The 72,089-nt window shown below is 37.2% G+C and overlaps 2 long non-coding RNA genes across 9 annotated transcripts; both read left to right on the top strand.

Moving 5' to 3' along the window:
• The first annotated feature begins 12,027 nt into the window (after window positions 1-12,027).
• LOC114286442 (uncharacterized) lies at window positions 12,028-65,644 on the top strand. 7 transcript variants are annotated; one of them, XR_014336017.1, is made up of 8 exons: window positions 12,028-13,421; window positions 13,502-13,554; window positions 13,841-13,978; window positions 14,519-14,656; window positions 15,043-15,102; window positions 15,282-15,328; window positions 65,144-65,394; window positions 65,505-65,644. It is a non-coding gene; the product is annotated as an uncharacterized LOC114286442 (long non-coding RNA). The 7 variants fall into 7 exon arrangements; XR_014336015.1 differs by lacking the exons at window positions 65,144-65,394; window positions 65,505-65,644 and adding an exon at window positions 15,496-15,896 and having other exon boundaries at window positions 12,057-12,350; window positions 13,077-13,421; window positions 13,858-13,978; XR_014336012.1 differs by lacking the exons at window positions 65,144-65,394; window positions 65,505-65,644 and adding an exon at window positions 15,496-15,896 and having other exon boundaries at window positions 12,057-12,350; window positions 13,077-13,421.
• Window positions 65,645-66,562: 918 nt separating this feature from the next.
• On the top strand, window positions 66,563-69,631 carry LOC114266995 (uncharacterized). Of its 2 annotated transcripts, none has more exons than XR_014334719.1 (2): window positions 66,563-66,858; window positions 69,242-69,631. It is a non-coding gene; the product is annotated as an uncharacterized LOC114266995 (long non-coding RNA). The 2 variants fall into 2 exon arrangements; XR_014334718.1 differs by lacking the exon at window positions 66,563-66,858 and adding an exon at window positions 66,974-67,001.
• The last annotated feature ends 2,458 nt before the right edge of the window (window positions 69,632-72,089 follow it).

Here is a 72,089-nt window from a genome sequence, read left to right as displayed (position 1 = left end):
GTTGAGCTTATCCGTAGGAGGCTTGTTACAGCCCAGAGTCGACAAAAGAGTTATGCCGACCGTAGGAGGAGGCCTTTGGCGTTTGAGGTAGGTGATCATGTTTTTTTGAAGATATCACCTAGACGAGGCCTGATGAGGTTTGGGAAGAGTGGGAAGTTATCCCCTCAGTTTATTGGTCCTTTTGAGATCCTTGAGAGGATAGGTGAGGTTGCTTAGCGGTTAGCCTTACCGCCGCAGTTGTCCGGAGTGCATGACGTGTTTCATGTGAGTATGCTTCGGAAGTATGAGCCAGATCCATCACATGTGCTGGATTGGACTGATTTAGAGGTAGATGAGGATGCCTCGTATGAGGAGAGACCGGTTCGGGTCTTGGATAGGCGGGATCAGGTCCTGCGTGGCAAGACCATTCCTTTGGTGAAAGTCTTGTGGAAACATCACGGAGTGGAGGAAGCCACTTGGGAACGTGAGTTGGGAGTCCGTGAGAAATATCCGGACTTGTTTGCTGATGTGTGATCTTGTATTTAAATTTTACATTTTGTTGAACTTAAGAGCTTTTATATATGTCTTAAGTTGTGAAACATTGAAAATGTTTTGATTATTGGAAGTATGTTTTAGAACTTGCCTCATATGGAAGTTGAATGTAACATTATATGTGTTAAGTATATTGTTGACATTGGGAAGTTAGTGCATAATGTTGGTGCATGTTAATAATACATATGTTGTTTACATATTGTGATATGTCTCTTGTTAAAGGGATGGGATGACCGGTAATGGGTCGAATTGTTGAATGTTCAAGTGTAACATTGTCTAAAATGGAGGAAAACCTGTTTTTGAAAACTTGTGCTTAATTTCGGGGGCGAAATTCTTTAAGGGGGGGAGGTTATAGCGATCCCGGGTTTACCCTTGTTGTACAGTGATCCGGACATGTGTCCGTGGATGTTGGTAGTTGGTTATTATCGTGTTTACATTCCTTTTTCTTCATATTTGAGTTATAGGATGTGTTAGGCAGGTTTGTTACAGGTTGGTTGTGTTCGGGAGCCTAGTGTTGCTGCCCAGATTTTTGGACCTTCGCTCGAGCGAGGAGTTGGTCGCTCGAGCGAGAGTGAGGTTCGTGTCTGGTGGGTCGAGCCAGGGTGGCTTCGCTCGAGCGAGTGTTGCGTCTGGTTCTGGACCTGAGAGTTGCCTTTCTTGGCTCGAGCGAGCTTCCTTCGCTCGAGCGGTCTGGGTTTTTCTTCGCTCGATCGAGAACTTCTTGGCTCGAGCGAGAGTTTTCTGTGTCTGGTCGCTCGAGCGACGAAGGCTTCGCTCGAGCGAGCGTGTTTTATATCAGCGGACAGCAGCGTCATAAACATCACTTTTTCACTTTCTTTTTGATCCAAAACCCTTAATCCGACACTCTCTCTCCCTAAACTTGCACTCTCTCTATGATTTGATCTCCCTAGGGTGTGAATCTAGCCTAGGGCCTTTGTTAAAAAGATAGAGGGTGTTGAGAGCTTCGATTTAATCTGAAAAAGTTTGGATTTGGAGCAAGTTGATCTTCGAGTCTTCATCTCCTTTGTGGCTTAAACTTCGAGGTAGGGATATCCTACTCCTCTCTATGGGTTTTGTCTTTAAATTTTGGTATTTTGAGATGTTGGGCTTGGTTTGGTAATTTTGTGAAAGTTTGGGGCTTTTGTGTAATTTTACAAAAGTTGGGGTTTTATTCATAATAAACCTAGATGCATATTTGGCATAGAAAAATGGAATGATTGTTGAATCATTGATGAAAATGGGACCTAAGGGTTGAAATGTTAATTATGGGAATTGACCTAATTACATTGTTTAATTAATTGGGATAATTAATTGAGAAGAATGAAGAAATAAAATGTTGATTGAATATCCATTGTGCATTTATTTTCTGTTTAGAAATAACTGCTTTGGGCTATCGGTGGAGGATAGTCGTGATTGTTGTAGACAATGCATGAAGATTAGGCAAACTGAAACTAATCAATGAAATGTGTCATGAAACTTGACGGTTGATAGAATACATTAATTGTATGTATTGGGTGATTGTATATAGAACCAATGTGTTTATATACGTTATGTGTAGAGGAGGAGATAGGGGATGTACTCCGCGGTTTAGGGGAAGATCGGGGATGTACCTCTAAACCGGTTAGTGTTGGGAGAAGATAGGGGATGAACTCCGTAGATACAGCTCATATGCTTGTCTAGAAGTAAAGATAGAGCTTATATGCTTATCTTTGTGATGTGTGGATATAGCTCATATGCTTATTTGTGGATATTGTGGTTATACATATCTGTTGTAGAATGTGGATATAGCTTATTTGCTTATCTGAGAATGTGGATATTGTTGTTATACATATCTGTTGAGAATGTGGTTAGTGCTTATATGCCTATCCGTTGAAAAAGGGAAAATGAAAGGAAACATGGACTCATAAGTCGTATGACATAAATATGTGATTTATGTGATTGTATCAGTGTTGGCCATCTATCAATTGCTAATATTTTAGTCATTGTTCATGGTTGGTTTAGTGTATTTCTACTAGGCTGTGGCTCACCCTATATGGGAATATCATTTTCAGGTGCAGGAAGCATGCCACCTCCAAGGACATAGCTGGGAGGCTAGAGGCGGGCATACTTTTGTTGCTTAACTTTTGATGTATTACATGTAACTTCAAGCCAAGGGCTTAATGTGTAAACGAGTTAGTACTCTTTTGTTGTAACCAAGTGTTAACTTGGAAAGCTGTAAGCCCGTAGGGCATTTTGCTATGATGTTAACATGTAATACTTATGTAATGGAACTCTAAGGAATAAAGGAATGTGGTTAGTTTATATGTCAATGCATGTCTTATTTGATGGGTTTAATGTTGTTTTTTTGAGGGCGTTACACAAATGCCCTACGGGCTTACAGCTTTCCAAGTTAACACTTGGTTACAAAAAGAAGAGTGCTAACTCAATACATATTAAGCCCTTGGCTTGAATTTACATGTAATACATCAAAAGAAAGCAAACAACAAAAGCAGTCTGTCTGCCTCTAGCCACCCAAGCTATGCCCTTGGAAGTGGCATGCTACCTGTACCTGAAAATGATGCCCCATAAAGGGTAAGCCAACGCCCAGTAGAGATATGCTAAACACAGTATGAGCAATAACTAAGACATTAGCAATTGATAAATGTTCAATTTCCATAAATCAATTCATAACCCATTTCCATTTCATGACCACTATGTTCATATTTCATTTCAGTTTCCATTTCTTAGCAATTTCACAATTTACGTCAACGGCTCAGAACCTGGCCAACCACTTATATGAGACAGTGACTCATATTAAACGTTTCCCATTTCACAATAGATAAACATACTAGTTGTATCAACATCTCAACAGATAAGCATACAAGCTGTATCCACATTTCAATAGATATGCATATTAGCTATATCAACACTTCCAAAGATAAGCATATGAGCTGTATCAACACTTCCATAGATAAGCATATAAGCTGTATCAACACGTTAACTGACAAGCATATGAGCTGTATCAGTGGAGTCCATCCCCTATCTCCTCCTAAACAACATCCGGTTTAGAGGTCCATCCCCTATCTTCCCCTAAACCGTGGAGTACATCCTCTATCTCCTCCCACACACACAACGTATATACACATAGGTCATGTACACAATCAATCAATACATAACGTTAATGTATTCTAACAACCATCATACTCCATGACATATCCAATTGATTAGTTTTAGTTTGCCTAATCATCATGCATTGTCTACAATAATCAAAACTACCCTCCACCGGTAGCCCAAGCAATTATTTCTAAACAGATAATAAAAGCTCCAACAAATAAAATATCAATGTTATCAAAAGTGAGCGATTAATAAATCCAACTCCACTATTCTACTATATAATGAGCCAATTTCATTATTCCCAGCTCAATTCCATATAATCACAATTTTCCCAAATTAATTATACCAATTAATTTATACAACCAATTAGGGTTTTCCACCCCATTTCCCAATATTGACCCAATGGTCTATATATCAACAACCAACAACAATTTCGTTATTTTGAAACCCAAGATTCACATTTTAGAATCAAAATAGCAAAACTCCTTTTTAACATTTTGAAACCCTAAGTCCTAAAATTTCCCAACTTCAACACTTTATCAAAACAACCAAAAATCTATGTTAACGACCATAAGAGTGAGTAGGAATCCCTACCTCAAATTCGAAGCCCAAGAGAAGAGGATGAAGAAAACCAAAATGCTCCAAACCACAAGTTTCTCGGATCAAAATGTAGCCCTCGACGATCAACACAACTTTTACAAAGGCCAAAGGGGAGGGGAACACTCTAACTAGATCAAACCCTAGAGAGAAGGGAGTTTCTAGAGAGAGAAACTCTCAAATGGCGTTTTGGAAAAGTAAGAGAGAGAGAGGAAGTGTAGAAAATGATTCAAAAATGCCCAACTACCCTCTGTTATACGACATTCCCGCTTGAGCGGAAAACACAACGCTCGAGCGTCAAGAACAAAAAACTAGGTATGCTCGAGCGCAAGAAGGCCCGCTCGAGCGCCAAGACACAAGAATAAAGTACATCCACTCGAGCGCGAAAACCAATCCGCTCGAGCGTAGATTTTCATCTCCCAGAACTTTCACCAACGAGGTACTACCCGCTCGAGCGCAAGAAACCCACTCGAGGGTAGAAAACACACCTGCAGAAGTTTTGCAGGGACTCGAAATGCTGGAAGGGTGTAAGCCCCACTCAAGCGTAAAATGACCCGCTCGAGCGGACCACTCAAAAAACTGGGCAACAGCAATGGGAGCCAAAGCTCTACCAACCTGTAATAACCAAGCCCAACACATCCTAAAACTCAAACAAATGGAATTAAAGGACGACAACAAGATAGACACAACTACCGGAATCGCTATAAAAAGCAAACCCACATGGGGTTGTTTCCCCACTTTTTCCATCCCATCATTTCCTTTCCTTTCGTTTTATTTCATTTCATTTCTTTGTTGGATTGAGTAGAGAGCTCCGCTCTCTTCGTCTCTCACCCAGCGTGTCTCTCTCTCCCCCCTCTCTCTCTCTCTCTCTCTCCCTCTCCCTCTTTCTTTATTTTCCATGGTTGCTCAAGCTTTGAGCTTAGAGTGGGAGTCTTTAGAGTGAGATTTTGCAAAAGTGTTGTAAATAAAAGTCGGAGAGCTCATCGTGATCTTCGCAATGGTAGTCTCAGATTTATGATCGGGCAAGATTTGCCTTCCAGATCTGCTCTTCTTTATTATTTGAGGTAGGGACTTTCTTCATATTTTTACATTGAAGCTATGTTAGGGTTATTTTGAGAAAATATATCATTATAAGTGGTATTGCATATAGATATATTTTCAGATTTTTGTTTGGTAATTTTTGGAAGAAAAATTATGTTGAAATGTTATGAATGTTGGTATTTTGAGATTAATTTTGGAAAAATCATTTTTTGTTGTTAATTTTGTAAAAGGAAATCCGAAAATAGAATTTAATAGTTGTATGGATTGTATCTATCTCATCTTATGATTAGATTATTTATTTTGAGAAATATAAAGTTGAATTTTTTTTTTATCTTTGATTTGGAACTTATTTTTGAGAAAAATAAATTAATGTTGAGGAATATGGAGTAAATGCTTAAGTAGGAATTATAGAGTTGTTTTGGGATTAAAAACTCTAAAAGTGTTATATTCATGATATTTTACAAAAGATGATATGTTGATGATTAAGTTGTGTTCATTTTTATGAAAATAAAAATGTGAAATGTGGATTTTCAAACTCAAAATCTTGAAAATGTTACTATTGGGCATATTTCATAATTTTTGATGTAAATATAATATTGGTTAAGTAGTTTTAGAAAAAGTTGTAAAATTGTTATTGGTAGAGAATTTGGTAAAAAAAATATTACTTTTTAAATAGCTTGGCATGAAAAATGGTTAAGTTGAAATATAGTTATGTTTGAGGGATGAGGCATGTGAAGTTAGGTTTGGTATTATTAATTTGAAAAATTTTGAATATATTAGTTTTGGTTAAAAGGTTATATCCATTATGGTTAAAAGTGTTTTATTAAGATTATACCATAACTTTTGGCATAGTAGGATGGTAATGGTAATATTTAATTTAGGGATTTTCTACACTTTAATATGGTTTTTAGCTTAGTTATTTGCTATTGTGTATAGATGATGAGATTTGGTTGTGGTTTGGACAAATCTAAGATTTGGGTGTTATATGGAAAATAGGGATTTTTGATGAGTATGAGGTAAATGAGCGTGAGACTTGAATATAGGATCATGTTGTACCAAAGTAGTTGTGTTTGGTATTTGGGTTAATATTTGGTAAAAGGGGCATTTTTTCCCTAATTTGATTAAATCATTATTTTGCATAAATAATCGGGATTAACATTGAAAACGTGAAATTGGAAGGTTGTGATTATAAATGGTATTGGATATGTATTATCTCACCTATGGAAGTTTTGAATAAACTATTTATTTTGATATTAAACATCTCTTTAGAAATAATTGCATTGGGCTATCGGTGGAGGATAGCTATGATTGTTGTAGAAATTACATGAGGATTAGGCGATTTAATGCTAATACATAGTTGGTGTCATTGAACATGACCATGCTATAAATACATTGTATATGTATGTTTATTGGGAGAAAAAAGGGGATGTATTCCATATGTGATTATGTTTATAAATACATTGCATATGTATATTTGTTTGGGAGGAGAAAGGGGATGGACTCCATTTAAAGCAAGTTGGCTGGAGTGTCCTGGGTGAAAGACCCGAAATTTTATATATAAATGGGTGCCGATTCCTTCAGACGAAATATCTGTAAAATGGCAGGTATGAAGTGTTCATGTGAGTTTTGCATAATTAGAAAATCATTGAGTTGTAGTCTCATTTTGGTTGTTGAAAGATAATGAATTTAACTCATGAATTGAGTAGCATATATGAACTGGAAATGAATTGGTAGTACTTGTATAGTCTACTTGCAGACATCAGCCTAGGGATTACCTGAGTCGTATTTACCATCTTGGAATTTTATTGAAATTATTGGATTAATGTGTTTTCAAATTGGCATTGTGCATAAGATTTCAAAAGATGAGAAAAATAGTTTGAGCATGACATGGCATATGCATTCATCTCATAAGACCATATAAAATGGATTTGATGAATTGTTTAATCATTTGATTCAATTGATAATGAGATAATTGAATGAATTAAAAAGGATGTCCTGTTGCTATTGAAACATGTTTATTTATTTAAGTTAACTTCTTGTTGTTAATTAAATAAATTGGATTTAAGAGATTATGTAATAAAATCATATGGTTTTGACATGATATGATTTCACGTATATGTAGGAGTATCGTTGTACCCGCATATCTTTTAATGTTTTAATATGAGATTGTTCGGTGAGCTTGCTCACCCCCTGCCTGTACATGTGTACAGGAAATGTTTTTCGGATTTGAAGATTAAACAATGGGTTTTACCATTTCATAAGTATAATGTAGTGATGGATTGAACTACTTTATTTGTCGTTTGGCTGAGTGCTATTTTTTTGTAAAGAGTAGTATCCCCTCTTTTATTGTAAGCTTTAGGGCATTTCTTTTATTTGTATGTAAATGTCATTGTTGTATAACGAGAGGGAATATGTATATTTAATTATTCATCATTTCATCCAAGGATGAAATGTTATTTGTAAATGGACTTAATTAATGAATATTGGTAATGTTATCCGAGTGATAAAATACGGGGCGTTACACAAATCATACCAGAGAGAGAAAGTCGACTGGGGATGAAATCAACACAATATCACCACCGTGATCGGTGACACTGGTAACAAACGACTTATAAAATCCAAAAGTCATAGTAAAACTTACTCAAAAAATGGCTTTAAGTGCTGTAGCGGCGGTGGAGGAAAGGATGACGGAGGTATTGTAGGGACAACGAGAGAAAGAGTCAGAGGACTGATCTGTGTATATGTGTGTATATATACATCCCTTTATATATATATATATGTGTGTGTGTGTGTGTGTGTGTGTGTGTGTGTGTGTGTGTGTGTGTGTGTGTGTGTGTGTATCGTCAATGATGGTAATGATCTGTTTAGAAACGAAAGATAAAAGTAAATTGGTGAAATTTGTGTGGTGGTGTTAGGGACTCAAAGGCTATTTCAAAGGACTCGAGTCTCTTATTTTCGTCTAATTTCAAGCAATCAAATGGAGAATTAACGATAAAGAGTAGAGATTTCATGAATTCAGATTTGTATCAACAACCTCAATAGCAAAATTAGAGCTCTGACTTAATGTGGTACCGCTTTGCGCTGAACTAGTTTTTTGCGTGCCTTGTGAATCCTCATCATCATAATAAATCATTATCATCAAGTCCCCATGAACACAAGGAATCTGTTCAAAAGGCTCAAATTTGTTCAATTTTTTGAACAAATAAGTTGAGATAGGTTTTAAAAAATTGAATAGTTAACAAATAATTTCAACAGATAGGAAAAATAGACTTGCGAATCCAACAGATGGATTATAAGCAGAACAGATAAGAAAAAATAAAGATAAAAATTTGAACAGATAAAATAAATGAACAAATAGGTTCATTATATAGGAAAAAATAATCTTGGTGAATAATTTTGACATATGGATTTTTTCAACAGATAGGTTAATAATTTTGACAGATAGGTTTAAAAAAACTAAACAAAAAAACAAATGATTTGAACAGATAGGTTAAAAAAAGGCAAAATTAGAAACAAAATGTCCTCCAAAATAATAAAATGTACTTTTCATCACAATATTTCACAAAGCATGTACTTCTGACCAACAAAATTTATCCATAGGACCTAACATCTCAAGCACTCTTCAGATTGGATTTATCACCAATTTTCTCTTAAATTATAAGGGTTATTACAACTTAGTGAAGTCAAAAAAAAATTACAAATTCATGAAAAAAAATTTATAAATTTAATTATTAATATTTATAAAATTTCTCATTAATTCGTAATTATTTTTTGCAACCTCTATTGATGTGATATTTCTCCTAAATTATATTGTAGTGACTTGGGCTTAGACAAGTTAGTTAAGATAAGAGATTAGTTTGGATCAAATTTAGACAAATCTTCATATGCTTTAGAATGAAATTGAACACCTAGACTTCAATCTGATCGAATTTATCCCAAGGTTCAACCTAAAAACTGTTTGTCCCATCATGAGATAAGTTGTTAGAGTAAGAGTAGCCAAAAAAGAAAGTACTTTATGAAATAGTTTGTCCCATCATGAGATAAGTCATAGTAGTAAGAGTGACCAAAAAAGAACAGTCTAAGCAATTAGATCAAGTTCAATTTAGACGACTAAAATCAACAAATCACTATTAAAACCAAGCTAAAAAAATAATTACAAAAATGTATTGCATGAATTTCAATTTCAGTGATTTACTGCTAGAAAAATGTAAATTTGAAGTAATATTACATACTTTATACAGTCCATGAATGGTAATGAATTACATATTGCACAATGTATAAAAAATTTTAAAATTGTCACATACTAATGAATGAAAGATGAAAATACTTGGATTTTTTTTTTTTTTAGGAAATAAAACTTGCAAAACTATGTTACACTCTTAAAAATGTATACTATATGTCCTTTCAAAGCTACACTACAATGATTGGTAACAAAATCACAATAGTTAATAACTTTTTTCACCATGACAGTACGTAAAGGAAATATCATTTCCCTCCCCCCAAACTATCACGCGTTTTTCACGTTGACCCCATACTTCAATTTATTTCAATTTAGTACCTGAACTTTCCACAAATTGATCAATTAGACCCATGCCGTCACCTTCTGTCCACAATTGGACAAAATGTGCTGATGTGGGGGGCAAATTGATTTTTAAAGTATAGTTTGGGAGGGAAATTGGTTTTTAATTTGGGGGGTAAATTGATTTTTAAGGTATAGTTTGGGGGGTAAAATGAAATTTTAAATGAACTTTGGTGCCACGTTAGCACATTCCGTCCAATTGTAGACGGAAGGTAACGAGAAGGGTCTAATTGATCAATTTGTAAAAAGTTCATGTACTAAATTGAAATAAATCGAAGTATAGGGGTCAACGTGAAAAACGCGTGATACTTTGAGGGGTAAAATGATATTTGTTCTAATTTTAAGTATTCATAACATAATCATAATCATTATATAACTTTAATAATTTGTAACTAAAACTTTTTTTTTGTGGTGCATCCATTCGTAACATAAGTATAATAATTTGTATTAACATTACAAAAACTCATAACTATTTTACAAAATATAGTATATAAGTAATAAAAAATAATTGAAAAAAAAAAAGTTGGGAGGGCCAAATGCAATTAAGCAACACATAACTCATATAAATCACACACATATCCTAACAATCCTAGCAAAGTAGCAGGGCCAAGACACCTCCTAACCCCCTCCTTCCCTCCGCCTCTAATAATGGGTGCATAATTAAGATAGCATAATGTATTTTTCTACTTCTTAGGCTAAGTTTGGGAAGTCCCAAATAAGTCAAAAAGTTAAAAAGTTACTCAAAAAGTTAAAAAGTTGACACTATTCACCAAAAGTCAACAATTACGGCTGCACAACTCCCAATTCAAATTTTCCTCTACAAACCAATTTTTACAATTTTTTATTACACATTTTTCCATAAAAAGTCAAAAAGTTAACCCAAACATCCATATTTTCAATCTCAATTTTTTAGTCCAAAAAGACAAAAAGTGCACTTATTTAGTCTTCCCAAACTTGGCCTTAATTAACATGTGGTAAAAGCAGTATTCTATAAGTCACTTTGTATTTGACCCAAGATGTTGAGTATTCAACCACATCAAATTTTGACCTTTTTTTTTAATCACATATTAATTAATAAGTAGATCCAAGAAGTGGCAATGTTGAATTTGTTTTACATCTAGCCTACCCAAAAACATAGGTCAACAATCCATATAAATTGGCCACCATCTTAGCCAAATAGTCGTTAAAAGATAAATTATCAATACATCATAATAGCTAGACTTAATATCCATTAAGACCTCGTTTGGGAACATTGCGTTTTAGTTTAAAAATTAAAAAATTATTTAAAAAAACCAACAAATTATACACACAAAAAAAAAGATTTTTTTTTCTCTTTACTTTTTGTACATCTTTTCGTAAAAAACTAAAAAGTTATCCCAAACATACAGGCCTTGTTAAGTTTGGTTTTGGGAGATAAATTTTCAAAAAAAAATTTGGGGAAAGATTTTAGATATTTTTTTGATTTGTTTGGTTGTATATTTTGGAAATAGTTTTGGAGTATTGGAGTTTGGGATGATTTGATATTTTGTTGTAGTTGAGTAGATGTGTATGAGAAAAAAGTGAATGAGAAGGAGAGATAAGAGAGAAAAAATAATTGATTGATGTGTATGAAATAGAAAGTGATTTTGGAAATTTTTTTCCAAAATTACTAAACCAAACAAAATTTTAAAAAAATTTCTCCAAAATTTGTTTCTCAAAACCAAACCAATTTTTTTTTTTTTTAACTCATATTTTAGCCAAAAAATAAAAAATTATTAAAATAGCATATTCCTAAATGAGACTTAAGTCCTATTGAAAGTTAACCCTACTAAAATCATCAAATAATTTTGTGACGATTCATGTGTATATCACTAAAAATTGACGATGAGTGATTTTTTTTGTCACAATTTTTATAAATTGTCACTAGAACTTATAATTAGGGACTTTTTATGATAAATTTTTTAAATTATAGCTAAAAATTAAAAATTAGTGACATTTTTGTGACAATTTTTTTTAAATTATCGCTAAAACTTATAAATTAGTAACGTTTTTAATGACAAATTTTTCACAAAATCATTGAAAATTAACAATTAATGACAATTTTTTTAATAATAATTAATAAACAAAATGCGTTAATTATCATAACACCAATTAGACAATCTCCACATTAAAACCTATAAATAAGTTCTTAAAAATATGTAAATAGTAAATTCTAAAAATAACCCCAGACACACCCACAAATATATGACAAAGAACCTAGCTTTCCATGGCCGCACTGCACCTGCTTGATTTGAGGCCATCCGGCACGACCCTTTTTTCACTGCTTAAAAAAAATAAATAAATAAAATGTTACGTATCACCGTCCGTCGACGAATCCCCTGCCGCGCCTCGAGCCTCCGGCGCAGCTTTCGCTCTCTCTGGCTTGAAAGCATATTGTCAATTCTGGAAGAAAAATAAAAATTTTGGCCCTAGTTTTGTATGAAATTGAATACAGTTGGAGTAATTGAATCTTCTTTGAATCTTTCTACTGGTATTTTTCTTTTCTTTATCTGCTTTGAATCTCTCTCGGCTACTATTAATTTCAGTATCTCTTGAGGAATCGAATTTGGTGCACGGATTCCTTTTACGCACTGTTTGGTTGCTTAGAAATTGCGGAAAACAAGAAAAGAAAAGGAAAATTTTGATATACTTGTGTGTTTTCGTTTTCCTTTGCCTCATTCTTAATTAGTGACCTTACTCTCTGGATGCAATCCATATAGAATGATAGCTTTTACTTTACCTTCATGCAATAGAGAATTTATTCCTACCTAGGTGTAATTAGATAAAAATAAAATATTAATATAAATATCACTGACAATAATAATAATAATAAAATTCTTCTTGCTTCCACAATAAATCTAGTTGCAGTGAGCACTTCAAATGAAACTACAAATCTCATAAAACTTAATATACCATTTTATAGATCATCGAAGTTTTAGATTGTGAATGGTCTTTGGCTGGTTCATACAAAACTTGTGAATAGACTATATGTATGTTGGCCATATATAATTTATTTGACATTGTATATTGTAATAAGCAGTAATAAAGCCAAGTTAGGACCTTGAAGGTTGTTTCAATTAAATGTAGAACATAATTTTTGGATTTATAAATAGGTCCTAAATTCACATTTTAGGTTGAAAGCATGACGAAAACTTTCCCTGATGTTCTGCAAAGATTTTTTACATATAGCTTGAATTTCTATTGATATTGCAACTAGGACGAGTGATGTAGAGAGAATGAAATGAAGCAATCCAAGTTCAAGAGGATTTGTGTCTTCTATGGGACTAGCCATGGCAAGAAGAGCAGCTACCAAGCAATCCACATTTGTGTCTGCTGAAGAAGATTTATTTTTAGTGGTTTCTCTCGTCTTAATAACTAAATTCAAATAATGGGGAAAATAAATGGTATATTGGCTTGAGGTGATGCTTATCAGTGTTGGCTTAAAATCTTTGTGAATCAAGAAACCCCTTTGTAGAATATGCAGTGCAATATGCTGTAGCTGCAGCCCTTGCGACATTGGAAAAGGATAAGAAGGATTTGTTACACAAACTACTTTTACAAGGTAATGTTTGATGCTTCATCTTTCTTATTAAAATTAAGTAATTGTAAATATCTAATGTCTCAACTGGATTATTCATGCAGGTCTTGACATTACAATCTTAGGTTGCAATGCCTTCTATTCATATTGGAATCAGGTATTGTACCTTTCCTATTGTACTTTTAAAATCTTTAACTTATTTGATCTTTGGTGGTGTTTATTTGCTCATATTTTTTGCCTATCATGTTCTTTCTCTTTTACTACAATTGAAACATCTACTATAATGATTATGCTTTCTGAGCTACTAGAATGAAAGTGATTTTTTGAATCATTTTATCTATATCATTAATGTATTGTTACAAATTTGCACGTTATTATACTTGAGATGTTTCCATATGGCAATGTTTAGAGCAAGCCAAAGTTTAACGGATTGAACTGTGTAGGTTTTCAATGCTTCTAGGTGGGGTTTATCATGTGAGATTGGAAAAGGGAAAGTTGGCAGTGGTTTTGATGTTAGTTCTGCAGTTTATGGTAGTCAACGATATGTTCACTTTTCACCAGAAGTGCTTTCTTCTGCTCAGGTTTCTCTTTCTCTCCCTCTCTCTTTCTCTCTCTATATATGCAATTATATTTTGTCCTCGTAAAGTATTATTGAATTCTTACCTTGCCCTTAAAGTTTATTTTTCCCAATTTGGTCTCTAAACTATATGATCATTCCCAATTTGGCTCAATTCCCAACTGCCGTCCAAATTATTGACATGAATTGGCACATGGCACTCTTTGGCCCCACATGGCATCTTAAATAACCATTCATTTTGGTACATGTATGATAGCATTAGTGTTACACTTTGGCATTACAATTCATCAATGATCATTGATCAAAACATATCACGAAAACATTCAACTTGTCAGATATCAAGGGCTCTGTGGCAGAGCTTATGATGGGAATGAGCTGAGAACATGAAAAACAAAAGAAGGTTAGGAAGTTATAGAAGATTGGTTTTGACAGTAGTGCCCTTTTGGGGGCAACATTGTAATGAGGGTACTTAATTAGTTGTATTTTCTACAAACTTTCACTAGAATTTGTCTTATTTATGGGTTTTCCTTATTTGGAATTGCAGGATGCTGTTTTTTTTGAATGAATAAAATTGCAGGATGTAGTTGAAGGAAAAGCGTTAGAGGAAGTCATCGGTCATGTGCTGAATGGAAAATGGGACCATGAGAGGACTACATATTGAATTTGAATCCCTTAGTAGTTGGTATTGTTTTTTCATTAAGAGCACTACTAAAACATTGACTTTTTTGCGTCTTTCTTTTTTTTTCATTTTTGCGACCGTCTGTTTGGCCGTGGCAAAAAATATATTTGCGACAGCATTATGAGATGCAAGTCAGGGGTGGTAAAAGGTCCAGTTTATGAGTGGGCTTTATATTTGCCCCCATTTATTTCTCCTATTTTCTTTTATTTACATTTGCCCTGGCCAAGCATGCTCAAACGCTCTTCAAGGTTCTGTTCTAATTGCTCACATTGCATATATATATATATATATACAGATATAGATATATAATCTAAAAACCAAGCATGCAAGAATCAACTGTTGTATAGAACATCTTGTTGAATCGATTCTAATAGGCCGATTTGCTATAGGATTTTTTGGCTCCAATGGAGCAGATTTTGGATAGATTGCAGGCATTTGGTGAATTTGAGGTATTGGATTGTTATTGAGAAGAATTTGTTATATTCACCATTGCAAATTGAATTGGAATGAAAACAAGTTAAAATAATAGAAAAATGCTCTATGGAGATCAATTTAGTAACAATGCATTTTAATGACAAGTTTGTTGCTCGCTCTGTTGTTTATGGTGATTTGTATAATATTGTTGCAGTTCAAACATTTTGGGGACAAGGTTATTGTTGAGGAACAAATAGAGAGGTACATTTTAATGTAGTTTGGTGAAACATATATGTGCAATTCTACTGTATAGTCTGTTTTTAGTGCTGTATAATGTTGCTTAGTTAGAGATATTGCTCTTTGATTGTTTTTGAATTGGCATTTTTCATTTTGTTTTTCTTGAGATTTTAGCTAATTTTTTTTTGTAGGGGATATGAATGAGATATTTCGTGGCAGTTCATTTCTTGAATTAAGAAGTGCATGATTTTATCCTCTGGAAAATAGCTCATTTGAGGTCTTTCTCGTTGGAAATAGAAATAACGCATTTTTTTTATTTTTAATGCATTTTAATTTTTGACATGTGTATGTATATTCTCTCTCTCTCTCTCTCTCTCTCTCTCTCTCTCTCTCTCTCTCTCTCACACACACACAAACACACCCCCACCCACCCACACACACACCCACCCACACACCCACACACACATTTTTGAAGTATTATGTTGATCAATAATACAATACTTGTTTCTTGAAACTAACATTTGATGGTTAAGCTTTCATTTGTAAATTTTTTTAGGATTGCATAAGTTAATGTTACATGCCTTAAATGCAAGCAACAAGTATAGTAGGACAAGATTATTTGTTGTTTATCTTTGACATTTTTTGTTGAACCGTGTGTGATGTTTATCAGTTTGGATTTTATTTTTTATTTTTTATTTTTTAAATTTAGATGACCAACTTGGTGGTCAAATGTGTAATATTTTGTGGAAATATAAGAGTAGTTGTAGAGAAATGTCCCTTTGCCACTTATTTGGTAGGAACCATTTCTGGGGATTTTTTCCCTTATGCACCCATTGCAACACTTCTTTTTTTTTTTTTCGTGAGACAAGTTTGCTAGCCGAGACTCCCTATGTACATGTATTATACTAATTATGGTCTTCTATTTAACTGTGGATACAAAAAGTTGTAGTAGTCTTAACTTGAAAAGGCTAATAGTTTAGTGTTTGCTTCATTTTACTACTTGGATGCTCTCTCTCTCTCTCTCTCTCTCCATACATGAGAATATAAAAATACCTGTATCTATCTATCTGTTTGTTTGTCTCATGAGCCTGTATTTGTTTATTTGTTTTGGATTCTGGTTGCAAGATGTGAGGATACATTCATTAATGATTTGAGGCACTGTTTTCTTGGTTTATAATTTCTTTTGCTCCTCAGTTTGAGGAGCAAGAGATATGGTTGTAAATGTGCTTCAAAATGTGTTCAATCTTGATTTTTTTTTTGGTTCGAGTGGATCACAATTGAACTTTAATCGAACCATAATGAGCTGAGCTCAAATAGTTTGGTGTTATTATTATTATTATTTTTATAATGCATATAATCTTATTGAGCCAAGTAGTATCTTGTTCAAGCTTGACTTGAAAAATTAACAAGCTAAACATGAGTTGAGCTCAAGTGGTTTAGTTTCTTTTATAATGAGAGAGAGAGAGAGAGAGAGAGAGAGAGAGGGTGGGTGGGAATTTGGTTGCTGGTGGCTGAACAGTGAAGATTAACTAAATCACCGATGTTTGACTGGATTGTACTAGTGAGATTGTTAAGGATGAGGCTGAGTTCTAACAAAGTAGTGCAGTTGTATATGCTAGGTATGCTTTCATTCAAGAAAGTATTCCCAAAGTCTATATACTGCAAATTCCTAAGGTTTCCTAGTTCCAGTGGAATTAGACTGGAAAGAAAATTATCACAAACGGTTGGCTCTAAAGGATTAAGATATGTTTGTTAATTGAATGATAGAATAGGTTCCCAAAACTTGAATTCTTTTATTTTGAAAGTAGTTCTAGAATTTGAATTGGTACATGGATGATTTATTCTTCTATTAGGAGCGAAACTCTTGCAGAGAATTTATATGCTAAGAATTTTCAGTAGAGACACTAATAATTGTTTCACTTGCAAGACAAATATGAATTAGTTCACAAAAAAAAAAATTTATAAGAAAAATGATATATTTTTAGCGCATATTCATTTTTGGACTTGTATGACAATTGGTTATATGAGTTATTTCAAGGACCATATTTATACAAATGGGTAATGGTCTTAATCTAGGCACTAGGAAACGAAGTTGGGGATGATGAAGGCTTTTCTAGAAGTGAATTTCAAAGCTATATCCTGCCATAGTTGGGCCCTTTTGGTGTTAAGCATTTTACGACTTGCAAGATTTCTGATATTTATGTTGATTTCTTCTCTGAAGTTACTGCATACTGATTTGTGATATTTATGTTGATTTCTTCTCTGAAGTTACTGCATACTGATTTGTGATATTATGTTGATTTCTTCCCTAAAGTTACTGCATATACTTTGTAATATTTATGTTGATTTCTTTTCTAAAGTTTCTACATATTGATTTGTGATATGTATGTTGATTACTTCTCTCAAGTTGCTGCATACCATATTTTGATCTTGCCATAGCACATTCTAGTAGTTCACTTTCTGTAATTTATTTACTTTTTTTGTTATTATATGTTTGAGTTTGAATTTGAATTTTATTTATTTATTTATTGGAAATTGAACTTTCATGCGCTTACATCTGTTTTCTTTTATTCCGAATTTGGTAGGGTGGTAAATACATAAATTTTTGTTATTTGGAATTATCTAAATAAATATATTTTTTGACTTTTTACAAAAAGTTGTGCAAAAAAGTATAAATGTGATGTGACCTAAATAAGTACACTTATCTAAATAAGTACATTTATATTCATCATGCAAAACAGGAGTTGAGATATGGATATATTGGGAGCTAAACTAAGATTGTTTTTTGATTTTATTTTATTTTTGATTATTATTATTTATTTATTTATTAGCATTTGAATTTGTTAGTACTTTGTATAAATACTTAGAGGATGGTTGATGGATATTTGTTTTGCATGTATGGAAGTTTATAGTATGCAAACGTTTTGTTTCCCGAAGAAAAAGAATTTTATTAAGGGAAGAGATGGAAAACAATGCATGAATGCTAAAATTTTTACAAACATCTCTTCACATTTATTGTATATTATGTATGAGAACATAGGTAGATAAAACATTGTGGGCATTTTTATTTATTTTTTATTTTTTATTTTTTTTTTGTGCGATGGTAACAAGATGGTTGCTAAAATATTGTGGGTTTTTTTTTTTTTTTTTTTGCGACGGCAAAACATTCATAAGTAGGTTAAGCTATCACAAATAATTTGTGACCACTACTTTAAGGTCGCATAAAGTATTTTCCACCTCACATTTGCATTCCCCATTTGTCGTCACATGATTGTTGTAAAAGATTTTTTGCAATTGCATTTTTGTTATTGCAACAGCCTATAACAGTTAAAAAAAATGATTTTTTTAGTAGAGTCTCCCTACATATTGAATTCATTAGTAGTTGTATTGTAGACTTCTAGTTTATGCATGATGATGAGTCCTTCAAAGTAAGAGCTTGTTGACGGGCCAAATTTGAGTCTTCAAGTTACTTTTTGCCACCAACAATCCTAAGTTAACAACCAATTAATTGAATATTTAAAAATTCAAACAAGTTTAATTTGGGTAAGTTTATGAAGGTACATTCTCGAACTATTTGTATCTGTACATGTCTCAACGCACAAAAACACTATCAGCTTCTGCAAATAATTTTAAAAATGACATAACTATACATGGTGGATAATGAAAAGATGTTTGAACATGGGCATAACTATACGCTACTCTATCGTCAATGCATAGGTGGCAATTTCAGATAGCCACATAGGCATTACTTCTTGCTTAAAGTGGGCATCTTACAGGGTCATGTTTGTTACTGCATCCTCAGTTCTCATGTTTTGGATGCCTAATAATCCAAAATCAGCTGCTGAATTTGGAACTAAAAATCCTGAAACTGTAAGACAATTTGAACATATTTCTCAATGAGTGTACAGTAATGCCTATTTACTTCATAATGAAACCCTCAGCAATTTTCGTGTACGCTAGAGAAAGACCGGCTTGCCTCGCAACTTGTGTTTTGGTAAGACTTCAAAAGGGGGGACCATTTCTTTGGTTAGTTCACAGCTTATGTAGAAAATCATAATCCCATTACTTGTCATGGGTTACTGTTTAGGCGTTTTCTTTTTAGTTAGAGATTTTGGTGAACATTGTGTGTTGATAAGGTTGTTAGGTCTCTCATCTCTAATTATTTATTTATTTATTTATTTTCAGATTTGTTTTAGTTGCAATATATAGATAAATTGTTGTAGTAAGAATTTTTTTATTTTTATGAGATGTATGGGTGTATATATATATATATATATATATGTTGATATTTTTTTTACATCTTTAAATTAATTTGTTAATTTTATGTTATTTTTCATCTAAAAAAAAATTTGTTAAGTTCTTGCAATTGATATTTTTGTTGTAACAAATGCATATATAATTTTCATAATAAATAATTTTTTGTAACAAATGTCATTGAAGACTATTTGTGACGGTATGTAGAAATCAAGGTGCGGGCATCTTGAGAAACATGATGAAATACGATTTTCAAAGAGTACAAGCTCCTTTAGTTGCGACATCAATGGCCTTACATAATTTCACAAGACGAAATAGTCTCATTGATGAAGTAACACAAAATATACAAAATGCTGAGAACTATGAAGCGCCGGACCTTCTTAACCACCCAACAATGACAAAGATTGGAGATATAATGTAATGCCCTCAAAATAAACCCATAATATATGTAACATTGACATGCATTAATAACAGAAAATCAACCATTATTCCATTCATCAGAGTATTCTTATTGAAAAGTATTACATGTAACATCGAAAGTAAATGCCCTACGGGCTTACATCTTTCCAAGCCAACGCTTGGACACAAAATATGAGTACTGACTCAACTACAAATTAAGCCCTTGGCTTGAGTGTTTACATGTAATACCAAATAAAAATAATTAACTAAAGATAGTCTTCAAAATCCAAAAGCCAAATCCTCCCAAACTAAGTCCTTGGAGGTAGCTTATCACCTGAACCTGAAAATGATGTTCCCATAAAGGGTGAGCCACAGCCCAGTAGAAAAATACTAAACCAAATATAAGCATTGAATAAAGCAATAGCATTCAATAGATGGTTAACCAAGATAATCAATTACATCAATATACAGTCTCATGACACTAATGTCTAAGACACGCTTTACTTTCCGACATTATCAATATGGCTCAGAACCTGGCCAAACTTACAACAGTGAACTATACATATATCATATTCACATTCTTCCAATGTCAACAAACAAATGAGACTCAGGCTCAAATCAAAACACTTCATACTTCCAGTTTGATACACATTTTAGTGTTGTATCAATAAAGGCACTTCAATATAATTAAGCACACATAAAAGTGATGCTAATGGAGTCCATCCCCTATCTCCTCCCAAACAAAATCCGGTTTAGAGGTCCATCCCCTATCTTCCCCTAAACCGTGGAGTACATCCCCTATCTCCTCCCACACAAAACAATGTATGTAAACACATAACATATACAACACACAATCAATACACATAATGTCTGTATTAATTCAACAGTCAAAATTGATGACTTAATCAATGATTAGTTTCAGTTATCCCTAATCCACATGCAGTGTCTACATCAATCGCGACTATCCTCCACCGATAGCCCAAAACAGTTATTTCTAGACTTGGAATTAAATATTTCAACAATTCAATAGGCGAGTGATTTAAATTATCCCACTACACCATTTAATCAATAAATTTCCCAATTTCATGAATTTAACCAAATTCCCCAATTCCCTTAAATTAATTATACAAATTAATTAATTAATACAACTAGGATTTTTCCCAAAATTATCAAAGTAACCCCAACATATCAATATACCAAAACTTAGAACAAAACTTATAAAATGGAGTAGGAAATCCCTACCTCGAAGAAAGTAACCCGAATGGAGAAGACGGAGATGAAGACCCAAATTCCAAAGTGCTCCAAACCACCAAACGTTCAGATTAAATGGAAGCCCTCGACTCACTCTATCTTTTTAACAAAGGACTTAGGGTAGAAATACACTCTAAGTAGATCAATCCTAAGAGAGAAAGTGAGTAGGGAGAGAGAGATGGCGGTTCTAGGGTTTTAGAATCAAGAGGAAGGTGAAAAATGATCCAGAAAGTCGGGTCTCGGATTTTTATACCAGTCGCCCCGCTCAAGCGTCCAACTCCCCGCTCGAGCGTCACTCACAGACTCCCGCTCGAGCGTCAGAAATCCCGCTCGAGCGTCGGATACACACTCCCAGAACTTTTACAGAACCAGATCTCCGCTTGAGCGTCAAACCTCCTGCTCGAGCGTCACACACAACAACCCGCTCGAGCGTCAAAACTCCCGCTCGAGCGTACGACTCTGCACAAGAAATACTGGATGGGTGAAATTCCCGCTCGAGCGGACAGGCCAAAATCTGGGCAACTAGTTTTGGTTTCTAAACTCAACCGACCTGTAACAAACCCGCTAACTCAAAATACCAAGAGATTAAAGGACAACAACAACCAATATATAATGACAGGATCCACGGAACCTAAATCCGGACACAATAATCTAAAGGGAAAGGACCGGGGTCGCTATAACCTCCCCTCCTTAAAAGAATTTCGTCCCCGAAATTAAGCATAAGGTTTCGAAAACAAGTTTTTCTCAAATTCCAACAATATGATAACTAAAAAAAATAAACACTTGACCTAACACCAGCCATTTCATCTCTTATCAAGAGGCATTTCTCAATACGTAAAATAACATATATGTCCACCTGTATTAACACCATGCAATTTTCTTTCAATTTCAACAATTTTCAATATATTCAACATATGAAATGTTCCATTAAACTTCCATTTCGAGGCAAGTTCCAAAATATTTGCATTAACCAAAACATTCTCAATGTTTTACAACTTAAGACATATACAAAGCTCTAAAGTTCGACAATATTACAAAATCGAAATACAAGATTACAAATCGCTAAACATGTCCGGATATTTCTCGCGGACTTCCAACTCACGTTCCCAAGTGGCTTCCTCCACACCGTGATGTTTCCACAAAACTTTTACCAAAGGAATGGTCTTGGCTCGCAAGACTTGATCCCGCCTATCCAAGACCCTAACCGGTCTCTCCTCATACGAGACATCCTCGTCAACTACTAAATCGGTCCAATCCAACACATGTGATGGATCCGGCTCATACTTCTGAAGCATACTCACATGAAACACGTCATGTACTCCGGACAACTGAGGTGGTAAAGCTAAACGATAAGCAGCCTCGCCAATCCTCTCAAGGATCTCAAAAGGACCAATGAACCGAGGGGATAACTTCCCGCTCTTCCCAAACCTCAACAATCCCCGCCTTGGTGATATCTTCAGAAAGACATGATCACCCACCTCAAACACCAAAGGTCTCCTCCTACGGTCGGCATAAGATTTCTAACGACTCTGGGCTGTAACAAGCCTCTTACGGATAAGCTCAACTTTCTCCGTCGTTTCCCTCACTAACTCTGGACCCAACAAAGGTGCATCACCCACCTCGGCCTAACAAACTGGAGACCTACACGGTCGGCCGTATAAGGCCTCAAATGGTGCCATACCGATACTAGACTGGAAACTATTGTTGTAGGCAAACTCCACTAATGGCAAGTGCCTCTCCCACGTCCCACTAAAGTCAAGAACACAACCCCGAAGCATATCCTCAAGGATCTGAATAGTACGCTCGGACTGCCCATCAGTCTGAGGATGATAAGCTGTGCTAAAAGTCAACTTAGTGCCTAAGGCACTCTGCAAACTCTGCCACAATCTGGCCGTAAAACGAGGATCTCTATCTGAGACGATCGTCACTGGGACTCCGTGCAACCTCACTATGTCCCGAATATACAAGTCGGCAAGATGATCTACTGAATCCCTCACGCGCATAGGAATGAAGTGCGCCGACTTAGTCAACCGGTCTACAACCACCCAAATAGCATCACTACCCCGCTGAGTCCTCGGAAGACCTACGACGAAGTCCATAGTGACATGCTCCCACTTCCACTCGGCAATAGGCAAGGGTTGTAACAAACCCGCTGGCCTCTGATGCTCGGCCTTCACTTGCTGACAAGTAAGGCACTTAGACACGAAAGCTGCCACATCTCTCTTCATACCCCGCCACCAAAACTGGCGACCCAAATCCCGATACATCTTAGTGCCTCCCGGATGCACCGCAAGGCGTGAATGATGAAACTCCCGGAGTACCTCCTCTCGACAAGACTCCGGCACAAACAGACGGTCTCGGTATCTCACACTCAGGTCGGGATACACCGTCAAACCCTTCTCAACCTTCCCATTGGAGATCTTCTCTCGGAGGGATTCTACCTCAAGGTCACCCCTCTGAGCCTCTAACACTCGAGTCACAAGTGTAGGCTGCGCAACAACAGAAAACAAGGCCGCAGCCTCAACGGATTCGCCTAGAAGCAAATCAAACTCCCCAAGTGCACCCAACATCTTCCACTCCCGAATGGCTATACTAGCTATGTCACCAACAGGTTTCCTGCTAAGGGCGTCGGCCACCACATTGGCCTTTCCTGGATGATAATGCAACTCGAAGTCATAGTCCTCAATAAACTCCATCCACCTTCTCTGCCTCAGGTTCAAGTCTTTTTGTGTAAACAGATATTTCAAACTCTTATGATCCGAGAATACCTCGAACCTCTCACCATAAAGATAATGCCTCCAAATCTTCAAGGCAAACATCACAGCTGCTAACTCTAAATCATGGGTAGGGTAATTCTTCTCGTGAACTTTCAACTGACGTGAGCCATAGGCAACCACTTTCCCCTCTTGCATCAACACACAACCCAGACCCTCTCGTGAGGCGTCGCAATAGACTGCATAACCCAACCCTCTCTCTGGAATAATCAAGACTGGAGCGGTTGTCAATCTAACTTTCAGCTCTTGGAACGACTTTTCACAAGTCTCACTCCACACAAACTTGACTCCTTTCCGAGTCAGCCTAGTCAACGGTGACGCTAACCTGGAGAAATCTTTCACAAACCGGCGGTAATACCCAGCTAATCCCAGAAAACTGCGGATCTCAAATACACTCTTAGACTGTGCCCAATCTTGCACTGCCTCAATCTTGGATGTATCTACAGACACCCCTTCCCCGGAAACCACATGGCCTAAGAACTTCACCTCTTCTAGCCAGAACTCACACTTCCCAAACTTAGCATAAAGCTTATGGGCTCTAAGTAACTCAAGCACCACTCTCAAGTGTTCCTTGTGCTCCTCCTCCGAAGGTGAATAGATCAGAATGTCGTCCACGAAGACGACTACAAAACGATCTAGAAATTCCCGGAATATCCGGTTCATCAAATCCATAAACACTGCCGGTGCATTGGTGAGCCCAAATGCCATCACCAGAAATTCATAGTGGCCATACCGCGTACGGAATGCCGTCTTCGGAATATCCTCCTCCCTGACTCTCAACTGATGATACCCCGATCTCAAGTCTATCTTCGAGAAACAACGGGAACCCTTCAACTGATCGAACAGATCATCTATACAAGGCATAGGGTACTTATTCTTAACCGTAGCCCGATTCAATTTCCGGTAATCTATACAGAGTCTCAAAGCACCACCTTTCTTTTTAACAAAAAGGGCTGGTGCTCCCCATGGCGAAACACTAGGACGTATATAGCCCTTATCTAGCAACTCCTGGAGTTGGATCTTCAACTCAACTAACTCAGCTGGGGCAAAACGATAAGGTGCCATAGAAATCGGCGCCGTGCCGGGCACTAAGTCAATAGAGAACTCAATCTCTCTGTGAGGTGGCAAACCAACAAGGTCCTCGGGAAAGACGTCCGCGTACTCACAAACCACCCGTGGCAACACAATCTGGGTCTCATCACCCTCACTACTCAAAAAGCTAGCATGTAGACCACTAAGCTCACTTCGCCCTCGCGAATCATACCCCGGTGGCAAAACACTACCAACCCAGTCCCCCAGAAAATGAAAACACTCCCCGCTCACGGTACAACAAGTGACCCTCTGGCGATAGCAATCAATAACTGCCCGGTATGACGATAACCAGTCCATACCCAAAATAACATCAAAGCCCTTCATGGGCATAACTACAAAAGGAAACGGAAGTCTATGATCGGCGACCTCTATATCACAACCCCTGACACCTTGTTTCAAGATCAATTCACCCCCAAGAGGTGACACTACACAAATAGGAGATGCTAATTGTGCTAACTCCAACTCCAAAATAGATGCAAATGCAGCAGACACAAAGGAATGAGATGCACCCGTATCAATCAAAACACTAGCAACCGAGTTGCAAAACAAGAAGGTACCTCTCACAACTGATGGTGCCGGCACAAGATCTTGCGCGGTAACAGCATACACACGCCCAGACGACCTCTGATCAACCTGCTCACCCTTAGGAGCATAAGATTGCTGCACCGACTGGGACGATGAAGCCCCCTGATTGGCCCTCGAGGCCTGACCCGACTGAGCTGGCTGCTGACCCTGAATCTGCCTCAAACCAGATGCACCAAGTGTGCCACCCAACTGCGGGCAATACCTCTTCATATGCCCTGGCTGACCACACTGATAACACGAGAGTGGCTGGCCTCTACCCTGACTCTGGCTCTGGGATCGAGCCGAAGAAGATGCTGCTCTCTGTACTCCTCCCCGCTGAGGACAAACTGGAGACTTGTGGCCTAGCTGGCCACACTTGAAACAGGTAATGTCTCCCTGGCTGCCTTTCCCCGAACTAGCACTCGGCACAGGAAAATTCGATCTAGAAAAGCTACTCTGAGACTGCTGGGGATTAAAACCCTTCTGTCTCCTACCATCACTCTGGCCATCCTGACCCCTCTTGGAGCCTTTCTGCCCTTCCTCCTCCTCCTGCATCATGATTTCCATGTGGGCTGCAGCATCAACCATACGCCCATAATCCCGAATCATAGTTCCCCCAACTCGCAGCTTGAGGCCACGCCTCAACTTCTTCTCAAACTCGATACAACGGCGTTCCTCAGACGCCACCAACTCAGGTGCAAACCTGGACAAGCTAGTAAATGCAGCCTCAAACTCGGCCACTGAAGAACTCGACTGCTTAAGCTGGCAGAACTGGTCTCTCAGCCTCTCTCTAACTGTTGGAGATAAGAACCTCTCCTGGAAAGCATTTACAAAAGCCTCCCACGTACCTCCTATACGACCCTTAGTGAACTTCCACCACTGACCCGCATCCCCCTTCAACTGGAACGATGCCAAGGTCTCTTTCAACCCCTCGTCTTCGATGCCAAGCATCTCAAACGTCTTCGTTGTCTGTTCGAGCCATTCATCTGCCTTAAGCGGCTCTTTAGGATCACCCACAAATTCATCCAGGTTAGACCGGAAGAACTCCCTCTTCAGAAAGGCGGGTCCAGCATCCGCAACGACTACCTGAGCTTGATTCTCAGCTCTGAGAATGCCTACTGACTCCCTAAATGCCCCTGCTATCTCTCGGGCTAGAGCGTCCATAGCCTGCTGGCCTACTGGCTCGGCCACATTGGCCTAACCAATTCCCTCCTGAACTGCCGGAATCTCCTCTGGCACAGGCACCTCCTGCCTACCCGGCCTACCACGCCTACCGCGTCCTCGTCCTCGTCCTCGTCCTGACATCCTAATAGAGGAAAACAAAGACGTTAGCACATTAATAAATGTGCCAAAACTAAACACTCGCGTCCTAATGCATTGGACAACAATAATTCATTCCACGTAAGCACATAATCACATAAGCACCTACGAATTTCATTCCCCGAATGATAATAGTCCCGAAGCGTTACTATAGTTCCGGTTGGAAGCAGCATTGATCAAGTGCCTTTCCAACAAGACTACTAGAAACTCAAGGGTCCAATTAACATTCTAGAAACTACGTTCCATACCCACATAATCACATAAACATGTTATCATATAAGCATATAACATTTCACTAAGTCTCTATCAAACGAGACGAACCCATTGTGATATTAATCACTTCCCACGTACCCAAAGTATTCAAACCCGGTACGCTCTGATACCAAGTTGTAACGCCCTCAAAATAAACCCATAATATATGTAACATTGACATGCATTAATAACAGAAAATCAACCATTATTCCATTCATCAGAGTATTCTTATTGAAAAGTATTACATGTAACATCGAAAGTAAATGCCCTACGGGCTTACATCTTTCCAAGCCAACGCTTGGACACAAAATATGAGTACTGACTCAACTACAAATTAAGCCCTTGGCTTGAGTGTTTATATGTAATACCAAATAAAAACAATTAACTAAAGATAGTCTTCAAAATCCAAAAGCCAAATCCTCCCAAACTAAGTCCTTGGAGGTAGCTTATCACCTGAACCTGAAAATGATGTTCCCATAAAGGGTGAGCCACAGCCCAGTAGAAAAATACTAAACCAAATATAAGCATTGAATAAAGCAATAGCATTCAATAGATGGTTAACCAAGATAATCAATTACATCAATATACAGTCTCATGACACTAATGTCTAAGACACGTTTTACTTTCCGACATTATCAATATGGCTCAGAACCTGGCCAAACTTACAACAGTGAACTATACATATATCATATTCACATTCTTCCAATGTCAACAAACAAATGAGACTCAGGCTCAAATCAAAACACTTCATACTTCCAGTTTGATACACATTTTAGTGCTGTATCAATAAAGACACTTCAATATAATTAAGCACACATAAAAGTGATGCTAATGGAGTCCATCCCCTATCTCCTCCCAAACAAAATCCGGTTTAGAGGTCCATCCCCTATCTTCCCCTAAACCGTGGAGTACATCCCCTATCTCCTCCCACACAAAACAATGTATGTAAACACATAACATATACAACACACAATCAATACACATAATGTCTGTATTAATTCAACAGTCAAAATTGATGACTTAATTAATGATTAGTTTCAGTTATCCCTAATCCACATGCAGTGTCTACATCAATCGCGACTATCCTCCACCGATAGCCCAAAACAGTTATTTCTAGACTTGGAAATAAATATTTCAACAATTCAATAGGCGAGTGATTTAAATTATCCCACTACACCATTTAATCAATAAATTTCCCAATTTCATGAATTTAACCAAATTCCCCAATTCCCTTAAATTAATTATACAAATTAATTAATTAATACAACTAGGATTTTTCCCAAAATTATCAAAGTAACCCCAACATATCAATATACCAAAACTTAGAACAAAACTTATAAAATGGAGTAGGAAATCCCTACCTCGAAGAAAATAACCCGAATGGAGAAGACGGAGATGAAGACCCAAATTCCAAAGTGCTCCAAACCACCAAACGTTCAGATTAAATGGAAGCCCTCGACTCACTCTATCTTTTTAACAAAGGACTTAGGGTAGAAATACACTCTAAGTAGATCAATCCTATAGCGATCCCGGGTTTACCCTTGTTGTACAGTGATCCGGACATGTGTCCGTGGATGTTGGTAGTTGGTTATTATCGTGTTTACATTCCTTTTTCTTCATATTTGAGTTATAGGATGTGTTAGGCAGGTTTGTTACAGGTTGGTTATGTTCGGGAGCCTAGTGTTGCTGCCCAGAATTTTGGACCTTCGCTCGAGCGAGGAGTTGGTCGCTCGAGCGAGAGTGGGGTTCGTGTCTGGTGGGTCGAGCCAGAGTGGCTCGCTCGAGCGAGCGGTTGCACCTGGTTCTGGACCTGAGAGCTGTCTTTCTTGGCTCGAGCGATCTTCCTTCGCTCGAGCGGTCTGGGTTTTTCTTCGCTCGATCGAGAACTTCTTGGCTCGAGCGAGAGTTTTCTGTGTCTGGTCGCTCGAGCGACGAAGGCTTCACTCGAGCGAGAGTGTTTTATATCAGCGCACAGCAGCGTCTAAAACATCACTTTTTCACTTCTTTTCTTTGATCTAACCCTTGATCCGAGCCTCTCTCTCCCTAAACTTACATTCTCTCTAAGATTTGATCTCCCTAGGGTGTGAATCTAGCCTAGGGCCTTTGTTAAAAAGATAGAGGGTGTTGAGAGCTTCGATTTAATTTGAAAAAGTTTGGATTTGGAGCACGTTGATCTTCGAGTCTTCATCTCCTTTTTGGCTAAAACTTCAAGGTAGGGATATCCTACTCCTCTCTATGGGTTTTGTCTTTAAATTTTGGTATTTTGAGATGTTGGGCTTGGTTTGGTAATTTTGTGAAAGTTTGGGGCTTTTGTGTAATTTTACAAAAGTTGGGGTTTTATTCATAATAAACCTAGATGCATGTTTGGCATAGAAAAATGGAATGATTGTTGAATCATTGATGAAAATGGGACCTAAGGGTTGAAATGTTAATTATGGGAATTGACCTAATTACATTGTTTAATTAATTGGGATAATTAATTGAGAAGAATGAAGAAATGAAATGTTGATTGAATATCCATTGTGCATTTATTTTCTGTTTAGAAATAACTGCTTTGGGCTATCGGTGGAGGATAGTCGTGATTGTTGTAGACAATGCATGATGATTAGGCAAACTGAAACTAATCAATGAAATGTGTCATGGAACTTGACGGTTGATAGAATACAGTAACTGTATGTATTGGGTGATTGTATATAGAACCAATGTGTTTATATACGTTATGTGTAGAGGAGGAGATAGGGGATGTACTCCGCGGTTTAGGGGAAGATAGGGGATGTACCTCTAAACCGGTTAGTGTTGGGAGAAGAAAGGGGATGAACTCCGTAGATACAGCTAATATGCTTGTCTAGAAGTGAAGATAGAGCTTATATGCTTATCTTTGTGATGTGTGGATATAGCTCATATGCTTATCTGTGGATATTGTGGTTATACATATCTGTTGTAGAATGTGGATATAGCTTATTTGCTTATCTGAGAATGTGGATATTGTTGTTATACATATCTGTTGAGAATGTGGTTAGTGCTTATATGCCTATCCGTTGAAAAAGGGAAAATGAAAGAAAACTTGGACTCATAAGTCGTATGACATAAATATGTGATTTATGTGATTGTATCAGTGTTGGCCATCTATCAATTGCTAATATTTTAGTCATTGTTCATGGTTGGTTTAGTGTATTTCTACTGGGCTGTGGCTCACCCTATATGGGAATATCATTTTCAGGTGCAAGTAGCATGCCACCTCCAAGGACATAGCTGGGAGGCTAGAGGCGGGCATACTTTTGTTGCTTAACTTTTGATGTATTACATGTAACTTCAAGCTAAGGGCTTAATGTGTAAACGAGTTAGTACTCTTTTGTTGTAACCAAGTGTTAACTTGGAAAGCTGTAAGCCCGTAGGGCATTTTGTTATGATGTTAACATGTAATACTTATGTAATGGAACTCTAAGGAATAAAGGAATGTGGTTAGTTTATATGTAAATGCATGCCTTATCTGATGGGTTTAATGTTGTTATTTTGAGGGCGTTATAACTTGGTATCAGAGCGTACCGGGTTCGAATACTTTGGGTACGTGGGAAGTGATTAGGATCACAATGGGTTTGTCTCGCTTGATAGAGACTTAAATGTAGTATCATATGCTATGTGCTTAATTGATAACATGCTTATGTGACTATGTGGGTATGGGATTTAATTTCTAGGATGTTGATTGGATCCTTGGGTTTCTGGGAGTCTTGTTGGAAAAGCACTTGATCAATGCTGTTTCTAACCGGAACTCTAGTAACGCCTCGGGACTATTATTATCCGGAAATGAAATTCGTATGTGCTTATGTGTTTATGTGCTTATGTGGAGTGAATTACAGTTGTCCATGCATTAGGATGTGAGTGTTTAGTTTCGGCACATTTATGAATGTGCTAATGTTCTGTGTTGCCTTACCGGGTGAGATTCTGGCAGTGCAGGAGGGAGTTGGGCAGGCCAATGTGGCCGAGCCAGTAGGTCAGCAGGCTATGGGTGCCTTGGCCAGAGAGATAGCCGGAGCTTTGGGTATTCTTAGAGCTGGGAATCAGGCAGCTGAGACAGGGCCTTCTTTCTTGAAGAGGGAGTTCTTCCGGTCTAATCCGGATGAGTTTATCGGGGATCCGAAGGAGCCACTGAAGGCTGATGAGTGGTTAGAACAGATGAGTAAGACGTTCGAGATGCTTGGCATTGAGGAGGAGCACGAGGCACACTTGAGAGTGGTGCTTGAGTTACTTAGAGCCCATAGGCTGTATGCCAAGTTTGGGAAGTGTGAGTTCTGGCTGAGGGAAGTCATATTCTTAGGCCACGTGGTATCCGGAGAAGGGGTGTCTGTTGATACATCCAAGGTTGAGGCAGTGCAAGATTGGGCACAGCCTAAGAGTGTGTTTGAGATCCATAGTTTTCTGGGATTAGCTGGGTATTACCGTCGGTTTGTGAAAGATTTCTCCAGGTTAGCGTCACCGTTGACTAGACTGACTCGGAAGGGAGTCAAGTTTGTGTGGAGTGAGACTTGTGAAAAGTCGTTCCAAGAGTTGAAAGTTAGATTGACCACCGCTCCGGTGTTGATTATTCCGGAGAGAGGGTTGGGTTATGCGGTTTATTGTGATGCCTCACGAGAGGGTTTGGGTTGTGTGTTGATGCAAGAGGGGAAAGTGGTAGCTTATGGTTCACGTCAGTTGAAAATACACGAGAAGAATTACCCCACACACGACCTAGAGTTAGCAGCTGTGATCTTTGCCTTGAAAATCTGGAGTCACTACCTTTATGGTGAGCGGTTCGAGGTATTCTCGGATCATAAGAGTTTGAAGTATCTGTTTACACAGAGAGACTTGAATTTGAGGCAGAGGAGGTGGATGGAGTTCATCGAGGATTATGATTTTGAGTTGCATTATCATCCGGGAAAGGCCAATGTTGTGGCCGATGCCCTTAGTAGGAAAACCATTAGTGATGTAGCGTGTATAGCCATCCGGGAATGGGAGATGTTGGGAGTACTTGGCGAGTTTGATTTGCTACTGGGCGATTCTGTAGAGGCTGCGGCCTTGTTTTCTGTTGTTGCGCAGCCTACACTTGTGATTAGAGTGTTAGAGGCACAGAGAGGTGACCTTGAGGTAGAATCCCTCCGTGGGATGATCTCCAGTGGGAAGGTTGAGAAGGGTTTGACGGTGTATCCCGACCTGAGTGTGAGATACCGAGACCGTTTGTTTGTACCGGAGGCTTGCCGTGAGGAAGTACTCCGAGAGTTTCATCATTCGCGCCTTGCGGTGCATCCGGGAGGTACTAAGATGTATCAGGATTTGGGTCGCCAATTTTGGTGGCGGGGTATGAAGAGAGATGTGGCTGTTTTCGTATCAAAGTGCCTTACTTGCCAGCAAGTGAAGGCCGAGCATCAGAGGCCAGCGGGTTTGTTGCAACCCTTGCCTATTGCCGAGTGGAAGTGGGAGCATGTCACTATGGACTTCGTTGTAGGTCTTCCGAGGACTCAGCGGGGTAGTGATGCTATTTGGGTGGTTGTAGACCGGTTGACTAAGTCGGCGCACTTTATTCCTATGCGCGTGAGAGATTCGGTAGATCATCTTGCCGACTTGTATATTCGGGATGTAGTGAGATTGCACGGGGTCCCAGTGACGATCGTCTCAGATAGAGATCCTCGTTTTACTGCTAGGTTGTGGCAGAGTTTGCAGAGTGCCTTGGGCACTAAGTTGACCTTTAGTACGGCTTATCATCCTCAGACTGACGGGCAGTCCGAGCGTACTATTCAGATCCTCGAGGATATGCTTCGGGGTTGTGTCCTGGACTTCAGTGGGACGTGGGAGAGGCACTTTTCATTGGTAGAGTTTGCCTACAACAACAGTTTTCAGTCTAGCATCGGTATGGCACCGTTTGAGGCCTTGTATGGCCGACCGTGTAGGTCTCCAGTGTGTTGGGCCGAGGTGGGTGATGCACCTTTGTTGGGTTCGGAGTTGGTTAGGGAGACGACAGAGAAAGTTGAGCTTATCCGTAGGAGGCTTGTTACAGCCCAGAGTCGACAAAAGAGTTATGCCGACCGTAGGAGGAGGCCTTTGGCGTTTGAGGTAGGTGATCATGTTTTTCTGAAGATATCACCTAGACGAGGCCTAATGAGGTTTGGGAAGAGTGGGAAGTTATCCCCTCGGTTTATTGGTCCTTTTGAGATCCTTGAGAGGATTGGTGAGGTTGCTTATCGGTTAGCCTTACCACCGCAGTTGTCCGGAGTGCATGACGTGTTTCATGTGAGTATGCTTCGGAAGTATGAGCCAGATCCTTCACATGTGCTGGATTGGACCGATTTAGAGGTAGATGAGGATGCCTCGTATGAGGAGAGACCGGTTCGGGTCTTGGATAGGCGGGATCAGGTCCTGCGTGGCAAGACCATTCCTTTGGTGAAAGTCTTGTGGAAACATCACGGAGTGGAGGAAGCCACTTGGGAACGTGAGTTGGGAGTCCGTGAGAAATATCCGGACTTGTTTGCTGATGTGTGATCTTGTATTTAAATTTTACATTTTGTTGAACTTAAGAGCTTTTATATATGTCTTAAGTTGTGAAACATTGAAAATGTTTTGATTATTGGAAGTATGTTTTAGAACTTGCCTCATATAGAAGTTGAATGTAACATTATATGTGTTAAGTATATTGTTGACATTGGAAAGTTAGTGCATAATGTTGATGCATGTTGAAAATACATATGTTGTTTACATATTGTGATATGTCTCTTGTTAAAGGGATGGGTTGACCGGTAATGGGTCGAATTGTTGAATGTTCAAGTGTAACATTGTTTAAAATGGAGGAAAACCTGTTTTTGAAAACTTGTGCTTAATTTCGGGGGCGAAATTCTTTAAGGGGGGGAGGTTATAGCGATCCCGGGTTTACCCTTGTTGTACAGTGATCCGGACATGTGTTCGTGGATGTTGGTAGTTGGTTATTATCGTGTTTACATTCCTTTTTCTTCATATTTGAGTTATAGGATGTGTTATGCAGGTTTGTTACAGGTTGGTTGTGTTCGGGAGCCTAGTGTTGCTGCCCAGAATTTTGGACCTTCGCTCGAGCGAGGAGTTGGTCGCTCGAGCGAGAGTGGGGTTCGTGTCTGGTGGGTCGAGCCAGAGTGGCTCGCTCGAGCAAGCGGTTGCACCTGGTTCTGGACCTGAGAGCTGTCTTTCTTGGCTCGAGCGAGCTTCCTTCGCTCGAACGGTCTGGGTTTTTCTTCGCTCGATCGAGAACTTCTTGGCTCGAGCGAGAGTTTTCTGTGTCTGGTCAGTCGAGCAACGAAGGCTTCGCTCGAGCGAGAGTGTTTTATATCAGCGCACAGCAGCGTCTAAAACATCACTTTTTCACTTCTTTTCTTTGATCTAACCCTTGATCCGAGCCTCTCTCTCCCAAAACTTACATTCTCTCTAAGATTTGATCTCCCTAGGGTGTGAATCTAGCCTAGGGCCTTTGTTAAAAAGATAGAGGGTGTTGAGAGCTTCGATTTAATCTGAAAAAGTTTGGATTTGGAGCACGTTGATCTTCGAGTCTTCATCTCCTTTTTGGCTAAAACTTCAAGGTAGGGATATCCTACTCCTCTCTATGGGTTTTGTCTTTAAATTTTGGTATTATAGCGATCCCGGGTTTACCCTTGTTGTACAGTGATCCGGACATGTGTCCGCGGATGCTAGTAGTTGATTATTATCTTGTTTACATCCTTTCTTGATTTGTATTTGAGTTCTGGGATGTGTTGGGCAGGTGTGTAGTAAGTTGGTTGAGTCTTGAAACCAAAACTAGTTGCCCAGATTTTGGCCTGTCCGCTCGAGCGGGGGTTTTGACGCTCGAGCGGGGAATACACCCGTCCAGTATTTCCTGTGCAGAGTTGGACGCTCGAGCGTGGGATTGGTCGCTCGAGCGGGAGTGTTGTGTGTGACGCTCGAGCGAGGAAGTTGGCGCTCGAGCGGATACCTGGTTCTGCAGAAGTTCTGGGAGTGAGTATCCGGCGCTCGAGCTGGAGTTTGGTCGCTCGAGCGGGAGTCTGTGAGTGACGCTCGAGCGGGGGTTTGGACGCTCGAGCGGGGCGACTTTTATATAAGTCCGAGATCCGACTTTTGGATCACTTTTTCACTTTCTCTTATCTCTCCTACTTTTCCAAAATCACCATTGTTGAGCCTCTCACTCTAGACTCTACCTTCTCTCTAGGTTTTGATCTAGTAGGAGTGATTAGTTCATCTTTGGCCTTTACAAAAAAGTTGTTGATCGTCGAGAGCTTCACTTTAATCTGAAAATCTCGGGTTTTGGAGCACGTTGGGTTTTGTCATCTTCTCCTTTGGGGCTCCGAATTTGAGGTAGGGATATCCTACTCCTCTCTATGGATTCTGTCTTTAAATTTTGGTATTTTGAGATGTTGGGGTTGGTTTGGTAATTTTGTGAAAGTTGGGGGCTTTTGTGTAATTTTACAAAAGTTGGGGTTTTATTCATAATAAACCTGTATGCACGTTTGGCATAGAGAATTGGATTAAATGTTAAATCATTGATGAAAATGGGACCTAAGGGTTGAAATGTTAATTATGGGAATTGACCTAATTACATTGTTTAATTAATTGAGATAATTAATGGTGAGAAATGAGGGAATGAAATGTTGATTGAATATCCATTGTGCATTTATTTTCTGTTTAGAAATAACTGCCTTGGGCTATCGGTGGAGGATAGTCGTGATTGTTGTAGACAATGCATGATGATTAGGCAAACTGAACTAATCAATGGAATGTGTCATGGAACTTGACGGTTGATAGAATACATTAATTATATGTATTGTGTGATTGTATATAGAACCAATGTGTTTGTATACGTTTTGTGTAGAGGAGGAGATGGGGGATGTACTCCGCGGTTTAGGGGAAGATAGGGGATGTACCTCTAAACCGGATAGTGTTGGGAGGAGATAGGGGATGAACTCCGTAGATAGAGCTCATATGCTTGTCTAGAAAAGTGAAGATAGAGCTTATATGCTTATCTTTGTGAAGTGTGGATATAGCTTGTATGCTTATCTGTGGATATTGTTGTTATACATATCTGTTGTAGAATGTGGATATAGCTTGTATGCTTATCTGTGGATATTGTTGTTATACATATCTGGTGAGAATGTGGGTAGTGCTTATATGCCTATCTGTTGAAAAAGGGAAAATGAAAGGTAACTTGGACTCATAAGTCGTATGGCATAAATATGTGATTTATGTGATTGTATCAGTGTTGACCATCTATCAATTGCTAATATTTTAGTCAATGTTCATGGTTGGTTTAGTATATTTCTACTGGGCTGTGGCTCACCCTATATGGGGATATTATTTTCAAGTACAGGAAGCATGCCACCTCCAAGGACATAGCTTGGGAGGCTAGAGGCGGACTACCTTTTTGGTGTACTACTTTGATGTATTACATGTAATTCAAGCCAAGGGCTTAATGTGTATGAGTTAGGACTCTTTTGTTGTAACCAAGTGTTAACTTGGAAAGCTGTAAGCCCGTAGGGCATTTGCTTTTGTTGTTAACATGTAATACTTATGTAATAGAATTCTGATGAAATGGAAGAATGTGGAACTTTTGAATCTCAATGCTTGTCTTATTTAATGGGTTTAATGCTATTAATTTGAGGGCGTTACAACTTGGTATCAGAGCTTACCGGGTTCGAATACTTTGGGTACGTGGGAAGTGATTAGGATCACAATGGGTTTGTCTCGCTTGATAGAGACTTTGATGTAGTATCACATGTAATGTGTTTAATTGATAACATGCTTATGTGTTTATCTGGGTATGGGATTTAATTTCTAGGATGTTGATTGGATCCTTGGATTTCTGTGAGTCTTGTTGGAAAAGCACTTGATCAATGCTGTTTCTAACTGGAACTCTAGTAATGCCTCGGGACTATCATTATCCGGAAATGAAATTCGTAAGTGCTTATGTGTTTATGTGCTTACGTGGAGTGAATTACAGTTGTCCATGCATTAGGACGTGAGTGTTTAGTTTTGGCACATTTTTGAATGTGCTAACGTTCTGTGTTACCTTTATTAGGATGTCAGGACGAGGAAGAGGAGCTAGGCGTGGTAGACCTGCGAGGCAGGAAGTACCGTTACCGGAGGAGGTTCCGGCTGTGCAGGAGGGAGTTGGTCAGGCCAATGTGGCCGAGCCAGTGGGTCAGCAGGCCATGGGTGCTTTGGCCAGAGAGATAGCAGGGGCTTTGGGTATTCTCAGAGCGGGGAATCAGGCAGCTGAGGCTGGGCCTTCTTTCTTGAAGAGGGAGTTCTTCCGGTCTAATCCGGATGAGTTTGTCGGGGATCCGAAGGAGCCACTGAAGGCTGATGAGTGGTTAGAGCAAATGAGTAAGACATTTGAGATGCTTGCCATCGAGGATGGAGCACTGAAGGTGACCTTGGCATCCTTCCAGCTGAAGGGAGATGCGGGTCAGTGGTGGAAATACGAGAAGACTCGTGTTGGTGGTACTTGGGAGGCATTTGTGAATGCTTTTCAGGAGAGGTTTTTGTCTGCTGCAGCTAGGGAGAAGCTGAGGGATCAGTTCAGCCGGCTTAATCAGCAGGGCTTGTCTGTGGCCGAGTTTGAGGCTACCTTTACCAGTTTGTCCAGGTTTGCACCGGAACTGGTGGCGTCTGAGGAACGCCGATGTTTTGAGTTTGAGCGGAAGTTGAGGCGGGGCCTCAAGTTGAGAATTGGTGGGTCTTACATCCGAGAGTATAGGCACCTGGTAGATGCAGCTGCTCATATGGAGATTATGATGCAGGAGGAGGATGAGGGGCAGAGAGGCTTCAAGAGGAGCCAAGATGGCCAGGCTGATGGCAGAAGGCAGAGGGGTTCTAACCCTCAGCTATCGCAGGGTGGTGTTGCTAGATCGACCTTCCCAGTGCCGAGTGCAGGCTCCGGGAGAGGTGGTCAGGGAGAGTTTACTTGTTACAAATGTGGCCAGCCGGGTCACAAGGTTTCAGTTTGCCCGTTGAAGGGTGGGGGTCAGAGAGCTGTTTCTTCTTCAGCCAGACCGCAGAGTCAGAGTTCGGGCAGGGGGCAGCCCTTGTCTTGTTATCAGTGTGGACAGCCTGGGCACCTGAAGAGGTTTTGCCCGCAGTTGAGTGCCACTTCAGGAGCGTCTGGTTCTAGGCAGACGCAGGGTTTTCAGCCAGCTCAGTCTGTGCAGGCCTCGAGGGCCAATCCGGGAGCTTCGTCATCCCAGTCTGTGCAGCAGTCTTTTGCTCCGAGAGGTGAGCAGGTAGACCAGGGGCCTACGGGGCGCGTGTATGCTGTTACCGCGCCGGATTTGGTACCGGCTCCATCAGTTGTGCGAGGTACTTTTCTGTTTTGCAACTCGGTTGCTAATGTGTTGATAGACACGGGGGCATCTCATTCTTTTGTATCTGCTGCATTTGCATCTGTTTTGGAATTGGAGTTAGCACTGTTGGCATCTCCTATTTGTGTGGTATCGCCTTTGGGTGGTGAGTTGATCCTGAAACAGGGTGTTAGAGGATGTGATATAGAAGTTGATGACTATAGAATTACTTTTCCGTTTGTTGTCATGCCCATGAAGGGTTTTGATGTTATTTTGGGTATGGACTGGTTATCGTCATACCGGGCTGTTATCGATTGCTACCGCCAGAGGGTTACGTTGTGTACCTTGAGCGGGGAGTGGTTCCATTTCTTGGGAGACCGGGTTGGTAGTGTTTTGCCACCGGGGTATGATTCGCGAAAGTATAGTGAGCTCAGTAGTCTACTTGCCAGCTTTGAGAGTGGTGAGAGTGGGGAGACCCAGCTTGAGTTGCCAAGGGTGGTTTGTGAGTATTCGGACGTCTTTCCCGAAGATCTTGTTAGTTTGCCACCTCATCGAGAGATAGAATTTTCTATTGATTTAGTGCCCGGCACAGCGCCGATTTCCATGGCACCTTACCGTTTTGCTCCAGCAGAGTTGGTTGAGTTGAAAGTTCAGCTCCAGGAATTGCTAGATAAGGACTTTGTTCGCCCTAGTGTTTCGCCGTGGGGAGCACCGGCCCTCTTTGTTAAAAAGAAAGATGGGGCCTTGAGGTTGTGTATCGACTACCGAAAGTTGAATCGGGCTACGGTTAAGAATAAGTATCCTATGCCCCGTATAGATGATTTGTTTGACCAGTTGAAGGGTTCCCGTTGTTTCTCTAAGATAGACTTGAGATCGGGTTACCACCAGTTGAGGGTCAGGGAAGAGGATATTCCGAAAACGGCATTCCGTACGCGGTATGGCCATTACGAGTTTCTGGTGATGCCATTTGGGCTTACCAATGCACCGGCAGTCTTTATGGACTTGATGAACCGGATTTTCCGGGAGTTCTTAGACCGATTTGTAGTCGTCTTTGTGGACGACATCCTTATCTATTCGCCTTCTGAGGAGGAGCACGAGGGACACTTGAGAGTGGTGCTTGAGTTGCTTAGAGCCCATAGGCTGTATGCTAAGTTTGGGAAGTGTGAGTTCTGGCTAAGGGAAGTCAAATTCTTAGGCCACGTGGTATCCGGGGAAGGGGTGTCTGTTGATACATCCAAGGTTGAGGCAGTGCAAGATTGGGCACAGCCTAAGAGTGTGTTTGAGATCCGCAGTTTTCTGGGATTGGCTGGGTATTACCGTCGGTTTGTGAAAGATTTCTCCAGGTTAGCGTCACCGTTGACTAGGCTGACTCGGAAGGGAGTCAAGTTTGTGTGGAGTGAGACTTGTGAAAAGTCGTTCCAAGAGCTGAAAGTTAGGTTGACCACCTCTCCGGTGTTGATTATTCCGGAGAGAGGGTTGGGTTACGCGGTTTACTGTGATGCCTCACGAGAGGGTTTGGGTTGTGTGTTGATGCAGGAGGGGAAAGTGGTAGCTTATGGTTCACGTCAGTTGAAAATACACGAGAAGAATTACCCCACACACGACCTAGAATTAGCAGCAGTGATCTTTGCCTTAAAAATCTGGAGGCACTATCTTTATTGTGAGAGGTTCGAGGTGTTCTCGGACCACAAGAGTTTGAAGTATCTGTTTACACAGAGAGACTTGAATCTGAGGCAGAGGAGGTGGATGGAGTTCATCGAGGATTATGATTTTGAGTTGCATTATCATCCGGGAAAGGCCAATGTTGTGGCCGATGCCCTTAGTAGGAAGACCATTAGTGATGTAGCTTGTATAGCCATCCGGGAATGGGAGATGTTGGGAGCACTTGGTGAGTTTGATTTGCTACTGGGCGAATCTGCTGAGGCTGCGGCCATGTTTTCTGTCATTGCGCAGCCTACACTTGTGACTAGAGTATTAGAGGCACAGAGAGGTGACCTTGAGGTAGAATCCCTCCGAGGGAAGATTTCCAGTGGGAAAGTTGAGAAGGGTTTGGCAGTATATCCCGACCTGAGTGTGAGATACCGAGACCGTGTGTTTGTACCGGAGTCTTGTCGAGAGGAGGTACTCCGAGAGTTTCATCATTCGCGCCTTGCGGTGCATCCGGGAGGTACTAAGATGTATCAGGATTTGGGTCGCCAGTTTTGGTGGCGAGGCATGAAGAGAGATGTGGCGGTTTTCGTGTCGAAGTGCCTTACTTGCCAGCAAGTGAAGGCCGAGCATCAGAGGCCAGCGGGTTTGTTGCAACCCTTGCCTATTGCCGAGTGGAAGTGGGAGCATGTCACTATGGACTTCGTTGTAGGTCTTCCGAGGACTCAGCGGGGTAGTGATGCTATTTGGGTGGTTGTAGACCGGTTGACTAAGTCGGCGCATTTTATTCCTATGCGCGTGAGAGATTCAGTGGATCATCTTGCTGACTTGTATGTTCGGGACGTAGTGAGATTGCACGGGGTCCCAGTGACGATCGTCTCAGATAGAGATCCTCGTTTTACTGCTAGGTTGTGGCAGAGTTTGCAGAGTGCCTTGGGCACTAAGTTGACCTTTAGTACGGCCTATCATCCTCAGACTGATGGGCAGTCCGAGCGTACTATCCAGATCCTCGAGGATATGCTTCGGGGTTGTGTCCTTGACTTCAGTGGGACGTGGGAGAGGCACTTACCATTGGTAGAGTTTGCCTACAACAACAGTTTTCAGTCTAGCATCGGTATGGCACCGTTTGAGGCCTTGTATGGCCGACCGTGTAGGTCTCCAGTTTGTTGGGCCGAGGTGGGTGATGCACCTTTGTTGGGTCCGGAGTTGGTTAGGGAGACGACGGAGAAAGTTGAGCTTATCCGTAGGAGGCTTGTTACAGCCCAGAGTCGGCAGAAATCTTATGCTGACCGTAGGAGGAGGCCTTTGGCGTTTGAGGTAGGTGATCATGTCTTTCTGAAGATATCACCTAGGCGAGGCCTGATGAGGTTTGGGAAGAGTGGGAAGTTGTCCCCTCGGTTTATTGGGCCTTTTGAGATCCTTGAGAGGATTGGTGAGGTTGCTTATCGGTTAGCCTTACCGCCGCAGTTGTCCGGAGTGCATGACGTATTTCATGTGAGTATGCTTCGGAAGTATGAGCCAGATCCATCACATGTGTTGGATTGGACTGATTTAGAGGTAGACGAGGATGCCTCGTATGAGGAGAGACCGGTTCGGGTCTTGGATAGGCGGGATCAGGTCCTGCGTGGCAAGACCATTCCTTTGGTGAAAGTTTTGTGGAAACATCACGGAGTGGAGGAGGCCACTTGGGAACGTGAGTTGGGAGTCCGCGAGAAATATCCGGACTTGTTTGTTGATTTGTAATCTTGTATTTACATTTTGAACTGTTGTTGAACTTAAGAGCTTTTATATATGTCTTAAGTTGTGAAACATTGAAAATGTTTTGGTTATTGGAAGTATGGTTTAGAACTTGCCTCATATGAAAGTTGAATGCGACACTATATCTGTTAAATATATTGTTGAAAATGGAAAGGAAATGCGTAATATTGATGCATGTTGAAAGTACATATGTTGTTTACATATTGTGAAATGCCTCTTGATAAGAGATGGGGTGACCGGAAATGGGTCGAACTGTTGAATGTTAAAATTGTAACATTGTTAAAAATGGAAGAAAATCTGTTTTTGAAAACTTGTGCTTAATTTCGGGGACGAAATTCTTTAAGGGGGGGAGGTTATAGCGATCCCGGGTTTACCCTTGTTGTACAGTGATCCGGACATGTGTCCGCGGATGCTAGTAGTTGATTATTATCTTGTTTACATCCTTTCTTGATTTGTATTTGAGTTATGGGATGTGTTGGGCAGGTGTGTAGTAAGTTGGTTGAGTCTTGAAACCAAAACTAGTTGCCCAGATTTTGGCCTGTCCGCTCGAGCGGGGGTTTTGACGCTCGAGCGGGGAATACACCCGTCCAGTATTTCCTGTGCAGAGTTGGACGCTCGAGCGTGGGATTGGTCGCTCGAGCGGGAGTGTTGTGTGTGACGCTCGAGCGAGGAAGTTGGCGCTCGAGCGGATACCTGGTTCTGCAGAAGTTCTGGGAGTGAGTATCCGGCGCTCGAGCTGGAGTTTGGTCGCTCGAGCGGGAGTCTGTGAGTGACGCTCGAGCGGGGGTTTGGACGCTCGAGCGGGGCGACTTTTATATAAGTCCGAGATCCGACTTTTGGATCACTTTTTCACTTTCTCTTATCTCTCCTACTTTTCCAAAATCACCATTGTTGAGCCTCTCACTCTAGACTCTACCTTCTCTCTAGGTTTTGATCTAGTAGGAGTGATTAGTTCATCTTTGGCCTTTACAAAAAAGTTGTTGATCGTCGAGAGCTTCACTTTAATCTGAAAATCTCGGGTTTTGGAGCACGTTGGGTTTTGTCATCTTCTCCTTTGGGGCTCCGAATTTGAGGTAGGGATATCCTACTCCTCTCTATGGATTCTGTCTTTAAATTTTGGTATTTTGAGATGTTGGGGTTGGTTTGGTAATTTTGTGAAAGTTGGGGGCTTTTGTGTAATTTTACAAAAGTTGGGGTTTTATTCATAATAAACCTGTATGCACGTTTGGCATAGAGAATTGGATTAAATGTTAAATCATTGATGAAAATGGGACCTAAGGGTTGAAATGTTAATTATGGGAATTGACCTAATTACATTGTTTAATTAATTGAGATAATTAATGGTGAGAAATGAGGGAATGAAATGTTGATTGAATATCCATTGTGCATTTATTTTCTGTTTAGAAATAACTGCCTTGGGCTATCGGTGGAGGATAGTCGTGATTGTTGTAGACAATGCATGATGATTAGGCAAACTGAACTAATCAATGGAATGTGTCATGGAACTTGACGGTTGATAGAATACATTAATTATATGTATTGTGTGATTGTATATAGAACCAATGTGTTTGTATACGTTTTGTGTAGAGGAGGAGATGGGGGATGTACTCCGCGGTTTAGGGGAAGATAGGGGATGTACCTCTAAACCGGATAGTGTTGGGAGGAGATAGGGGATGAACTCCGTAGATAGAGCTCATATGCTTGTCTAGAAAAGTGAAGATAGAGCTTATATGCTTATCTTTGTGAAGTGTGGATATAGCTTGTATGCTTATCTGTGGATATTGTTGTTATACATATCTGTTGTAGAATGTGGATATAGCTTGTATGCTTATCTGTGGATATTGTTGTTATACATATCTGGTGAGAATGTGGGTAGTGCTTATATGCCTATCTGTTGAAAAAGGGAAAATGAAAGGTAACTTGGACTCATAAGTCGTATGGCATAAATATGTGATTTATGTGATTGTATCTGTGTTGACCATCTATCAATTGCTAATATTTTAGTCAATGTTCATGGTTGGTTTAGTATATTTCTACTGGGCTGTGGCTCACCCTATATGGGGATATTATTTTCAGGTACAGGAAGCATGCCACCTCCAAGGACATAGCTTGGGAGGCTAGAGGCGGACTACCTTTTTGGTGTACTACTTTGATGTATTACATGTAATTCAAGCCAAGGGCTTAATGTGTATGAGTTAGGACTCTTTTGTTGTAACCAAGTGTTAACTTGGAAAGCTGTAAGCCCGTAGGGCATTTGCTTTTGTTGTTAACATGTAATACTTATGTAATAGAATTCTGATGAAATGGAAGAATGTGGAACTTTTGAATCTCAATGCTTGTCTTATTTAATGGGTTTAATGCTATTAATTTGAGGGCGTTACAGGTATTTTGAGATGTTGGGCTTGGTTTGGTAATTTTGTGAAAGTTTGGGGCTTTTGTGTAATTTTACAAAAGTTGGGGTTTTATTCATAATAAACCTAGATGCATGTTTGGCATAGAAAAATGGAATGATTGTTGAATCATTGATGAAAATGGGACCTAAGGGTTGAAATGTTAATTATGGGAATTGACCTAATTACATTGTTTAATTAATTGGGATAATTAATTGAGAAGAACGAAGAAATGAAATGTTGATTGAATATCCATTGTGCATTTATTTTCTGTTTAGAAATAACTGCTTTGGGCTATCGGTGGAGGATAGTCGTGATTGTTGTAGACAATGCATGATGATTAGGCAAACTGAAACTAATCAATGAAATGTGTCATGGAACTTGACGGTTGATAGAATACAGTAACTGTATGTATTGGGTGATTGTATATAGAACCAATGTGTTTATATACGTTATGTGTAGAGGAGGAGATAGGGGATGTACTCCGCGGTTTAGGGGAAGATAGGGGATGTACCTCTAAACCGGTTAGTGTTGGGAGAAGAAAGGGGATGAACTCCGTAGATACAGCTAATATGCTTGTCTAGAAGTGAAGATAGAGCTTATATGCTTATCTTTGTGATGTGTGGATATAGCTCATATGCTTATCTGTGGATATTGTGGTTATACATATCTGTTGTAGAATATGGATATAGCTTATTTGCTTATCTGAGAATGTGGATATTGTTGTTATACATATCTGTTGAGAATGTGGTTAGTGCTTATATGCCTATCCGTTGAAAAAGGGAAAATGAAAGAAAACTTGGACTCATAAGTCGTATGACATAAATATGTGATTTATGTGATTGTATCAGTGTTGGCCATCTATCAATTGCTAATATTTTAGTCATTGTTCATGGTTGGTTTAGTGTATTTCTACTGGGCTGTGGCTCACCCTATATGGGAATATCATTTTCAGGTGCAGGTAGCATGCCACCTCCAAGGACATAGCTGGGAGGCTAGTGGCGGGCATACTTTTGTTGCTTAACTTTTGATGTATTACATGTAACTTCAAGCCAAGGGCTTAATGTGTAAACGAGTTAGTACTCTTTGTTGTAACCAAGTGTTAACTTGGAAAGCTGTAAGCCCGTAGGGCATTTTGTTATGATGTTAACATGTAATACTTATGTAATGGAACTCTAAGGAATAAAGGAATGTGGTTAGTTTATATGTAAATGCATGCCTTATCTGATGGGTTTAATGTTGTTATTTTGAGGGCGTTACAAATCCTAAGAGAGAAAGTGAGTAGGGAGAGAGAGATGGCGGTTCTAGGGTTTTAGAATCAAGAGGAAGGTGAAAAATGATCCAGAAAGTCGGGTCTCGGATTTTTATACCAGTCGCCCCGCTCGAGCGTCCAACTCCCAGCTCGAGCGTCACTCACAGACTCCCGCTCGAGCGTCAGAAATCCCGCTCGAGCGTCGGATACACACTCCCAGAACTTTTACAGAACCAGATCTCCGCTCGAGCGTCAAACCTCCCGCTCGAGCGTCACACACAACAACCCGCTCGAGCGTCAAAACTCCCGCTCGAGCGTACGACTCTGCACAAGAAATACTGGATGGGTGAAATTCCCGCTCGAGCGCCAAAACCCCCGCTCGAGCGGACAGGCCAAAATCTGGGCAACTAGTTTTGGTTTCTAAACTCAACCGACCTGTACCAAACCCGCTAACTCAAAATACCAAGAGATTAAAGGACAACAACAACCAATATATAATGACAGGATCCACCGAACCTAAGTCCGGACACAATAATCTAAAGGGAAAGGACCGGGGTCGCTATATATAATGATGCTAGGAAATGAAAACATTAAAATGGCCAATGTTAGGGTGACTATTGCATGCACCTTAGCAATGTGAGAGCGAGTGCGAGCGCAGTAACTTTGTTTGTAGATTTGTTGATGGGGGCAATGGGAAGTAGATTACAAGATTGTTTCTGTGTATATAATAAATGTAAATTATGTTATTTTTGACATTCTGTTTTTGTTTGTTAAAGATAAAGATAAAAATAATAATAATAATAATAATTAATGTCATCAAATGTTGAGAGTAAAATATATATATATATATATATATATATTTAAAGATTTATTTATGTACGAATCAAAAAATAAAATCTTTTAGATCATCATGAAATCTTTGTGTATTGGCAACTGTGAATTTTTATTATGCAAAATCGTGATCTCAAGTGGAGATTGAAGGGGATAACCAGCTTGTTATTCACTTGTGTGTCTCTGAAAATGTTCTGCCTTGAGAGTGTGGTGCAATATTTACTGATATTAAGCAGATAGCAGCTCAAGGGAGCTTCTCTTTTAGTTGGAGGCCAAGAACCACCAAGAAGGTTGCTCATTGGGTGGCCCAAGCCTCTCTCCATGGCCGCCTTCCTCTTGATTGGGTCGCTAGCCCCCCAACAGAGCTTGCTGTACTTCTTAAATCCTCGTAGCTTAGGCTTTTCCTCTGTTTGCTGCTGTGAGCTTTCTTTTGGGATACGTTTGCCTTTGTTTTTGGGCTTCTCTGGTTTAAAGCTTCCTTTATTCAAAAAAAATATAAAAAATAAATCTATATAATAAGACAGAACGGTTTTTGAAAATATGTAAAATGTATCAGAGATACATTTTAATTTAAGGGCTCAGATCAATTGTAATACACATCAATGGTTGAGATTTTGCTTCAATTCCCACCCAAACACTCGATGCTCTGTCCCACCTACCCACGTCTCCTCCCCCATTCCATCTTTATCTCTTCTCTGTTGCATGTCTCCTCTCATTCCCTTCTTATCTCTATCTCCCTCTTTGTTCCTTTTCTGTATCTTTCTCCATCTCTCTCACTCGATCTCTGCCTTTCCCCCTCTCCCCCTACCTTCCCGCTCGCTGCCTCTCCCCCTCCACCCGATCTCTGTCTCTCGCTGCCTCTCTCTCTCTCCCCCCACCCTTTTGCTCTCACTGCCTCCCCCCCTCTCCCCCCACCCTTTCGCTCTCGCTGCCTTCCCCCCTCTCCCCCCACCCTTTCGCAACCCGGGTTTCCAATTAAGAACCGCGATACCTTTCTGAACCCCGATTGGAGCTCTCCGGTAGAGCTACTTCAGAGCTACACCAAACCTGAGTCTTCTATCTGTGCAAGGTTATATTTCTGTCTCTATTCCCCTCTTTCAATTGATCTACTGTTAATTTCTGAGTTCTGAGGTTATTTTAGGGTTCTGAACAGGTTATTCAAATGTTGGTTTCAGGTTATTCAAACAATCTGCTCTATTTTTATTTTGTCTCTATGGTTTAAAACTTCTTAGTTGAATGTTTATATAAAACTATTCCTTTAACATAAACATACCTTTCTGAAGCCTGATTGGAGCTCTCCAGTAGAGCTACTTCAGAGCTACACCAAAGTTGAGTCTTCTATCTGTGCAAGGTAATATTTCTATCTCTATTCCCCTCTTTCAATTGATCTACAGCTAATTTCTGAGTTATGAGTTTTGAGGTTATTTTAGGGTTCTAAACAAGTTATTCAAATGTTGGTTTCAGGTTATTAAAACAATCTGCTCTATTTTTATTTTGTCTCTATGGTTTAAAACTTCTTAGTTGAAGGAATAAACAGAGTGATACACAGAGTGATTAATCTTCAGAAACATAGTTATAAAATAATCTATATGATCTACTGTTTATATAAAACTATAAATAGGTTATGTTATGATCTACTGTTTATATAAAACTATTCCTTCAACTATATGATTAATCTATATGATCTACTGTTTATATAAAACTATTCCTTTAACATAAACAGAGTGATACACAGAGTGATTAATCTTCAGAATTATTTTGGGATTAATTTTCTGAATGTTTATATAAACAAACCACAAAGAAATAGGTTATGTTATGTTATGATAAACAGAGTGATAAACAGGATTAATCCTCAGAATTACGTAAACAAATTATGTTGTGTTAAAGGAATACTTCTTAGTTGAATGTTTTGGTGGTCATAGGTTATGTTAAATAGTTTTGGTGGATATAGCAACCATGGTTTAAAGGAATATTATGAAAATATTCAAAGTTTGATTTTTTTATTTTGTATTCAAACAATCTGTCTTATTTTTACAATCTGCTTTATTTTTTTATTCAAACAATCTGCTCTATTTTTATTTTGTATATGGAAAGTATTTTTTTCCAAACTTATAATATGTTAGGTTCTTATTTTGTATTCAAAATATGTTAGCCATCATTATATAAATACAATTAATTAATTAATACCACTAAGAAATTTAATTCACAACCTTAATACAGGCTATTGCAACCAACTCCAAGGTAAGGCTATTCATGCGCAATTGCATTAAGTTTGAATTGTGAAAATAAACGCCAATTGGTTATTAATGTATTATTTTTTTGTCTAATCTCTATTTAACTGGGTATAGTTTCCTTCTCTTCGGCTTCACTTCCATTTGTATCATATAAATTTTGTGTGTTTCAAATAAAGACACTTGCCAACATACAAATATTCATAAACTTAGTTTTCAATTTCTTTTCAGATTTTCCCTCTACTGCTCTCTAGCCCTGTTCTTCTTCTTCCATACCCTTGCTCCCGAAACTGTTGCTCTCCAGGTAAGATCACTCTTTTCCAGCGTATTTGTAGAATCTAACAACTTTCTCCTTGATAGCTTTACATACCACCAATCTGTTGCCTTGCTCATCAGAAATGTTGAGAATTTTGTTACTCATCATATGAGAAGCCACTTTCTTATGAAAAAACTTAGTAATACTGTCACCTAAAGCAAGCCGCTGCACTCTTGATCTCTGTTGTTTAAATTTTTCTTTAGCAGTAGGTAAATCAATGTAATTTGCCAAACCTTCTTTCTTAGCTAAATGCATCTCCTCATCGAGAGGATTGTTGTGACACCTTTGCTGCAACTTATGAGGAGTATCTTTTGCTTCCGGAACTTTGGCAGAGATACCACTATAGAATATCTGGTTCAATTATTTCAAAATGGGCTTCAATCTAAATTTGGAATTGGGAGTTTACAAGAGTTTGGTTTTTACATTGTCGGAACTACTCGCTCCCATTCTCGTTTTATCTCGAGTCGATCACTTCGCTCACTCTTCTCAAACTAAAGGTAAAGATCACTCTGTTTATTATGTTTGATTGCTATCACACGAACTCTTTACATTAAGGTAAAGACTCTTGGCTCCAAATTTCAGAATTTTATCTTTGTCAGTTTCCGCCATACCTCTCTCTTTTTTTTTTTTATTTGTGTTTGTGTTTGGCTGGACAAAAGAATAATTTCTCCTAGGTTTCCTTTTCATAAATTTAATTTTTTTTTCTTTCCTTTCCTTTCCAACAAAGCCCAAAGTAACTGATATGGGTTTGTAGAGTCGTTCCTTAAGTTGGTGAGATACATGGCCTGTGAAATTTTCACAGTGCCATATGAAGCCCAAAGTAACTGATATGGGTTTGTAGAGTCGTACCTTAAGTTGGTGAGATACATGACCTGTGAAATTTTGACAGTACCATATGAAATTGATGTCTATGGTGGTGACCATTGTTTTTAACTAGGGTTAGAGAAATAGATGTTTTTGTATCTGCTTAGTTTTAGTTAAATGTGAATTGGGATTTCTGAGATGAAAAGTAATTGTGGATTTGTTGAATAATGTAATATGGGTATTGAAATGATATATTTATTGTAAGATCTTTAGCTTATATGCATTCATCTTCGCCCTGCAGCCAAGTTTTTTTGCAGCTACAGGTTCAAACAGGGGCCTCCGATTCCTCTAGACAATCACAAATTTATTGTGTATGATCTTTCCATTTTACTTTTTGTTTGAACCCTTTACTAATTTTACCTAATTTATATATTTGCAATTTGTTTTTCAAGACTCAATCTTTTGTTTGTAAAGGTTTTATCTGATCGGAATTTGGATTTGAATTCATCTGCGATCTATGATTTTGTCAGTCAAAGTGGCGTTCTTGAATTTATACATTTGGAAATCTATATTGGGAAGATGATTTTGTCCTTTTTCATATTATTAGCCTGTAGTTTTTTATAAGAAAAATAACATTGATTTGAGTTCATTTTGCAAATCAATGTTATACTATAATTGCTAAGCAGAAGATGGAAAGCAATAAATAACATTGATTTGAGTTCATTTTGCAAAGCAATAAAAATAACATTGTTTGTCGTGGTTTCTACTGTAGAAACTGTGATTCATGTGTGTGCGCGCGCGCACGTTTGAGATGTTCCTATCTATTCAAACAATCTTTGTATGTTGGAATAAGGTTGCAGTTTTTATTATATTCCAGGTTATGTATTTCTTTTTACCTTTTCACATAGTGGTAATCATCTCTTTACTTATATGCTTTTATTTTTATTTTTCTTCTTCTTTTATTTCTATTTTTATTTTTTATTTTTTATATTAAAAAAAATGGGATTCATGCATTTTAATCTTAATATTATTTAAAGTTTGGTAGGCTTATATGCCACCAAACTGGGTTCCATTTTTTTTTAAAAAAAATTTGGTGGGTTTGAATCCGGATCAACATTCTTTATTTGTTTATAGATTTTTAAATTGAATGTCTAAATCTAGGGAATCACTATCCTCAATTGGGATAGTAATCTCATTAAATATGTTATCATACACTTGAGCCGCTCCAAATCACAGAAATATCCACGAATCCCATTTTGATTTATGGGTGGAAAATTGGTGGGTTTGGCGTTTTCCACCTATAAATCACAATATTGGCCCGAAATGGAGTACTTGGGTTATGTGTAGAATTGTGGATACTTTTCTCAAGGTTTCAAATATTTTTTCGAGTATCACTGTAATTTTCCCAACATGAGAGTTAGGCTACACTACACTACCCAGCAAAAAAAAAAAAAAAAAAAAAAAAAAATTTGAATAATTTGAGATGTTCTAATCTGTTCAAACACGTGTCTATTGTTGTGGAACTTTTTTCCAACATGTAACCTTCTAATGAAAACAATTTTGTTGAATGATAGAATTTATGTGTGCGTTATATTTTTTGTAATCAATTTCTTAGTCTCTACTATTTCTACATCCAAAAACTACTCTTTTTTTTTGTTTCTCTAAAAAATAAAAAATTAAATGATGAGCTTATTTGAGATTCTATTACTCTCTCTCTTATCCAATTCGAAAACCTCTCTGTATGGTATATTTCTATTTGGTATTTTTTCATTTTTTTTTCACCTATTAATTTGTTTTTGTCCTATTAAATAGTGTTGGGAATAAATTTAAATTTAAATAGTGTTGGGATTAAATTTAAATTTAAATAGTGTTGGGAATAAGTTTAAATAGTTTTGGGATTAAATTCAAATAGTGTCGAGATTAAAAAATAAATTTAAATAGTGTTGGGATTAAATTTAAATTTAAATAGTGTTGGGGTTAAATTTAAATTTAAATAGTGTTGGGATTAAATTTAAATAGTGTTGGGATTAAATTTAAATTTAAATAGTGTTGAGAATAAATTTAAATTTAATTCGTGTTGGGATTAAATTTATAATAAATTTAAATAGTATTGGGATTAAATAGTGTTGGGATTAAATTTAATTTTATCAAATTAAAAAATAAATTTAAATAGTGTTCGGATTAAATAGTGTTGGGATTAAAAAAATAAATTTAAATAGTGTTGGGATTAAATTTTATATTAAATTTGTAATTTTATTAAATTAAAAAATAAATTTAAATAGTGTTGGGATTACTTGAAGAACTGACCCGATCAGCAGAATACGATGGGGGCGGTTTCGACCACTTGGCTGGTTGAGATTGATGAATTTAATTCTTATTTCGGATAGATATTGAATTTAATATATAAAAAACCATATAATCGACCCAATCAACTTATTCATATGCGTACAACTTGAAACATGTGTGTTTATTTTCTTAATTAATAACTTGAATTCAGCTTTAAACAATTGTTGCTAAAGGACTCCAGAGAAGCACTTAGAACTTGTTTTTGAGGTTTGAGATCGTTGAGTTTCATTACTTTGGGTTCAAGGTCTGAAGGAATTTAATTGGGTGTATGAATATTATATAGATATGGTTTGCGTGAACTCCTCATTATGGTCTTGCTTTGTAAGTTATTCATGTATAGGTATGGTTTAGTTGATGGTTGTTCATTATATATATAAGTATGGTTTGTCTATGACATTTTTTTGCTTCTTTTCTTTTTTCTTTTTTTTCCATTACCAAGTGCCTTATTTGTCTAATAACAAATATCAAGTTTTTTTTTTTTTTTTTGGTCATAAAATTATGTTTAGACTTTCTAAATGATAATTATAATTTAATTTGAAAACTATAAAATTGAAGTTAGTTGGGGAAGAGAAGAGTTCAAATTTAGACAATTGTTGTGCTCCCATTTTAATACCCTTTATGTTGGTAGGGCTGATTTTAATTTTATCATTTTAATGTAATTGTTAAAATACATCATTCAACCGTCATAATTATATAACCAAATATTTTCAGGCTGAAGCACAATAGGTATGGACAATATCACTATTTTCGGTCAAGTTTTTTTCTTTTCTTTTCTCCCCTCCATATAAATTTAAATACCTCTCTTATAATGTAAGGTCTATTTATTTAAAATAAAGCCTATTTATTTATTTATTTTAAACTTATCATATCTAATTTTCTTCTAATAAATGCTTTAAACAACTACTTTATAGGTGGATGAAGACTTACACCGAATGGTAATATCAAGAAAGAAATGATTTTTTTTCTTATTTATCTGTATAAAGTTTTATTTATCACTCTAAAGTTTTTGTATATATAGATTCAATTTCTTCAACAAAGAAATGTTAATGTTGTTGTTCGCGATGAATGTGACCTTAATACTATTCGCATTCATGAGGTAAGCTTAAAAGTAACTAATATGCGAATGCATTTTCTTATCATTTTGTAAATTATTTATAAATAGATTCTACTTATTTTTTTATAAGCAAAGGCAAAGGAAAAACACAAAGCAACATCAATGGAGACAAAAAATGCTATCCCTTCTGGCAAAGGAAAGGAACATGCAAATCTCGTGGTATGATTTCTTAACATTTTTAAAAAGAGAGTTTTCCAAATATTTATTAAATAAAATTTCAATTTAATAATAAATGAAAATATGGATTTTTTTAGGATTGGATCGAAAAATTTATGGAGCTTAAAAGGAAAAATTCAACTAGCTTGTTTCGATGGGGATGTAATAAGGTAATTTCAATCTCAAAGTATTTTGATATGTATAATTCCAACAAATATACCAACTTATATCGATATTTTTTTTGTTTCCACAAATTACCAGATTGTTGTGCATGTTCCTCATTGGGGATGCATACAAATTGATACAAAAGACTTTTTCGAGAGTAATGAGGAGGAAGTTTGGGCAAATGCATGTTTGAAGACATGTTAATTGACACATCTTCTGTAAAGCATACAAATTTTGGAAAGCTTTAACCCACTTTTTTTAAATAAAGTTTTAATCCACTCTTTTGGTGTATGACAATATAATATTTATTTTTCTTATGTAGTTATAATTTGATTGGCAGCAGTAGTACTAACTGGTGTGCATTTTAATTTTAATTTCTTTTAAATTGCAGAGCATTAGCTGGTGTGCATTATTTGATATTTAATTTTTTTTATATTTGATTTGTTTGGAATTGTAAAGTATAGTCTGTTAAATATATCTTTATAACTGTATTTTAATCTTAATATTATTTACACCGTGCCTTTAGGTACAGGCATATGCTTGTAAATAAATAAAATGAAAGGAAACGGTACAAAATTAATTTGCCAATCAAAAAAATACATTTGTACAATTGTTAACAAATGTGATCGAATGGGTTGGAGTAATATAATCGTCATGCCCAACACACAAAAAAAAAACATTTTCAACATACAAAATTATGATGCAAATAAAATTATTACAATTTGTATAAATTATTTCACAAAAACATATTTTCAACATCTCTAATATTTTGTTTTTTACAAAAATAAAGCAGGTGTATTTTGTAAAAGCAAAAAAATTAACGTACTCTATTTTGGTAGAAATTTTCGAGTGCAAATGGATAAAAATGTAAAAAATGTTATTCTTTCCGTCTCAAAATATTAATCTCTTATTCTATTTTTTATTATTCCAAAAAATTAGTCCTATTTCAAAAATTGAAGACTAGAATATGAATTTCCTATTTTTTCTTTCTTTTCAATTTATTAACAACATAAAAGGTACAATAATTACAATTGATATTTCTAAAAAGATATACTATCAAAAAGTAATTTTTAAAGTGCAACAATTATACAATCAAAAAACGTTAAATTTTTCAAAAAAGACTATTATTTTGAGACGAAAGAAATATATATTTCAAATAATTTATCAAATCTCTTATATAGATATACAACCCACACAAATCCACGTATGTCTAAATTCCACACATATAAAAAGTTTAATAGATTAAGAGATTGTTTGGGGTGTTCTAAATAAGTGCACTTTTTGTCTTTTTGAACTAAAAAAATGAGGTTGAAAATATGGATGTTTGGGTTAACTTTTTGACTTTTTATGGAAAAATGTGTAATAAAAAATTGTAAAAATTGATTTGTAGGGAAAAATTCGAATTAGGAGTTGTGCAGCCGTAATTGTTAACTTTTGGTGAATAGTGTTAACTTTTTAACTTTTTGAGTAACTTTTTGACTTTTTTACAAGTTCCCAAACTTGGCCTAATTAAATTCATAACATAGCTCTAGAAATGTGGGTCATTTTACGCTTTCAAAAAGAACGCGTGTTCAGTTCAGCCATGTATGCAATAATACACTCCTGCATCGGGTGATGCTTCCGACCCCCAAGTGGGGGTGACCCCCAGTGACACTCCCAGTGACGTGTCAGCCTCTCATTGACTGAAAATAAAAAATAATAAAAAATAATAAAAAAAAACAATTTTTTTTGGGCCAATCACAACCGACCCCCAGCACCCCCACTGGGGGTCCGGAGCATTTTCCCTCCTGCATCACTGCCCGCTGCAGGGGGCAACAGGAGCAAGAACCAAAAGAGGAAGAAAAAAAATATGTCTCGTCAAGCTGCATTTGTTGCAAATTTTTGTCAAAAAGGAGGGGTGAAAATGGAAATTTACATTACCAGCCATTATTTATATTACACGTAAAAAATTTAAAAAAATTATTTTAAACATACATCATTTTCTTATTTACTCCCTCCGTAATAAAATAATAATTTTTTTTTTGTGGAAACTAATTTTTTTTAATAGTATAATTATTGCATTTTAAAAATATTAATTTTTTAAAATTATTCTTTGACATATTTTTTTAAAATATCAATTGTCATAATTTTACTTTTTGTATTGTTAATGAATTTAAAAAAGAATGACAAAATAAAAAATTCATATTATTTTAGTCCTTCATTTGTTAAAATAGACTAATATTTTCGGACAATGAAAAATGGAATAAGAGATTATATTTTGGAACAGATGGAGTACTTTTTTAACAAAAAAATCAAAAAATATACTTATTCAAAATATGTCAAACAACCCCTTAATTTAAAAACAATTTAGGCCTGGTTTGGGAAGTGAGTTGGTTTTTTAGCTATTCTACCTTGGACTAAAAAGTCTCATTTTGGATGAACTTTTTGACTTTTTTAATTTTAAAATAACTATGATTTAGATGTGACATTTTGTCTTATTAATTTTTTAACTTATTTTGTCTTTTATAGCTATTTTAGCCTTCTAGCCTCATTTATATTCAAAATTAGACACACATTAACAACATTATATCATAAAAATATTTTATTATATATAACTCACATTTATAAAACAAATTTAAATTACAAATCTAATGTGACATTTTTTATCTAATTGTTTTTAAAAAAAATAACTTTAGAAGTAAATAATAAAAAACACATGAAATATGAAAGGTCATATTGAAAAGAAAAAAAGAAAAAAAAAACTTTTAAAGGTCAAATAAGAAAATAAACAAATATAAAGGGGCAAAGTGTAATTTAACAAAGGGTGGCCCTCAAAGTGTTCACCACAATCCCCATAGGTCTTGTTTTGATAATCCAAATTAGTCAATATGTAAAACTCATCGAATATTTTATCTCTACAAAAAATCACACTCATTGGATATCGATAGTCTCTTGATTAGAATATATTTTTTTCAATGATAATATGATTTTAAAAATAAATTATTGATAAAATATGTTATAATTTACGAGTTATCGATATCCAATCAACATAATTTTTTATAAAAATAAAATAGTCAATTGGAATAATCGAAATAACACCTAGTCCAACCGCACCACTTTCTCTTTTAACAAAGTTCGGGGTTGTTGGGCATCCCCTATTAGTACACTTTTTTTATTTTTTATTTTTTTGGATTACATTACCTCTCTACTTTCTTACATATTTTTTTTTTAAAAATAAAAAAATATATACTTATTGAAATCATCTCAAATAACCCCTTAGTTTTAGCTGTCTTTTGATTCTATTCTTGTCAAATCAATTTTTTAGTTTTTGAAAGAAGTGGGTTAGCTTTTTGACTTTTTGACTTTTTTTGCTATTTTAGCATGGGCTAAAAAACTTGGTTTGGGAAGGGTTTTTTGGCTTTTTTGACTTTTTTTGTGAGAGAATAGTGCAATGATTATGGGTTGGATGTGATGTTTTGTTTGTTGTGGCTAAAATAACCTATTTTGTCTTTTGTGGCTAAAATAGCCAAAAAAGCCCACAAAACTACTTCCCAAACGGTGCTTAAATCAACCATTCAACTTTAAAATTAAAATAAGATAATATTAAGATACACTACAGGAAATATGGGGTTAGGTGGCGTTTTTTTAATGGCGTTTTTTAAAACGCCATTGTTTCTAATATTTAACGGTGTTTTATAAACGTCTTATTTTCCTGTAATTGAAACAGCGCCATTTCAAGAATCAAAGACGTTTTTTAAACGCCTTGGAATGGTTTTTGTTCAACGCCCTCCTTCTCTCCTGTTTCACCTTTATTTTGAATATGATAAGCAAGTATAAGCAAAAATCTCACTCTCTCTCTCTCTCTCTCTCGCCCTCTCTGCGCTGTCTAAGATCTTTCAAAATCGAAGTCAGAGCCATTTCGAAGTTCTCTCTCAAAATCGATTCAGATCGGTGATTCATCCGAGCCATTTCGAAGTTCTCTCTCAAAATCGATTCAGGTCGGTGAGCTACTCTCTCTCTCTCTCTCTCTCTCTCTGTGTGTGTGTGTGTTGTCTAAACCCTAGTTATCTCTGTCAGTTCAGCTCTGTGATTCAGAGATTCAGCTTTGTAATTTTACTCACAATTCACTTGAATTTGTTGTTGCTTTGATTTTACAAGCTGATTTGTTGTACATTTTGCATGTATAATTTAAATGTTAATGGTTTTGTACAGCCGATCTGGCCTTTTTATCAAATTAGATATGCTTGGTCTAATCAAGTATGTTTTCTACTTTGAAAAATTAGCAGATTGATAATTTAAATGTTAATGGTTTTGTTTATCATACATTCTCAAACGGTGGAGGTTGGCCATCACTTGCTTGTGCTTTGTGTTTTTAATTAGGATTAAGATGCTATTATGTTGGTTTGAGTTGCCTAGGGTTATAACTTATAAGAGCTTGACATTGATACATAGATGGTTATTTTAAAACATAAAAAATTATTTCTACCTTGTAGCAGAAAGTTCTTATGGGAAAGAATTTATTGTGGAGGACCTTGCTACTGCTTTTGTACAAAAAAAAATTGTTACAGTTTCATCATATGGTGGTAGTGATATGAAGCAATAGTCCCTCCAGAGAAAGATGTTAAAAGCTAGGGTGGGACTAATAGACTCCCTTCATAGAAAGCATGGAAATTGAGAAACTACCCCCAAAACAAATTCATATTGGTTTTTTGTACATCAACTGAATTAGAGGAGAAAATACATCAAATGGAGAAGGAAACCTTAATTTAGGGTTTCCTCACCAGAAGACTTAAATATGATCTTTTGTTTTAGATGGCTTCTCATTATGTTGTTAAATATGGTTGTTTCTTTTTCTAAGCTAAGGTGCTTGATACGTTTACTTTTGAAGCAACAAATTGGGTTGAAAGCAGTCAACTCTGTTTCTAGTCATTTTCATTCTGGAAGTGGTAAATAGACAACTCTTAGTAACTAACAAAAATGCTCTCTTTTTGTTGCAAACATTAATGCAACAGATCTTTGCACTTGCAAAAATGAGCAGTAGTATGAACTTGTCCTATTCCTCAACAGTTGAGGCCGAGTTAACAATGATTACTCCTCCAGTCTTTTGTTCTCTCTACTTGAATCATTGTCATGTTACTTTTCATTCCTCATTTAATTCTCTGCTTTTACTTTCAATTCCATGTTTCTCCTTGTTATTTTTTCTCCTGTTCCAAAGCTTTTTGAAAAATTATCCTACTGTGCATGCTGCAACTAATGTTTTTCATGAATGGCCTGTATTAGAGTACACTGATGTAAAAGAAACCGAAATGTGACAACACTGGCCCTTTTAAATGATATGGTTTTTGATGTTCTTTCCTAGGAGGGTAGGCCCAAATGAAATACCTTCAATAGTATGTCTACTTTAACCCTTTTAGATGTCTTTTCGTGATTGCCGAAGTTTTCTTTTCTTCTCTATTGTAAGACGAATTTGATAGGAGATTCTACTGGTTGGTATCTGGTTAGTAAGTACTGGAAGAAGGGTTGGTTGGTTGGTTAAAAAAGGGTTTTACCTTTATCTGTATGGATCAACCAACAAGTAAAAGAATTTATTATTTTATGATGAAATATGGATGATGGAAGTGAGTAGTACAAGGGCTAGAAGTTGTTCAGTTCTGTCTAATTAAATGGTGTAGCGGCAGCCAATCAATGATCTTTCATTTTAGTGAAACTGCACTCTCAAATCAAAACTCTTTTTACTGTTTCGTTGACTCTCTCTCTCTCTTTCATTCTCTGTCTCAACGTTTCATCAAAGCTGCATTTATACTCATAGCTTGCTTCTAAGTTCAGTGCACATTGGATACAACATTACTACATATTTATAATTATTTATTCAAAATTTATTTATAGTTAATAATAAATAATTTAAATTTGTTTCATTCTTGAACTTTACATTTCATCAATTTAATTAAAATGGACAAAATACCTCCTGTGATGTATTTATGTTTACTTCACTATTGCTAATGCCTTTTTCAATTTTGATACTTTTTCAAAACATATCCTTATCAGAAAAAATAAAAAAGAAAAATTAATCTTGGATAACACATGACCATATAAGAATAGACATTTTACTAATTAACCCTTTAATTAATTTCTAATTTTATAATGTCATGATAGATTAATTTGAGAGAGAGTGTAGGATACAATTAACTTCATTTGGAGGGTTATTTGACCCAAAATAAATAAATAAATAATCGTCTAGCTAGCATGTGAAAGAATTGTCTTGCATGTAACTTTGTCTTGATTTGTAGTATTATATGGTGAAGTTTGGTCTTCAATTCAAACAAGTTTTCTTCATAGTTATTAACGTGGATAACTATGATTGTGATTGTGATTGTGATTCCTCAACTAATATGATTGTGAATGTGATTCCTCATTTGGTGGTTGCTCTTTGGTGTTTTCTAAATCATCATCATCATCATCATTGGAAGTATTCGAGCTTTGGTACACTTATTGGTTTGGGTAGTGGGTTTGAACTTCCCACATCCATGAGTTCCTGCCAAAATTATTCCATTATTGATTGATTTGAGAGAGCAATGTATTTCTTGAATCTATCATAATCTATCAAGAGCATTGTAGAAACTTTTGGTTTCTTCATTAATATGCTTCATACTAGATATGCTTCTAGTATGCTTGATAGTACTAATTTAGATTGCAGCATCGGGATGCAATCATTAATGGTGCATGCATGCATAAATAGCCTTAGACCCATCCAAGAATCTTCATTAGAGATACCTAGTCATCTTTAATGAAGCTCTTCTTGGATTGTCCAGTTGGACAGTTCAGGAGCACAAGTCTGTATTGTAATTAGTAGTTCTACTGCTTATAGTCCATCTCGTAGAGATTTCATGTAGCAACTCCTTGTGTTCTCCGAGTGCATACTAGACAAGGTGTAATAGTACACCTAGTCTATGTCGTGTATTTGGAGAACCATGGGGAGATGCTGCCGAAATTTCATTAGAGATAAGCAGAGCGGTATGAGCTGCTTTTTACAATATAGACTGTGCATTCCTGAATAGGAAAGTAGGATGAACCAACATATTAGAGACCAGTTAGAGGTGAATGATGTCATATTGCATGCATTATAAGGTACTTAATTGAGGTTAAGATTAATTAAAACGGAACGGTAATTTTGAACTTTGTTGATTTGGCAGTGGCATTTGTAGTGTAAGAGAGAATCAGATGGATAAAAGTTGGATAAATCAACATAGGTTGCACCCGGAATACATACAAGGGGTTAAGGAATTTATTAAATTTGCATGCGAAAATAAGCCGTTGTTGAATGAAGACACGTGCCCATGTAAACGGTGTCATAATGTCAAATTGGTGGAGAAAGGCCTGCTCAGGGAACATTTAATGATCAACGGGTTTCTTCCAAGTTACACCAGTTGGATTTTTCATGGGGAGAATTTGTCATCGCCTGTGCCACACAATGTGAATGTCGAGCAAACTGATTCGAATGATGGTGATGAAACTTATGAAATGCTATACGAAGGATTTGGACTTCCTCCACCAAGCTTTATTCACGAGGCAACAAGTTCTGGTATTAAACAAGGTCCAGCTGAGAAAACCGAAAAATTCTTCAATTTACTGAAAGAGGCCGAAAGAGAGTTGTATCCTGAGTGTCAGAAGTTTTCAACGCTCTTATTTATTGTTCGGTTATTGCACATCAAGTGCCTTAGTGGTTGGAGTGACAAGTCTTTCACAATGTTGCTTGAGCTTTTGAAGGATTCGTTCCCAAAGGGTGAAACTTTGCCAAAGTCATTTTATGCAACTAGGAAACTTCTTAGCGACTTGGGCCTCGATTATCATAAGGTACATGCATGCCCAAGGGATTGTTCACTATATTGGAAGGAAACAGCTGGTATGGATGATTGCATAATGTGTCATATGCCTAGATACATGAGGGGGAGGAGAAAGATGTTAAGAAGAAGCAACAAAGAATTCCACATAAGATTGTTAGATACTTTCCATTGATTCCAAGGCTTCAAAGATTGTTTATGTCATCCAAAACATCTTCTTTAATGAGATGGCATGCAGAGGGCCGAATTGATGACGGCAAAATGAGACATCCCGCTGACTCTCCAGTTTGGAAAATTTTTAATAATTTGTATCCCAAGTTTGCGAGTGAGCCGTGCAATGTCAGACTGGGTTTAGCAGCGGATGGATTCAATCCATTCAAGGCAATGAATGTCTCTCATAGCAGTTGGCCAGTTATTATAATGCCATACAATTTGCCACCATGGTTGTGCATGAAGCAGCCTCATATGATGATGACATTGCTCATCGATGGTCCTTCTTCACCTGGAAATATTATTAACGTCTACTTACGCCTTGTAGTGGATGAATTGAAAGAACTGTGGGAAAACGGTGTTGACACATATGATGCGGAAACTAATCAGATGTTCCGAATGCATGCTGTGTTATTGTGGACTATAAATGATTTTCCTGCCTATGCAATTTTGTCTGGATGGAGCACGAAAGGCGCTTTAGCTTGTCCTTGTTGTAACACACATACTCGTTCTCGATATTTAAAGAACGGAAGGAAATTATGTTACATGGGGCATTGTTGCTGGTTAAATGGGGGTCACAAATTTCGGAAAGCTAGTGCGTCTTTTGATGGCACTCATGAATTCGAACCATGTCCAACTCGGTTATCAGGGGCTAATATGCTACCACAACTAGGCCCTAAGTTCAAATTGAATTCTAAGCATCAACAATCTAGCAAACAGAATAGAAAGGGGAAAGAAAAGGAGGAAAATGAGGACTCGGGTCATAATTGGAAGAAGAAGAGTATTTTCTTTGAGCTATCATATTGGGAGCATAATTTGATTCTCCACAATCTTGATGTGATGCACATTGAAAATAACGTGTGTGATAATGTATTGTGGACGATATTAAATGTTGATGGGAAAGGGAAGGACAATTTAAATACTCGTCGAGATTTGTAAGATATGGGAATTCGGAAGGCACTACATCCTCAGAAAAGGGTTGGGAACAAGTATTATTTGCCTCCTGCATGTTTTGCCATGAACAATAGAGAGAAAAGTCTATTCTACACACTTTTAAAGAATATCAAAGTTCCAGATGGTTACGCATCCAATATTTCTTGTCGGGTTAACCTCAAACAACGTAGCATATCTGGACTGAAAAGTCATGATAACCATATACTCATGCAACAAATACTTCCAATAGCAGTGAGAAATTTGTTACCGAAGAAAGTGGTTGAACCATTAATTGAGTTAAGCAATTTCTTCAGGCAGTTGTGTTTCAAAACCCTAGAGGTGGATGGTCTAAATTGTCTTCAGTCCCAAATCGCTCTTACACTTTGCCATCTTGAGAGAATTTTTCCTCCATCATTTTTTGATATAATGGAGCACTTACCCATTCACCTAGCAGAGGAAGCGAAGATTGCCGGTCCAGTGCAATGTCGATGGATGTACTCTACTCCAATGTCCATTTTGTATATATTTGATTGTTTATACTTGGAAGTTATGTATGCATCTTTTTGTTTATAGGTACCTTATGACGCTTAAATCATACATCCGTAATCGAAGTTATCCTGAAGGTTCAATTGCACAGAGATACTTGGTCGAAGAATGTATGACATTTTGCTCAAGGTACTTGCATGATGTTGAGTCGAAATTGCATCGACCGTTAAGGAATTGCGATGTTAGTGACAATCCTGAGATATTAATGGGGCGGGCTTTAGGAAAAGGAAAAGGGTTTGTTCTTGATAACACAACATGGATACAGGCTCATCGGTATATGTTATTTAACATTGCTGCGGTTGTCCCATATCAAGAGTAAGATAGATGCAACCTTTGTCTCATTGTGAATGTATTTATACCAACTATAATTATCGTGCATTTTACAAGTAGTTTAATTGTGTAGGGAACATCGTGAATTTATTAAGCGGTCATATCGTCGTCTCAGAGATTATGATGTGGATCGTCGTCACAATGATGAGTTTCCCAAATGGTTCAATTCTCATGTAAGTGCATGTTAAGCACAAGTCTTCTATATTTTTCCAATCCATGTGCTTCTATATTTTTGAAGTTGTTAATTGATGTTTAATATTGATAACTTTCTTTGAAAAACAGGTTGCTGAGCTATTAGCTACTGAAAATGTAGCATTGTCAGAAGAGATTAAAATTTTGGCTTTGGGACCCAGCCAAAAGGCCACCAGATTTAATGGGTATATAATTAATGGTACTAGGTACCATACTAAGAGTTGTGAGTTGAGAAGAAAAACACAGAATAGTGGGGTTATGGTGAAGGCAAAGACTTCTAGCTATGCAAGTGCGAAAGACATTAATCCAGTGGAAGGTGATGTAGCGTACTATGGATATGTGATAGATATTATTGAATTGTATTACTCACACGACCATAGATACATGTTATTCATGTGCAACTGGATTGATAACAATAAAGGACTCAAGCAGGATGATTTTGGTTTTACACTTCTTAATTTCAATCACTTGTTATATGCGAAGAAACAAGACAGTGATGAGCCATTCATCCTAGCATCTCAAGCACAACAAGTCTTTTATGTTAATGATTCTGTTGATGAAGATTGGAATGTTGTACTCAAGATGAAACCTAGAGACTTGTATGAGGTGTGTGGAGAACAACCAACTATTGATGAAGGACTACATCACAACGAAGTGGAAGGATTTGGTGATCAAGAGTTAGATGTAGCTTCCTTCACTTGTGAGGAGGATATGGATTGGGTTAGGCAAGGTATTGACGGAACAACTGTTGATGAAACTATTGGACCTCTTGAAGCATCGACAGAGGCACAATTTGAAGATGACGAAGAACTGATATGATATTGTAATTGGAAGCATATTCACTTTTACATTTGTGTTTTCTGTATGGATATTCATATTAATAAAATCTTTGCTTTTGTACCTTTGTACCTTTCTTTAAATGGCCATTTTTACCTTTCATGTACTCTTATTTTGTTTTGAATGCAGTAGATATTTATAGATTATCATGTCCTTACTCTTCTGTTTGTAGTTTTTTTTATAGATATTATCTATAAGTTCTAGCTTCGACCATTCTTCTAGTGAAAGTGAGCAATCAAGCTCTAGTAGTTCTAGTTCAGATGAGACTCAAACCACACTCAAGATGAAAGTCATACCTGATTCATCGGCATCATGGCATCTACCAGGCAGTCTTCCTACCACATCACGTAGCGGTAGTACATCACATGGCTCTGTTTCAGCCGGTATGTATCAACTTTGCTTGATATTTTCTTATGGTGTTTTTGAGTTAGATTTGTAGTCCTATCTATCATACATCATGCATGGTTATTTTAAAAAAAAATTGAGTTTGGATAATTAAAAGCATAATGTGTGGTATAGAAGCAAGGATAGCAGAATTTTAACACCCCATGGTATGATATGTTGAAATTTGTTGAAATTAAAAGCATAATTCAGATATTCAATTGAAATGCATATTATTTGATTTTCGTTTAGTATAAAAGGTATGCTATAGCTCAATGTTACACTTGATTGCATCTTCAGTGACCAATTGACTGCATCATAAAGAAACTAATATGAAGCTTACTACTATTGTTTTGTAGGTCCTAGCTCAAGTCAAGCCACACAAAAGCAGACAAGGGGTCCCACATATGTGCATGGTCAATGGGGTACTAGTGAAGATGGCATTTTAAAAGTTGTTCCAAATGAGTTGAATCAAGTAGTTGAAGGACACACATCCCTTGCTTCACATTTGGGCGTTTTGGCACGAGATGGGAGTCCTGCACCACTCACTTTTACGACTTGGCATTATGTTCCAAAACAAAACAAAGATAACATATGGAGGGAGATAAAGGTATATATGGATATTTAATATGAAATAAGTTACAATTGTATTCCATATGAAATGCATATTACAAGTGTAGTTGACATTGCATATTACAAGTGTCTATAATTGTAATGCAGGCTCATACGGATGCAGATGAATCCATGAAGAGAACAATAATGGCTTCATTTGGAAAGAAATGGAGAGATTGGAAAAGTCGAGTGAAAACAATGGGATACAAACCTTTCAAGAATGATGCAGAAAGGTTGGCTCATCGACCAGATAGAGTACATGAGGATCAGTGGCGGGCTTTGGTCTACTATTGGGGCACTCAGAGTGCATCGGTAAAATTTTATTTATGTGAAAAAATGTTTATATATGATAATTTTTTATAACATCTTAAATAAATTTCATATTGGACAGAAATCAAGCAAGAAGAATAGAAAAATCCAAAAGAAGAAGACATTACATCATAGAACAGGCCGAAAGCCTTTCTCAGTGGTTCGACTGGAGGTATAATTATTCTCTCCATTCATCCTTTTCATTCTTTGTCAACTATATCTGTCTATATGTGCTAAAAAGGTGTCAACAATTTGCACCATAATGAATTTATACCAGTTCTACAAAAACAGATGTTATTTGCTTAGTTGTTTATTTTATTTACTTAACTTGTTCACATATTTAATTGCTTAATTATTTAATTTTCTTATTTATCTTAAGATTTTGTTTGTCTTTCATTTATAGGAGACAAAAAAGAACAATGGGGTTCCTGCTAGTCGGTCACAGGTGTGGATGGCCGCATACATGAAAGATGGGACGTCAAATAGTGATTCAGTTAATGAGGTTATGGTATGTGATACTACTTTATCTTTGGACTTTTAATATGATTTATATTTATATTGGAGGCTGATTATTGAATTCAAACTTGCAGACTCAAATGAATGAGTTAGCAGAGCACATGGAGGGATCTTCTACTAACCCTGCAGCATTACAGGAGCGAATCTTCACACAAGTTATGGGCCCAGAGGGACCTGGCCATGTTCGGACGTTTGGATTGGGACCGTCACCCACTGATGGTTTTGGCGGTGGATATAGGCGGTCACAAGAGCAGAATCGTCTCTTCCAAACTCAAGTTCAGGAACAAGTTCAAGAGCAACTTTAACGGTATCAAATGCAGTTTACGTCGAAGATGAATGAAGTAATGGAGAAACAAACTCAGGCTATACGCACAGATTTTCAGTCACGAATTCAGTTTTTGGAATCTCAATTGCAAGTTGCAGGCGTGCCCGCTGATCCAGTTGTTGCGCCATCAAACCCATTACATAGGCAGCATGTATTTTAATTATTTTTACTAGTTATTACTTTAAATTGCCTAGAGCTAATATACAACTTAAGTCTCTAATTGAATGATAGGTTGTGGATTCACTTAGTAGTCATCCCACTGTTCGGTCAATGTCACATCAACAACAATCTCATGCATTTTCATCCCAAGAGGTGAGCAATCATTTAATCAAAGATTTTTTGACAAATAACATATCTTATTAATTACAATACTTGCCCTTATTAAATATAGGTTCACCTTTCAAAAAAAGAGAAGAAGAAGAAGAAGAAGAAGAAGAAGAAGAAGAACTAACAAGGTAAAAGTACTAATATCACTAGTTCGTGGTTTATGTTCATTTGATTTGTAAGGCATTGTTGGTTCTGAAATTAGGGTTTTGGTTGTTACTGTTGTGAGTAGTGACTAAATTTGGGTATTTTTGGAGATGGAAAATTGACAATCTTTGTTAATGTATTCACTGTTTGATTTCCAAGCAACATTAAGAAGAAATACAAGAACTTGGAAGCTCACAAGAAGTTTGGGTTAGAATGGTAGTTGTGATGTGAGGCTATTAATCTTTCTTTCATTTTCCATGTGTATATCGATATCTAACTGGTGTGTTAGTGTAATTTTTGCTTGAGAAGCTCCAGACATGCGAACTCTTTTTTGGTCAGTGTCTGAGTCCTGTTCTATATTTATCAAAAGACCTCGTTTTCATTTTCTACGTTCATCTGAGTTTCTGGTTGCTAATGATTCTTCCAACTTTCCAAAACAATCTGAGATAAGCTTTTCCCCGAACCATTGACCCTTGTTCGGCAGGGAAAAGTTGATTCATTCAAGGGAGCTTTATAAGTAACCCTGAGGCTGGTATGAGATCTGTTAACAACTTTGTCAAGCCAACACTACTTCTTACTGATTTATATGATGTCTTGAACACTTCAGTTGCATACACAAACTGATATTTTCTACTGTCCAAGTGCGAGCTTTGGAGAAATTTAGTTGTCATCCATGGTTTATGGTGGACCTTCTATGTACTTATGGTGGCTTATGCATAATCATGTGATTGTCAAATGTTGACTTAGCTGTTGGCTAATCATGAGAGCTTAATCAGAGTAGTGAATGTTTGTCGTCCCAACACCAATTAAGTGTTGGAAGCCTACAACTTTTACATTAAAGGGGTGACCATTTATGAAGTCATCTTTGCATTTGAAGCTTTGAATTTGGGCTCAGGGCTTTGTTTTCATTGTTGTACTTGAAATCTCTCTTGCTATGTAATGGCTGCCAAAATGTGCACTCAGCAACATGTGCACTCTTAGAGAGTCTTCATAACTACAAATAAATGTCATAATCATTTTAAGAAGTTGTTTGTCTTGGATTAGGTTTGAGCAGTACTATGTTTTTTCCTTCAGTCTACAAATATTTGTCAAACCAACTCTGAATAAAGCATTAGCTTCTGATTTGAGTGCGGGAAGAATGATTTTGACTTGTGCTTTTGCTGCAGACCCAGATGATCCACTGAAGACTACTGATCAAACCAGGCGTCTTGGCTTAATCGTATGTTCTCTGTAGTCATTAAAATTTGAACATAAAATTTGCAATGGAGTTCTTATCTTTAATGTACTGCAAAAATTTTTAATTTTTGTGGAAAATCCTCTTTATGGGATTTTTAAAAAAAAATCTGAATTGGAAAATTCTTGCATTTTTGTTTTGATTAAGTTTTAATTGGGGTAAAGAACTGGAGTATTTGGACTAACTGAAACCATGAAATACCTTAGCCGGGACATAGATAACAAGTTTTATATGTAGTAGGCTCCTTTTATAAAAGTTCAGTAGCTTGGTATGTTCAACAAGAAATTTGGTTTCATAAATGTAGCTTTGCATTGTTTCTTTTTGTTTTTTTGTTTTTTAAATTTTTTTTTATTAAGTAGGCAACAAGTTTTGCTACATCTTTCGGAGAGCATCAAATTATGCACGAGTCTTTAGGTTTTGATACTGCAAATTCTCTTTTCTCAACACTTAAATGGGAAACAAGGGTTATTATGGGCTTTGTATTTGTTGGAGTTTTTGAAAATAGTTTTCTGTTCTAGGAGTCACGTAAAACAGAAAATAGAATTGAAAATTTGTTAAGTTCATTGTTCTCAGGAACTATTTTCAGGAAAAAAAAAGGAGTTAAAAAAGAACCAGTTTTCAGAGAAACACCAGAATTATGTTCTGTTTTTTTTTTTTTAACCAGAAATACTAAAGAATAAAAATACCGTCCCATAATTTTCAATTTTCAGAAAAATGAAAATTATATTAGTGAAGTTTTGGCTGTTATATAATTTTTCCGATGTTTTGATTCAAAAGGTTTGATGGAAATTGGTGGTGCATCATGTGAGGTGGATTTTATTTAAGGGGTACCGCTTCTTTTATATAAAATTGGATAAAATATCTTGGGAAGTATGCTTAGAAGTGCCATCCAAAAGTTGTATATACTTTTCCTATCCCAAAAGATGAGAAGAAAAGTTGCAATACTTTGAAGAATTCTTGGTTAAATATTTGTTGTTGGTTCTATTGCAGGTGTGTAGGGGAACTGTCGTGATGCTTGTATCACCTACTGATGGAACTGATGAGATTGCGAATCCTTTCATCCAGCCAGATGGGGCTTAAATCTCTGGACTTATTATGTAGCTGCCTTCTTAACATTTGGTTTTTTCTCATTTAAGATATTCTAGAGTTTGAATTTAGTTTCTGTTTTGTCTACTTGAATGTCATTGTCTATTAATGTGAAATAGTAGCAAATGCCATATTACATTCTGTGATTTCTTTGAACTGATCAGGTGTTTTGGTGCCCCTGCGAAGTGAATATGATTTAAATAGGCGGTCTTTCTAATTGTAATCACTTGCAGGTTATCCATGGTATGATTATACAACATTTACTGAAATTGCAAAACTGCTAGTTCCAATCAAGTGTTGACAAAACATGCGCATATGAAATAAACAGGTGATGAGCAAAATGCAGTGATGATTTGATTTACTTGGGACATTCAAATGCTCCTTTGGCTTGTTTTTTTTTTTTTTTTTTTGTAACTTATAATTAGAAGCATTGAAATTATTTTAGCCACTGCCAAGCTGCTCTGCAAAGGTGGGTTTTTTTGTGTGGTTAGTTACCCATTGAAGTTTTCGTAGTTGACAGCCTTAGGAGAGCAAACATGACTCCAAATTGGACTTGTCAGTGGACCACCTTGCCCTTTTTTAGGGCTGCAATGGAAGTTCAGTCGTTGCTATTGGCATTACTCGGCATGGCATAGGTGTGTAATTCAAAGGAAGGGCATTCCTTCTAGAAGACAAGAGAAGACTCTCAGTTCTTGCTATACCTAGTTTGGAGGTCTTGTTTGGTTGGGTGAGTAAAAAGGAGAACCCTTTAACACTATCAGTTTTATTTTTTGTTCTGGTCTGTGTGTTTTCTTTGTTGTTGATACTGGAGACACTTTGCCTTCGTGTAAATGATAGTACACATATTTTACACAGTGAATGCAAGATTTGTGCCCCTTAAAGGCCAACTAATACGATTTATTTATCATTGTAAAAAATAAATAAATAATGGTCATCATCACGCTGTGCTATCAACAATATATGAGTTCTCTGATGGCCTGCACCCTTAAAATTTGCTGAAATGAAATGAATTCAGGTTGCGTTTGTTTCAGGCCATAGAGGAATTCAAGAAGGGCAAAGTTGAATACAGAGCAGATAAAACTGGGATCGTTCACTTACCCTTTGGAAAGTCAGATTTTTCTGAAGAATATCTTCTTGTGAACTTGCTTGCTACGGTAGTATGCTCTCTCTCTCTCTCTCTCTCTCTCTCTCTCTCTCTCTCTCTCTCTCTCTCTCTCTCATGTTTATATGCACTCAATTTCGGAACTGTATTTCCTTTTTTATTTCTTTAATTAATATGACAGAAATCAGTAGAAACAAACAAGCCATCTGGTGCAAAAGGAGTATACTGGAAAAGTGCACATATATGCTCATCAATGGGGCCTTCCATTCGGTTAAATATAAGGGAAATGCTTGATTTCAAGCCTGCGACTTTGAATGTTTAAGGAAATAACACATGTAAATTATATCTTCTAAACTATTCAGGTAGCTTCTTGGTTTCCTCCACAGGGACTTGTGAATGTTTGAAAAGGGTAGGACACAAGCTGAGTTGAATATGATAGGGAGGTATTCAGATTCATGTTTGCATTTACAAAGAGCATTGCATTGGCTTCTATATGCCAGTTGTATCAAAATCTTGTATTGGTATCACGAACTTTTTTTTATGTATTTTATTTTATTTGTATGTTAATAGGTTAGTAATAAGGTAGATTACAACGAATGAGCTATGGTCGCTCTATCGATTCGTTGTTGCTATTGCACATATGAAACTGAATTAATGCTTCATTTGTTATTTGAATGGGAGTTATTATTTTATCTGTTAGTTTTATTACAAGTATTTGAATGGGAGTTAATATTTTGTATGTTAGTTTTATTACAGGAATTTTTTTATTAATTGAATGAGAAACCAAATTCAATATTTTCTTACAGGTATTCGTTTTAATTTAATCAAATAAAACTAGCATAATCTCCAAAAAAAAAAAAAAAGATATGACGGCGTTTCTAGAAACGCCTCCTAAACCCTTAATAGTAACGGTCATATTTTTTAAACAGATACGACGACGTTTCAAAACGTCGCTAAATATCATTGGTGACGTCAGCGTGTGTATAGTGGGACATTTGGCAGCGTTTTTTAAAACGCCTCCTATACTAATATCACGACATTTTTAAAATGTCGCAAAGCTACAGCGACGACCGCAGCTTCGACGTTTGGTACTAAACGCCACAAAATGAATTAGCGGCATTTTTGATAGATATAGCGGCTTTTTTAAAACGCCACTAAAAGCCCAATTTCCAGCAGTGATAACATTTTAAAACTATATCATTTTATTTTAATTTTGAATTTAAACAATTGAATTACCAAAGTAAAATTATTGTGGAGAAAAGAATGATAAAAGATTCTGATCCACAACTTTACACTGAAAATATGTAAATTTTGAACAATAATCATTAACTTGTTTTGGGAGTAAATTAAAATATGACTTTTTAATGTTTTTTGACTTTTTTAAAAAAAATGTAAAAAAAGCAAAGAGAAAATATGACCCAAAAAAAAAAATTAAAAAACCAAAAAATTTCTTTTGACCATATTCTCAACACAGCCAATATTGTTTGTGGTGTTCTGTATTACCCTAGAAGACCATCTCATACATGTACGGTGCATTTGAATTTAAAAAGTGTGGGTTTAGTTTTAGCTGTATTTTGATTCCATTCTTGTCAAATTGTTATAAAATTAAAGTAATAGAAAAGAAAATAAGAGCTAAAGAGAATAGCAAAA

The sequence above is a fragment of the Camellia sinensis genome, chromosome 7 (genome assembly GCF_055761805.1).
Source record: "Camellia sinensis isolate YWXY chromosome 7, ASM5576180v1, whole genome shotgun sequence".
Taxonomy (NCBI): Eukaryota; Viridiplantae; Streptophyta; class Magnoliopsida; order Ericales; family Theaceae; genus Camellia; species Camellia sinensis.
This window is presented reverse-complemented; position numbering and strand designations above follow the sequence as displayed.